Raw genomic sequence first — 72,089 nt, forward strand, 5'->3', positions numbered from 1 at the left:
AAATTCCAGTCACTTTTCACATTATTAGTTAATTGTCACACCTTTGGAGAAAAATTTCTCTGTACCCCTATTCCCATACTAAGTCATGATCTCTTACAATGCCCTGCACATACCTTCTATAGCAGGTAAAATCACACAGATGTATAGGTAAATATGCATAGGTGTCTTTTCTCCTTTTCTTCCCCCAGTGGACAGTAAACTGCCTGAGGACAGGAAGATCTTGTCTATATCACTCTATTGTAGCACAGGTCCTTAGTACAGTGCCTGGTACACAGTATACATTATGTATAGCTTTTGTTGGATAAATAACTTTCTTTGTTACAACCCTAAGTGAGAATGGCCAGACAGTAACTGGAGTAACTGTCCAACTTCAGAGACCTTTGGGTAGCTGTTCTAAATAACTGAATTGAGCACACAAAGCATTTTCCATGTGAAAACTTGTTTGCTGCCTTTTTAAGTCACCAAAGCAATCTCTAAGCATGTGCAATTTATCTTGTGAGAGATTCCTAGTGTTATATACAACATGATAACACAGATCCTACTTCACCATACAGTTGAAATATCCTCACTAATAGTTATCTTTCCATTGTGGATTCTAAAAATTTTCCACTTGATGGTTTGCACATGTGTATATACATGTTTACGTGTTTGTGTAAATTTTTTCTGATTCAAATTGTAAATCTACGGAAAAATGATGACATCTTTATTTTGTTACAGCATAAAGTGCCGTGTTAAATAATACTTAGTGGTGTGCCGGAGACAGCTAATATTGGTTTGTAAGTGCTGATTGTGAACTTCTCTTCCCAATTCTGTGTTCAGTCATGTCAAATCTATAGCTTGAAGTCTGACATGGTGGGAATATTTACACCAGGAAAATCAGCAAACACTAGAAATCAAGGCTGTCTTCTATGGAGGGTTGGTTGTTAAATATTTACCTAAAAATTGTTATGATGCTAATTAAGGATAACAACTGCCTATATCATGAGAAAAATTAAGAGGCTCTCAGAATGTCTGCAGTTAATGGGACACTAATGGTGTATAGTTAACTGTGATATTGAAATTCATGTAGAGGTAAGGACTGACTTAGAATAGCGAAGAAGTTCCCTATTACAGGAAGGAACAATTCCTCAATCATTCAGAAGCTGAGCTGTTCAACGATATGAATAAAGGGAAATGGGTAAATTTAAAATCCAGCATTAGCAGGTATCAGTGACAAGAAAAAAAGAGAGTGATGCTAGTTATGTTGGGAGGAGAAACCCATTCCAGAGTTATTGCTGGGGAGAAAGGGCAGGGATATCTTTAGGAAAAAGAGCCAATAAACAGTGTGAGATGGCCTTTGCTAGGATGACACAGAAGTTTGGAAATTATGTAAGAAGAAGCATAAAAACTATCAGTGTGCTAAGTATGGATTGGGAAAGAGAATTCCACATAAATTGGTACCGATTATTGAAAACATCACGAGGCCATCTCAGAAGTAAGGCCTTATGGTCATGATATTTAGAAAACTTCTAAATCAGAAATGAATATTTAGCAAAGAGTGATACCCCAGCAAACTGATACCACACCTAAATTGAGCGTTCAAGGTCGGGGCCCACAGACCCAATGAAGGATGACCAGAAAGGGAGAACAGAGCTCAGCCTGGATCTGCAGGGCCAAGGTGAACTGAGCCCAGTCTCACTTCCTAAGTGTCGTCCTTCATCCCCCCTACCCTCATGGTCTCTTTTCACTTAAGACTATACTGCTTGCATTGCCTGTTTTGTTCCTGGGGCACTGAGGTTTTGATGCTTCTGGTGGCCATTTTCTTCAAATGTAACACCTTGAGCCATTCTCTTTGCTCCCTCTGTGCCTGGAAAAAACGAGATGCCTACAGATGCTTCTGCTTGGAAAACGGTCATTCTCTGCATGTATGCCACATGCATTATTCCACCTACTGTGTGCCAGCATTCACCAGGCACATCCTGCCAACTCTCTTTATGTATTTTGGTCCTAAAGCTGAACTCCCAACTGCACGGATGCACATGTTCAGGCCTGACGTCATGCAGGCACCTTCTCATGTGGCATGATGGCAACCAGAACATATCTCTCTTGGAGCTAAGTACAGCTTTGGAATCTTCTTTTTCTCTTCTTTTTTCTCTTTTATTCTGTCTGTTTTGAACAAATTCCAGGTCTCTGCGATGCAGGTGGTCCAACTTGGTACACTGCTGTGTGCTTTAAATTAAGCTTGCTTCTGGATCATACTGTTAACTCCCTGCTGAGTGCTCCCAGATCCAAAACTTGGTGGGGGTTCTGGGAAGGCCCTTCTATTCTCTTGTTGGATCTTGTACTGGATGACTATTGGTTTTTAGAGATATTTGGACTCAATAAACTAGTTTTACACTGATTTCTGAAATCCACCCACAGTTATTAGCGTGTATGTCCCCTGCTCGTGAAACTCTAGACTTGATATGTAAGTACATTATCTGGAGCTAAGAAAAAGTCAGGAAAACACACCTTTTTCCATTTTGTATTTATTATCCTTATTTTTTAAATTTTTGTTTAAATTCTTGTTGTGGTTTTACCTAAGAAATTAGCAGGAAACTAACCAGAGAAATGTGTACATTCCTTTATTTTCTTTTATTAGTTTGGATGGGAAAGTGAAAGGTAGACTAGAATAGAATGTAATTTCAGCCTTGTTACTACCTCACTGAATAACCTCGAGCAAGCCGCCTCATCTTTTCAGTTGTCTGCTTCTTCATCTGCACAATAACTCCAACGCTCTTTCTGGTTGTAATATACTATGGAGAGATAGCACAAAAGCCAGAAAGCCGTGGAGAGGGACAGAACTGCTTTAGTCCACTGAATACTTGGTTAAAGACTGAAGTCAAGATCAATAGATATTAAAAAGTCAAGAGGTAATGCCTTTATTTTCTCCTTAAAAAAAGGTATATTATCCATAGCTGTCCATTTATAACAGTACTGCGATAAGGCAAGATAAGAGAAAATACAGGGAGATAAAAATAAAACTTGCTATTTGCCAGCCACTGTGCCAATCAATTTGCGTGTATCACCTTATAACACAACAGCTCTATAGATAGGTGATATCATCTCCATCTTACACATGAACCTTAAAGAGGTTAAGTAATTTGCTTAATGTCTGATTACTAACAAATCATGTGTATTGTATTCCAACACCAATCTCCTTTAAGTAAATAACATTACCAATGCAGGAGGACTGGAGACAGGTGCCACCGCATATTCTTTAGCAAGTTTCTAGGTTTAGTACTTGGATGCACATTGGGGAACTCCAGAGTCCAACTGTGTAAGGAAAGAGCAGAGGAGGTTTTTTTTCCTAGGGTATATGAAAAAATCTGGAGTGATTCTCCAACTTGCTATCCAGTTTTCTGAGGAAGTGAAGAGTAGACTAAGTTGATTGGATAGTCCTGTGCCCTGAAAAAAATAAACAAAATAAAACAAAAACAAGAAACAAAAAACTATTTTACCCTGAAGCAATGTTGTACACCCAGGTCATTGGTATCTGCCAATATTACCATCTAAAAGCAAACTCATGTTGCTCCCTGTTCCTTCTTTGGCTTACCGTTTTCTTTTCATACTTCTATTATTAAAGAAGACAATCCGGAGTTAATGCGCTTATTCTGGACTGTGAAAGAAGATAGACAGTAGATGTTTAGATGATTGTTATGCTCTTCCAGGAAAGTATATACACACTGAGTTGTTTGTGTAGCATTAAAGTATGCTCAGTTATTCACCTAGTTTGGGGTGTTTTTCACTGATATTAGTAACATGTGCTAGTGTGATTCCCCCTGACAGCTGGATCCCTCAAAGGAAGGTCCCCTGACATTGTTAAGCTAGGAGTGACCTGAGAGACATCTAGTCTAGTTTCCTACTCACCAGGGCTGGGATGTTGAACACAGTGGGGACCTAATATAGAATTTTGCCCTCATTAACATCCTTCTGTATTCACTGGTAATGTCTAGTTTCAAACTGTAAGAAAACCACTTGATCTAGTTTAAGAATAAAATTGAAATATATTTAAAAAAAATTTTTAATATTTATTTTTGAGAGACAGAGAGAGAGAGAGAGAGAGAATGAGAGAGAGAAAGCATGAACAGGGGAGGAGCAGAGAGAGAGACAGACACAGAATCCAAAGCAGGCTCCAGGCTTTGAGCTGTCAGCACAGAGCCTGACCCGGGTCTTGAACCCACAAACTGTGAGATCATGACCTGAGCTGAATTTGGACACTTAACCAAATGAGCCACCCAGGCGCCCCAAAATTGAAATATATTTTAAGAATAAGGTAAGAGTCCCAAAGAAGCAGAAGAAAGCTTCTGAGGCTCAGGAAGGAATATGGGAGCAAGAAAGGGGAAGATGTCAGGAATCAAGGGAACCCTCTGTGTCTCTCACATTTCTGCTTTATGTGCTCATTTGGCTTCCTTCTTCACTGGCTTTACCCTTACCCCCACATTCAATAACATGGTACAAAGGGCTGTTCTTTCACTCTTTTGACCAAAAATAACTGTTCAATGTCCATGAAAGTTTTCTGGTTTTCATGTGTTAGACACTGTGGTAGATTAAATCATTGGCCCTAATTCATTATTTCCCTGTAGAAGAATAATAACATTCCCACACTTGTGATAGCTTCACAGTGGGCAGAGACTTTGGGCTTTGGTAGGTGATGTGCTTTGGCTGATGGGATTTAAATTGATATAATGGAAGCAGAAGCTTTAACTGTGCTCAGAAGGTTGTCCTTTTATGCTCCAGCGATCTGCCATTAGAAGAGCATGCTGGGAATAGCTTCTGTTCCCTTCAGCATGGACCTCAGAATATATATATGTAGAGCAGACATACACATGCAGCCTAGTACTGAGCTAGTCTAGGTAAGCCAAACTGCATCCACTGTACAGACCCATAAAATAAGTTTAAGTGCTAGTTGTTGCATGATGTTGACAGTTTGCAATATTACTGGACAATTGCTGACTGATAAAGACATTGACGTTGAAAGCGGTGTGTTACCATAACCAAAGTAAAAAAATACTGTCTTTAATGCTGGGAATGATCAGCGAACAAACATGTAGAGGCTGTTGGCAAAGTGATAACCCACATTATGTAGTGGCAAAATATTTGGTAAATCAATCACCTGTGCCAACTTGGAATACAGAAGACACATTAATAAGTGAGCCTTCAGCTGGGTGGTTTTGAGTCACAACATTGATATTGTGAGCTGGTGGTTCGTAGGTAAGTCTGAGAAGGTATTGTTACAAAACAAATGAGCACACACGCACACAAAAAGATTTGTAAACGTAATTGAGAAGAAATACAGACAGCCCACCCATTCCAAGATTTGCAAGATTAAAAAAAAAAAACTAAAAAATAATTATTTAATTATTTCAAAGTTTTGGCTATTTGAACAAAGCTTTACGACAAAGTCCCAAACTGGACACTACCATTAAAATGCAATCTAAGGGCAAAGGAAGTCTAATATGTGGTTGTCCCATTCTTTGTTAAGAATTTCTGGAAGGATTAAGGTGATCTAACTCAATTCTTTCAGCAGAACAAAAGGATTCTCAGAAGAATTAAGGGCATGACCTAATAGAAGCCTGCTAAAATGTGTCCCTAATTAACTCTGGATTCTAGAGACAGAGTGAGATATGTCAGAAAAGAATCGTGAATGTGGCTTTTTGATATTCCATGTATCCTGGAACTCAACAGTACACATTTAGAGTAATCTCAGACTTCAATTTTTAATTAAAAAATATTTATTTATTATTTTGAAAGAGAGAGAGAGAAATAAATCATGAGTGGGGGAGGGCAGAGAGAGAGGTAGACAGAGAATCTGAAGCAGGCTCCAGGCTCTGAACTGTCAGCACAGAGCCTGATGCAGGGCACAGACCCACGAACTGTGAGATCATGACTTGAGCTAAAGTTGGACACTTAACTGACTAAGCCACCCAGGCACCCCAAGTTTCTTATACACAGATAGAAAATGAGCATCTCAAAATTGCAATTGATCAAAGCATTTCAGGTGAGGTCCATTGGTTCTTAATCCACCGATTTCCTCCCAGCCCTGTGCCCATCCCAAGTTCGATGTGGGTTTCCCAGACCCCAGAAATTAACAGACACAGCTGGATTTCTTGTGCTAGGCCACACTGCTCAGTCAGAACCCACACCTTGCCCGACAGGTCTTTCTTAGGCCTGAATAGAAGATAATACAGTGGGCTAGAGAACAGCTGGGGAGCATTACCTACAAGTTGCCAAGAAGGAGACAAAACAGAGGAGACAAAATCTCAGCATTTTATTGTGTTCACAGAAGTTATCAGAAACTACAGAGACCTTTAAAATAATGAGATCTGGCCCACAAAATGCAAAACAAAGGCAATGTGACCTTTTTATCCCCCTTCTTATGTAATCATTAAATTTGAAACATACAGCATTATTAAGAAGGGTCTTATCAATGCTTAATGTTTCTAAGTAGATTCCCCAACTTAAAAGTCGGCCATGGGGATCACAGAGGATTCGAGTATAAAGAACAGGCAACAAGGTGCTCTCATGTCCTCACACCAAGGCTCCGCTGATTTAATGTGCAGACTTTGAGAGAGTGCTGCTCTGGGGTTCCTGCTGGCTCAGTTTACAGACACCCAGCAGATGTCAATGCTCAGATCTTAGTGCAGGTTAAAGACATCCCTTTCATCTACAAGAGGAAAGAAAAGGGATTAACTAAGCCAGTCAAAGTAAGAGTAGTTTGGTCCACACATAGATAGCTGGATTTGGAGTCAAAGGACTTGGTGCTCTGGGATGAACAGAATCTAGTTCTATACAGAGCACATACATGCTTAGGTTTTTGCCTTGTTTCTCCAGCTGTAAAATGAAGACGATGAGAGGTCAAACGAAAACGTTCCCGTATTAAACTAACACACAAAAGGACCCTCCCCGCCCCCCGTGTTGTGCTTCATTTCTATCATAACTCCCGCATTTATTCTGGTTGTAAAGTATCAGATGCAGCTATGCTTGCCTTGTGTCTGCCGATGTTGACTCATTTTGTTGATGCAAAATGAGGAACTTTCTCTAGTTCCCCTCTACTGTACTAGTGAGCAAAAAAACCTATTCTGAAGACCTCATGACGATATAAGGATGGGCTGGGAACAGCAGGGATGTTTTATATTGTACATTTTCAGCAAGACACTCTAAATAAAAGCCACCTGTTGGAAATTGTATTCTCCTAAAGATATCTTTTGACCCCTTCACCATCAGGGGAAACACTGGAATATTCTGGCATGCTTCTTCACTTTTTCTTCTTTTATATATTCTTTTCTACTGTCTCTGTCAGTAGCTACATGTTTTATATCTTGCTATAACAAAATACTGCCATGACTATAGTTGTGTACTTGAGCTTGCATTTGGGGTCTTACTTTCTAGCCAGACATCTTACCCCTAAGAAAATTTCTAGTGAATAACATATTGTCATCCCTTAGAGTCTGCATCCTAGGATTTGCACCTGTAAGAGACCCAAGACTGACGACTTTCCTGCATTCACATTAAGACAAAGGTCCCTAGTTTCTTAGTTTATATTTTTTTAATTTTTTAATTTTATTTTTGATTTCTTAAGAAATTTGCATCCAAATTAGTTAGCATATACTGCAACAATGATTTCAGGAGTAGATTCCTCAGTGCCCCTTACCTGTTTAGCCCATCCCCCCTCCCACAACCCCTCCAGTAACCTTTAGTTTGTTCTCCATATTTATGAGTCTCTTATGTTTTGTCCCCCTCCCTGTTTTTATATGATTTTTGTTTCCCTTCCCTTATGTTCATCTGTTTTGTCTCAAAGTCCTCATAGGAGTGAAGACATATGATTTTTGTCTTTCTCTCATTTCACTTAGCATAATACCCTCCAGTTCCATCCACATAGTTGCAAATGGCAAGATTTTATTCTTTTTGACTGCCAAGTAATACTCCATTGTAGATATCTATATCTATATCTATATCTATATCTATATCTATATATACACACACACACACATATATATATATACACACACACACACACATATATATATATATATATATATATATATATACACACACACACACACACACACACACACACCACATCTTCTTTATCCATGCATCCATTGATGGACATTTGGGCTCTTTCCATACTTTGGCTATTATTGATTGAGCTGAAGTCAGATGCTTAACTAACTGACCCACTCAGGTGCCCCAATATTTTTTTCTTAAAAGAGTTCACAATATTTTTTAGTTCAGGCCCCATAAACCTAAATTCAACCTAGTGCTCCTCCTATATATAATTTTTCCTCTAATGGCTAGAGTCTGAAAATTCAGTAAGGATGTCCTTCTGCTTTCCTCTTTCTACCCAGATTTTCCCTGAGGTCAGGTGGGTAGTTTTATAGCAACAGAAAGCTACTGTAGATGACTATTGCCAGTGTCCCAGGGTGTCAGAAGTTTGATTATTGTTTTGTCCATTGGACATGAATGATGGTTAGAGGCACTGAAGATAGAATTCTGGGAAAATGGGATTATTTTGGAAGTAGCAGGAAATAAAATAAAGCCATTAGACCCTAACATGTGGTGGGAGTTAGCAGCAAAATTACTTGATGGAGAAATGCTAAAATCCACAGAAAAGAAAACTGACAATCTGCTATTGTTGGGGCACTGAAGACATTTGAAATGGAAAATTGAGCAGAGCTATCTAAATGGCTTGACTTGTCTCTGCTAGCAGTTGTCCTGAACTAAAATAGACTTTTTTCTTTTTTTTAGGTTAACAAAAAATGCATTTCATAGAGAATAGCTAACTGTGCTGAAAACCACTAAGTACTCCAAGATGGAAATCTGAAGGCAAAAACTATCAATTTTAAGTGAAGGGATGAAGAGAGGAATGGCTTTCTGATGACCAGTGAGATGTTATGAGTATTAATGACAGGAGTAGACTCGTTTCAAAATGCTCCAGTAAGCCAGATATTGTGGCTTATTTAATAACAAATTCAAAGCAAGCACCTGTTGCTTTTTGGATTTCATTGCCTGTCGCCTAACTTCAGCCACATCCTTTCCCTCGATTAGCCATAATGCAGAGGTGCTTGCTTCCCAAAGAATGAGCTAAACTACTGAAAAATACCTCGGGAAAGAGTAGCCTGCACTCCTTACCATTTTTACCACGTGCATTTTGTATTCCCATGTATTTGTATGTTTCCTTCTAAATGTTCTAGAATGTTTTCAGTGTTTGTTTGTGCTACTTGTCCATAAAGTTACAAGCTCCATTAAGAAAAAGGAAATAGGAATTATATTTCTTATATTGCCTTCAACCATGGAATTGAGGTAAATAAACATTTTTTACCATTTCTGAATTATTGTTTTGCATTTTTGCTGTGTCTTTATAACATTGTTAAAGTTTTTCGGGAAGTTTTGCTCTGTCTTCTGAACACAAAGTTCATTTTAACAAAAATGTATTAAGTTGCAGGCACTTGGAGAGATGTAGAGTTGGTTAGGACCCAGTCAATCCTCTCACAGAGCTTTTAGGTAAATGAGAATAATACAAGAGAAATCTATTTATAACTTACTTTGTTATTTGTTTCATCTAAAGCTGTTTATAATGCTTAAATGTGAGCATACAAATTTGTACGCTCACTAACAGCAAGTATAGCTTCATCATCATCTCTGTAATCTCCAACATCAAAAACAATGCTTGGCACAGAGTAGATGTCCAGTTATGTTTGTGTTTTTTTTTTTTCTGAACTATCTTACAGTTCTGTATCCAGAGAGTTGGGCATATAAAGATGCATAAGACACAATCAATCACTCAACTCATTGGAGGTGGTGAATGACTCATAATTCATAACAATGTAAGAATTTTTTTAAATAGGTCCTTAAAAATATTGCTGACTCACTACCTCCTTGAAGGTGAGAATGTCCCTGATCTACATCACATTATTCAGTGGCTTTTAGACAAACACTTCCCACTTATCCCAAACATAGAAGAAGCCAAGGTCTAAATAGAAACATAAGACTTATTAACACTAAAGGGATGATGAAATGTGAAACTGTGGCTTTAATTTATATGTTATTTTCATTTATATTTTAGTAATGCTGGATACGAAGCCTTATATGAACAGAGTTACAAGCATTTCAACATTCTTAGTCATTTGAATGCATTTAAAAATAATACCTGAGTCACTGGCATTTTCCTTTCTGCTGTTTTCCCGGATGCATTTGCTTTGTTGAATAAGAATGGACAGAGTGCAGAACGTGATAGTATACTAAGAGACATCACAAAACCAACTCACAAAGTCTCGGGGGGGGGGGGGTGGGTAAGACAAGGTAGCAGATACATGAAGCAAGGAAGTGAAATCATTTTGCCACATTTTCACATGTACATATCATGGACCTTCTGCTGCAGGGTTCTGAATAATATAATGCCATTAAGATAATGTGGCTTTTTTAAAAAAAATCTGTTTTTCTATCTCAAACTAAACAAGTCTTTCTCTTCAGTTTCTGATTATGCAACATGGCTTTGTAGTCTCCTTGGCAACTGACAGCAGTGATTACTATGATGGGGAAGCCATAGTTCCTATGATCTCCTGAGCAAGGACTGGCCTCACCTACTCCAACTCTGCAGTTCATCTGTGACTTCTCTCCACATCGAGTACGAGTTTAGTTAACACCCCACCAATCCAAGAATGCTCTATATATGTCCCATCCTCCATGTTTTTGGACTTGTAGTCTGTGAATGATTCAGAGTCTAAGATACTTAATGCCTTATTTGTCCCTCCGAATATACATGCTATTTTGCACACATGTTAAAATACTCTATGGGCTCCCATAAAATCCAAAGTTTTGACTCTGTTCTACGATGTTCTGAATCATATGCCCCTGTTCACACCTTATCTATCAGTTCAAGGTTTTCTGATAGCCCACAAGGCTACGGCCACACTGACCTTTCAATTTTCCAAAAATTAAGCACCTAGGGTTGTGACAATTCCATTCTCTCCACGTGCAACACATTTCTCCCTATTCTTCACGTGTTCACTTCCGACTTTGCCTTCTATTGTCAGCTTCGATTACACTTAGAAGTAGCCTATGAGGGTGTTTGGTAGTGGGTACTCTGCAAAATAATGACAAATTCCTATCTCACTTCTTTCTCTTACCAGAGACTCGACCTTGGAAAATTTGTTTAATATCTAAAGCTTTATCTCTTTTGCCATAAAATGAGAATGATAATGTTAAATAGCTTCAGGGATTGTGAAATAAATAAGATAAACTAAGGCAATTCTTGGAAATAGAAATGAAACCATAATTTAAAACACTTTCCAATGCCCCATGAAATAGACAGTATCTATATAGCATCAAAGACACAAACAAACAACATAGTCAAATTGGAAAATGTGTACCTTAACACCAGTTAAATGTTTTTTTCAACATGAACCACATAGAATGTGAGGATAAACCGCCATCGGTCATAGTAATTATATTACTACAAAATTGGCAGGGTAAAGCAAAGGGAAATAACTAGGCATCTAGTGGACTTGACTCCCCCAAACACAAAAGTGGATAAATAAACATGTGCTCGCTGGGAACTTCAGACAGTCAACTTGAAAACAGCTGCTCAAACTGGAGTGGCTTTGCCAACTCAAAAGGAAGTGAATGCAGGGGATTGATATGAGCTCTAAAGGGACTGAGTAGTTTGAATCACATGAACTCTTAAATCAGTCAAGAGAAGCTCTCTTTCAGGAAAACCCTTGCCCTGAAGAGACATGCCATAGACACAAAAGAAAGTCCATGTCAAAGTGGAGGAGAGGAACAGGGGTAGGAGCCATCAAAAAGAAAACATATTTTGACCACCACACCAAAACAACAGGAGAGGTTACTCAAGAGCCATGAAGTGAGGGGAAAAACCCTATTTTCTTACATTACAAATAACAAAAGGATTTACATAGAATTTTATATGGCCTTATAAGAAAAAGAGCGTAAGGAGAAGAATGATATTCCCACATCAAGGAAGCATGCCAGAAAACATGACCACAAAAGAGATGAGAATTGTACCATATTTAAGGAAGATAACTACATAAAGAAAATGGCACAAGATATGAAATCCAACATAAATCATAATTAGAAATAGTTTTGTAAATATGTATTAGATCTTAATAAAGATTTGCAAATAAGATGTAAAAATAATTAGTTCAGAAATTAAAATTATGAGTGAACAGAGGACTGAATTAAAAAAAAAACCAAATGATTTGAGAGGAAGTGGTAAATTTAAACATATGTAAGAAGATACAGAATGACATAAAATGTGTCTCCAAGGAAAAATAACAAAGTAGAGAAATAGTGAATTAAAAAAAAAACCTGTAATTCTAAGTAATTTTTCTGAAAATAAAAAACAAAAACAAACAAAAAGACTTAAAATTACATCTTAAAACACCCATTACATCCGTAAGAAAAATTGATCTAGAATATCCAAACCTAAGACATATTTAGTAACATTTCACACTTAAAAAAAAAAAAAAGGAAGAAAGAAAGACCAACCAACTCTGGGCACCCTGACAGAACTACTACAATACACATAAGTGAAAGAGAATCCGTTTATCATCACTATTGTCTATAGCAACACTTTTAGAAGAAAGTGTAATGACACTTTCAATATTTCCAAAGAAGGAACACAGAATCCAAGGATGTTACATCCAGCCAAATAGATTTCCAAGTATAGAGATGGAAGATAAATTTTCACAAACAATCGTTAACTCAGAGAATATTGTTCCCATGAGTTATTCTCCAGAATTCGACTAAAAACCCAGCTTCAGACTATCAAAAGCAAATATCTAAAGAGACGTTAACATAAAGGCATGGGAACAGAAAAAAATATACTGGTCATTTTCATCAACAAGCACTATGATATTTTATGTGTAACTGTGCTTGAGTCTTTTAAATTTTTTCCATCTTCACTGAGATAAACAGATGAAAATTTGCATATTCAAGGTGTATGCAATGTTGTGATAAATGTATATATTATGAAATAATTACCAAAATAAAAGGAATTAACATATCCATCAACTTACATTATGCACCAACTTTTTTCTTTTGTGGTGAGAAGACATGAGATGTACCCTCTTAGCAAATTCCAAGTATACAATATATGCTTGGTGTTACCCTGGTGGACATTAAATGTTTAAGACATGTGCATTTTATCACTGAAAGTTTGTTCCCTATTACCAACATCTCCCCATTTTCACCCACCCTCCAGTCTCTGGCAATACCATTCTATAGTCTGCTTTTATGTGTTTGACATTTCTTAGATTCCATGTTCTGAAGAGAACACCCAATATCTGTTATTTGGTGTCTGGCTTATTTTACTTCATGTAATGCATTCCGGTTTTATCCATGTCATTCCAAACTGAAGGATTAACTTCTTTTTAAATGATTGAGTGGTGTTTCATTGTTTCATCAAAAGATTTCAGAATATTACTGTTGTTCATCAAAATATTCAAATGAAATAAAATATGTACAGTAGCCAGAGTAGTCATAATAGAAACTTTTCCCAACTGTTGGGAGAAGACAGGGTGGAGATGGGGAAGAAGAGAAGCCTTCCTGTGAATGGGGGCAGCCACTCTCCACCCCCACCCCTCCACAACCAGCCGATCTGCCCTTTTGGCCAGGGGTTGAGATCTAAGGGGTTAACTGGACCACAAATCCAAAGTTGGACACAGGAAGCCAAATGTATGGTAGAACCAAGAATCTGGAACATAGAGTTCAGGAACAAAGCAAGGCCTCAGTAAATAGAAAGTATTCTGTGAAGCTTTTCATAAACATCTTTGAAGTCTTCTCAAGTCCTCCTTATTTGCAAATGTGTGTAGAGCCCACAGGAATATCAAGCTGTTTTGAAGTTTCAGACTTAACTTCAAAAATGTGGATTAAATGGTACCTAAAAGAGAGGGAGGGGCGTTGTATTCATCACTTTTTGTTTTCCAGAGAAACAAACCAAAACTGACAGGAGATAGATATATAGATGAGAGAGAGAGAGAGAGAGAGAGAGAGAGAGAGAGAGAGAGAGAGATGATATATCTACAAAAGAGACTTCTTTTAAGGAATTGGCTCATGTGATTAAGGAGGCTGGCAAGTCTCAAATCTGCAAAGTACGCTTGAGACCCAGATAAGAGTTGTAATTTGAGTCCAAACACAGTTGGCTAGCATATTGCTTGCTTGCTCGGAGGTGGTCAGTTTTGTTGTTGGCGGTGGTGTTGTTTTTCCTTTTAAGACCTCAACAGATTGAATTAATCCCTCTCAAATTATGGAGGGTAATCTGCTTTACTAAAAATGAACTTATTTAAGTTTTAATCTTATTTAAAAATTTCCTTCACAGAAACATCTAGAATAATATATCTTGGTACCATGGCCTAGCCAAATTGACATGTGACATGAACCATAAAAGCGTCCGATATCATGTCAACACCACCACCACAGTCAAGGTTTGAGATTGGAAATACATGGGACGGGTGGTTCTGCAGAGAAGTTTTCTGACTCCTGAGTGAAGTTGTCTTCCTTCTAAGTTGTCTGTCCTTCCAGATCATTTACCTGCTATTTCCATTTTACTAATTATACAACCTACTGCGATCTTCAGTCCTTTGATGTTATTTTTTTATCCTTACTGTTTCATGTCCTTCTCACCACTTTTACCCTGCTAGTTTCTATGATTCATTTTATTTTATCCTACAAACACTATGGATTATTCAATCCACCCCGCCCCCCCCCCCCCCCCACCTCCTCCATTGTACTCAAAAGGACAAACTCAAGTCTGGTCAAACCTTGTCAATTACTACAAATCTTGTCTCCAGTTCTGACCTTTCCTAACAATTTCACCTGACTCCTTAGCATTTCCACTTAGGTAATGGGCACTACAAATTTAAGATGATCAAAATATAATAAATTATTCCTTCCAGAAACTGCTCTTCTCCCATTGTATTTGTGTTAATAAGCAAAGCAATCATTTCCTATTTGATTGCCCAAGCTAAAATCTTGATTCTTTAATTTCTCTTTTCCCCTCAACTACCACCACAGACAAATTACCAAATTCACTGAACTTTTTTTTTTTATTTAAAATTTTTTTTTCCAACGTTTATTTATTTCTGGGACAGAGAGAGACAGAGCATGAACGGGGGAGGGGCAGAGAGAGAGGGAGACACAGAATCGGAAGCAGGCTCCAGGCTCCGAGCCATCAGCCCAGAGCCTGACGCGGGGCTCGAACTCACAGACCGCGAGATCGTGACCTGGCTGAAGTCGGACGCTTAACCGACTGTGCCACCCAGGGGCCCCTGAACTTTTTTTTTTTAAACTAATTGTGTTGACTTTATCTAGTCCCCTCTACTTCTACTACTATAATTCTGTAAATAAAATAATTATCTCTCTGGAGTTTTACAATAGTCTCCTAAGTAGTCTTTCTGATCTTACTATTGCCCTTAACTCTTCCTTATCTATTTTTCACTTGGCAGCTAAAGTGATCATTTTAAAAGTGTAAGCGAGTTGATGTCGTTATCATACTTAACCTCTCTAACGCAATTTCTCATATACTGTTAGTGAATGTAAAATGGCATAGCCACTTTGGAATATATTTTGGCAGCTTCTTATGTAGTTAGACATGCTTACCACAGGACTGAGCAATCACACTCCTGGGTACTTATTATAGATAAATGAAAAGTTATACCCATATAAATACCTACATACAAATGTTCATAGGAGCTGTATTTGTAATAGCTAGAAGCTAGAAACAACTCACAAATCCTTTCATGGGTGGATGAATAAACACATTATGATACAACCATGCAATATAAACTACCCAGCAATAAAAATAAACCATTGATACATACGGTATTTAGATGGACCTCAAGTTCATATTTAAACGTCTGACACAATTTTTGACGTTTGACTTCTGCCTCTTTCAAGCCCACACTTCCTTTTCCCCTTTTGTCCTATATGTGGGCAAGCTGATAAGAAGGCTTGGGTTCTCTTTCCTCTGGTGTCGGTGGAAAGTTCAAACCACATGAGCCCTGGACTACATTTGGGAATCCTTATCACAGTCCCACTTCCTGACCACAATAAACAACAAAGGTAGTTTCCCCTCCTTGCTCTTGGAAGACAATTTTGGACCTGCTTGCAAACATATTCTGATTCTTCCACAAATTCTTATTATATTAGGAATAAACATTTTCATACCCTCTTGGTGAATATGTAGCATCCAAACCCAATTCTGGGTGAGGTGTCCTTTTCATCTGTGCAAGATGACCACAAAGAAGGACATTATCATGAGGGACAAAAGCCAACTGCAAAAGTTACATAGTATATGACTCCATTCACCTGACACTCTAGAAATGACAAAATTATAGTGATAAATACTAAATCAGTAGTTGTGCCATTATAGGGTAACATGAGGTAGTTTCTTCATGGTGATGGAATCATTCTATATCCTGATTGTGGTGCTACTTATATTAATCTATACATGTGATATGATTCCATAATAATGCACACATACACACACATGCACACACACAGTGCATATAAAAATTGATAAAATCCAGTCTGTAGTTAGTGGTACTGTATCATTGTCAATTTATTCATTTTGATAATGTACTTATAAAGGTGTTTTCTGCTTGAAAGGTATACAGGGAATCTATACTACTTTTTCAAACTAAAAACTAAAACAAAAATCCACACAAATATTCCTTTCTAATGATTTATCTTCTTACAGTAAATTGGGAACTAGATCTTGAGGTTCCTACAAGTTCTGTCCCTGTTTTCTTCTTTGCTCTCATCTTCTGCTATTCCTCCCTCTTGCCCACTGGTCATCCATATTGGCTCTCCTCTGTTGGCTGGAACATGTTAAGCTGTTTTTTACCTTAGGGCCTTTAGCATAGCTTTCCTTTCAGTCTAGAATTTTTCCCTCCTAGATTTTCATTTAGTATTGGGAAAACAACATGCAAAAAGCATGTAAACTTCCAGATTCATGTCATTATTGTGCAGGGGAAAAGATGGTCATTGATGAAATGATAACAATAAGAAAAAAACAACCGTATGAGAGTAGTAAGGGTGTGGTACATGCAGCTAAAAGCACTAATAGCTGGGAGGTCTGACTGAGTCTGGGGAGGCAGGGAAGATTCCATGAAGGAGTGACATTTGAGCTGAGATATGAAGGCTAAGCTGGACTTAACTATGCAAAGAGCCTAAGAGAGTTCCAGATGAAAGAAGAACATGTACAAAGGCCCTGTGGGTGATGAAATGACAGTTTGTGAAGGGAGAGGAGCATCACAGGTAGTAGTTGAATTAAAGCCAGAGACCTGGGAAGAAGTCAAATAATTTAGGATCTTAGAGATCATATCAAGGGTGATTTCAATGGACTCCACTGATTACAAATTGGTTGTAAGGCTAGAAAGTATCTAACTTCTACTCTTTGTAAATGATTCTTTTAGATTTAGGGTTGAAACACAGATGGGAGTAAAATTCACTGACATCTTGGTGTAAATGCTGTCTCTGAGAGTATCTTGTATGGAGAGAACGGTGGATGAATTCTCCTATGAGAGCCTTGAGTGAAAGAATCAAAAATACTTGGGGGCTGCTTCATAATTTGGCCTTCATAGGCCCTTATAGGAATACCTTGGTAAAAGTAGGGGAGCAAAACCTCTCTCAGTTGGCCTAACCTTTTCTCTTCTTTGGAGGGTGAGGAGCCATAGATAGTTCCTGTGGGTCAGAAAGCAGCAGTCCCAAAGCTGCCATTGTGTGGTCAGGAGAACCAGCAGGACTCAGGCCAGCGTGACATGGAATGTCTGCTGATCTGCCCTGGCATCGGGTTTTTCATTCCCATAAATTACAGGGGAAGGAACAGATATCTCTTAGAGCTCTGAGCATTGTTTGAAAATAAGAGCAACAGTAGATATGGACCAGTTTTCCAGAGTGCTGAGCAATTGCATATGTATTATGACTCCACATTTCAACTTCCTCTGTCTTTCTGGCTTCCTTGAAATGCCAGTGTTTTTCTTTCAGTCCTCTTGTCCTTCCTCTTGCTTTCCTGTTTCCTCCAATATTCTTCCTTCCCTGTTCCTATATTCTGAAAAGGAGAGGCTTAGGTGTTTGATAACTCAGTGTGCCTGTACATCTCACAATCCCCTACTTTGACCATCAGCCTCAGGTTTCTAAATCTTAAGGAGCACCACTGTCCATAGGCATATGGTCATTTATACTTGGAGGAAGGGTTAGACAACTTTTGCAGTTAGCCCCATGAAATGTAAACCTCATATTTCTTCCCATATAACTTTTTTTTAACAAATCCCTGCACGCTTATAGATTTTGGGGGCTCTGATTGCAATGACAAAATTCGTAACCATCCCCTGAAAACCCATGGCAGTGGTTGTCCATGTGCACTTGACCTAGACCCTCTAGTTCAGTGGGATGAACTGGCAGGAGGCCAACAGCTCACTTTAATGAGAAAGATGTATTTTCTAGTGATTGATCACTTCCTCTATAAATTAAGGAAAAGCACCTTTGCTGAGGCCAATGACTTATTAAGAAGTCTTTCAAGCAGTAAATTCCTTCTTTCTCCATTCTCTAGGCAGTAATGACAACAGTTAAGTCACAGAGAAAGGCAGGAATACCCTTTGCTGAGGTGACACGTTAAAATGCAAAATTTTACTTACTAAAGCCACAGTAGGGAGGACTTTGGTCAGGATCAGCAACCTCCATCAGCAGCCAGAGTTCTCTCTGTTCTCATTTAGCAGAGAATCTTTGGTTTATCATCATCATCATTATTATTATTAAAGTATAATTGATATAAAACACCTTTCATTTATGTCTTCTAGTGATTCTGTATTTTTATACATTACTAAGTGATCCCCACAATGAGTCTATTACCATCTGTCTCTCACCATACAAAGTTATCATAATATTATTGACTATATTCCCTATGTTGTACCTTATATGCCCATGACTTACTTATTTTGGAACTGAAACTTTGAACCTCTTAATCCCCTTTACCTGTTTTGCCCACCCTCAAACCCCTCTCTTCTCTGGTAACTAAAAATCTGTTTTCTGTATTGATGAATATGTTTCTGTTTTGTTTGTTTTGTTTCGTTTTTTAGATTTCATATGTAAGTGAAGTCATATAGTATTTGTCTTTCTCTGGCCTATTACACCTAGCATAACACTCTCTACATCCATTCATGTTGTCACCAGTGGCAAGCCTTCATGCTTTTTTTTATGGCTTAGTAACACTCCATTGTGTGTGTGTATGTATGTGTGTGTGTATCACATCTTATTTACCCATTCATCTATCAGTGGACCCTTAGGATGTTTCTATATCTTGGCTATTATAAATAATGCTTCACTTAGCAAGGAATATTGAGTGATCAGAGTTGGGTTCTTTGAAAAACCAAAGTATGGTTAAATGACTCATCAGGGTACCCAGTTGCATAAACCAAAATATACAAGTTTGCTTTGTTAGGTTTTGATTTGGGCAGAAGTATATTTGATTGTTGATTGATATGGGAGGAACAGACAAGGAGAGGAGAGAACTTAAAACTTTTCAGCTTCTTCTCAGTGCCTATGGAACAAAACCCAATTCTGACTCATCATCTCAGGATTGCCTAATCTCTCTTGCCTCTCTTTCTACCATTCCTACATAAGGTCACCTTGCTACAACAGCACTGGTCTTCATTCTGGTCTTTTAATATTCTAAGCTCATTCTCACCTCCGGGGCCTTTGAACTAACTCTCTCCCGTGCCTGGAAGGCTCTTGCCAGAGATTGTCTCACAGCTGGACTCCCTCATCATTTAGAGATAGTGAGTTGAAATATTTATCAAAGAAACTCATCAATAAAATTGTATCCCCCACCCAGACATTGTCTCTTAGAGTTTCCTGTTTTAATTTATAGCACTCTTGACTTTCTGTTATTATCTTGCTTGTTTGTTTATTCATTCTAACTCCCCATCTTTAGAATGTTAGCCCTCTGAGAGCTGGAACATTGACTATCTTACTCAGTACTTTGAACAGTCCTCAGTCCACAGCAGGTGTTAAAAATATTTTTTTTCAATACATCAAATAAATAAATAATATCTCAGCATCCTAATTATTGACTGGGTACAAGAGTGTCTCATGAGCAGTAGAATCTGTGAAGACTTGAAAAGGGAGGCTCCTGAACTTTAGCTCAGATTTGGGGCTATTGTTTGCTTATTCTATGTTGAATACTGATATATGAAAGAAGTAACTTCTTTCTCCAGATTCCAGCCAAAGTGAAATCTGAAAACAAAGGAAGGTTTTGAAATCAGGCCGGTAAAAGTAATGTTTATTGATTGCCTACTTGATCTAGGCCCTGCGCAAGGCACGTTAGTAATGTTACCCCCTTTACTCTTCACAGCAACCTGTCCTACCGATGTTTTCATTCCCATTTTTTTAAATGAGGCAACTGAGACTTTAAAGCAATAAATCACTTGTTCAAACTTCACAGCTAGTAATTAGCAGACTGGAGGTAAGAAGTGAGGGAAATCCAGACTTTGAGTCTCTGTCACCTAGCCTCTCACATACTTTATATGTTGCCGCTACCCCTGGAAAAAAATTGGTTTTGTGACATTTTAGGTCCAAGTAATCTCTGTCAAGAAGTGCAATTTGCTTTCTTCTACTTCTGGCAGACAATTGAGAGAAGGGAGGTGTTGTCATTTAGAGGACACATAAAATCAAGGTCTTTGCCACTTATAGTCAATAAAATCTTCACGATGCATTTTCCATGGCTGTTCTGGATAAATTCCAGTTGGAACAATTAGTTTTAATGCCTTTAAATGTCCCAACACTTTAGGTTGCTTAGAATATTCCAAGTGTCCAGCTAATTTTCAGTACATTACTGACTGTGAACTGTGAATGTCAACTTCCCCCAAACCTCAAGAAGAGAACAAATTCCAAGGAGAAAGACATGCATGTGGTCAATGTATTATAGCAAGCATGAAGGACAGAACCCCATGAGGGCAGAAAGGAGGGAGGCAGTCAGGGAGGAAGAAAGTATGAAAGCTAAAGAAGGAGCAAAATATAATAATTTTAAGTATACTAGTCATAATAATCGTAATGGGTTTTCTTATTATTTTGTATGCACTAGTCTGTGAATTTTTTGATTCTGTGAATTTTTAAGCATTCATTCATTCATTCCTCAAAACAACTATGAGCTTGGCAGTATTTTCGCCATTGTTCAGATGTGCAAACCGAGGCATACAAAATTTAAGTAACTTGTTCTAGGTCACTGATCTACTAGAAAGGTGAGAAAGGATCAGAACCCAAATTCACTGAATCCAGAGTCTATAAAGAAAATGATACAAAATATGTTGACATGATCAAGCTTCAATAGGTTTCTTTGGGATAGAGAAATGGGGACATAATAGTTTTCTTATGTGTATGGTACATTGAAGAGATCTTCTAACCTTAAATATCTTTTACATTGGTCTATCAATCATTAAATAAGATTTATTCTAATTTATTCATTGTGATAACTAAAACATAACTTCCCATTTCACTGCGAACACTGCATACTTTGCTGTGCATATTGGGTATTTCTGAGTATCTCTCCTCTCCTCTGGGTTCTAAAATTCAGTGAAGAATAGAGAGATACACCATTAAAAGTAAGCTTGAAATGAAGAACTCAGCTTTAGACAAGAAGACCAAGCAGGGCATTCCATTGTTTTCCATATTGTAAAGGACTGAACCCTCACCCAGTAACACAATAAGAATGCAGAAGAATGCTCGATTTACTCAATCAGGTCTAACCTGGTCTGCTCAACAAATGAGCAATGCAGATCCTCAGCGCTTCTCACTCCATAGATCATGTAGGGTAGGCAGTAAATTAGGGACAAAATATTGGACTTACCAAGGCAGATAAATCACTCCTCCTGTTGAAAAAAGGGTGAAGGATGGAGCCATGCATGATGGGAAATGTGTTTTCAGTAACTTTTCCTCATACCCCAAAACAAAAGATCAGGATAACCAGCACTTTCCATGAAATCCACCAGTCCTTTTCAACTGACAACCATCTAGGAGAAGAAAACAGTGAAAGGACACAGGTCTAAAAGGCAGAATGAGTTGGTGTGGAGGAACCAGTGATGTTCTGAACTAGGATATCAATGGGAGAGGGCTGGACTATGCATGGATCCATCAAGGATCCATATTACATGTATCCAGAATACAACATGAAGGCAATATTTGACTGTGTTGTGTATGTATGTGATACCCTGTGGAAGAGAAGGTTTGAGAGAACTGGGAAATTGCTATGATAAGCTTAGCTCCTTCTTAATTTCACTAATGGCATCTTCCTCCAGAGTGAAAAAGTAGACCAAAAGGATCATATTAGATTTTTAAAAGTAACAATGTCAGCTGCTAAGCAACCAACATTTGGTTACTTCTGTATGTGGCTACTGATACATCTTCATAACAATCAAAAGAGCAGTTAATCTAGTCACAAATAACTCTTAAGGTATTCACCATGGTATTGTTGATACATTTGCTACTTTTAGTCTTAGGGTCCCAGAGTATAAGGTGCCACTCTGTAATATTACATTGGCAGTGTGTGATAATTAATTGCAACTGAGTACAAAACTTGAAATATTCCAAGGTTGTTTATGATAGTGTGAATGAAAACAAGCTAGTCAGTATTGTTGATGTCATTAAACATTACTCAAGTAGGAAAACTATTATGAATGTAGGAGAGCCAATTTGCCTCACTGAAACATATTGAGCTTTCCTTTTCAGAGAAGATTTTATAATCTCAAGTGGTGAATCATTTCACTAAATATATTTGACGATCAAGTGTTGCTCAGATTTTTCTTTTAGAAATTGATACACATTATTTTGAGATTATACATGCAATTAAGGACAATTAGCACTTTTTTCCCCCTAGCTTAACATTGTCACAGGAAACCATTCGTATTACCATCCTGATGAACTCTTTTGGTAGGACTGGTAATTTCAGATGACAATGTATGGATGGATTAATGTGGCCACTCCATGAAGTTATAATTGTGGATTCTGATGTTTACAAGCTAACAAACACGGAAACATCAGCTTTTCTTTCTCTTTTCCTTGATTTATCTAGGCAATATGAATTAATTTCACACCTGGCATCCCAGTTAATGGGAATGTTTGCTCTATCTGCTCAATTTCATAGATAAGGTGGGATAAGAACATGTTTGGCTTTCTCCATACTTGACTACCAGAAGTTCATGTAATTGAAAGGCACTAGTTAAAGCCATTTTATTTTTATAGATTCTGTTTATTAATAAACTTTGACCTTTCCCCCCAGTTTTCTTCTTTTGCTCACCTATGTACTCTGATAAAGAGGATTATCAAACAACCAGAAGCACTGAATGCCAGATGTTGAGGAACCTGGTAAACCCGCTGGCTTCTCAGGTTGCAAAACCCTCAGTGATCCAAGATCACAATTTAAGTTGACAGCAGAACAGAAATTAGGACTCAGTTCTGTGGACTATGAGGTATTTCTATTATGCAATTCTTTTTGGGATATTTACTTAAAGCCAAAGTCGGTAAACATGCATTTACTTATGCTACCAATCCCTACTATGTGCCCAAAACTGTACTGTGGCCCTGGGGACACAGTTGTGAGCAACACAGACACAATCCCTCTCCATGAAATACGAGGCAAGATAGTAACATATCAAACATTATGATAAATATAATCAGAATCTATTTAAGGGTCTAAAGCAAAAGTTTGAGAGTATCAGAATTGGCCTCTTGCTGGCTTCTGGGTAGAGAATTAAATAGATCTACAAGAGTGCCATCAGAGAGCATGGCAAAAGATGAAAAAGGATTATCATGTTAGAGATGGAAAATATTTGGGAAATATTTAGGAAGGTGAAGCCCTAATTCGCCAAGTTCTAACTTGGAAATGGAGATGAATAAAGGGAGGAGTCAAAGTCAACTTCCCACTTTCTGAATGTTGCAGCTGTGTTGATGGTGTTGATTTTCACTGTGTGGGGAAAGCAGCGTAGTCAGTTAGGGTGATACACCCAAGGCGAGATAGCCATTCAGCAGTGGGAAGTTAACATCTTGGCACAAGGTATGGAATCATTAGTGGATGGACAGTAAATGAAGCCATAAAAGTGGAAGCGACCACCCATAGATCAGTATGGAATGAAAAGGAAAATGGCTGAGAGAACAGTCCTCAGAGCATCCATAGGTGCTCTGGACAAAGGGGAAAAAGGGAGGAGATCCTGCAGAGGAGGGTGAGGAGTGGTTAGAGACTTAGGGGGAAAGCCCTAAAGGACCAGTTATGAAAGAAAGAATAATCAATAGTGTTAAATATTGCCAGAGTAGAAGAATAAGGATTGAAAAGAGCCCAGTTGTTTTTGTTCAAGATGTAAAAGGTTTCTGTGACCTTATGGGCGAAATGAGCTGAATTATAATGGGGTGAAGAATAAATGGCTATAACAGGCAGACGAGTTTTTCAAGAACCTCCTTTGTGAAGAGTAGTGGAGAAACAGGGTGATAGGGGAGGCTAGGTGTTGCTGGGAAGGCATTTTAATCACTTTAAAAAATATTTTAACCATTTCTCTTACATAGGGTTAGACTTTTGTATTTTTCTTAGTTTTTATACTTAGCACTAAGTAAATAACTTAGTAACTTAATTATGATTAAGTACTTGAAAAGAGAAAGCTGTCTGATACAATTCAAGGCCAGGGACTCTACCAGGCTTAAGAAACTGGAACCTGAAGCTTTACCACCACCAGGAGTCTCTTCTTGCTTGACTCTGATCTCCTCTCTGTCGCTGCTTCATTTCCCCCCTCCTCTTTTATGTAGCTTGCTCCTTCCCTTTGTGGGAGCCATAGTCCAAGTTCTTTGTTATTTCTTCCCCAGACATTAGAATCACGCAAAAACTATTATTATCATTTTTTTTAGTCCAAAAAATGAGAGGAACAGATTAATATGGTTTGGCTTTGGTGTCCATCCTGAATCAATCAACTGAATCAGACCAATGTGTCATGATATCCTGCTTACTCTATGGTAACCATGAGGCTGATGAAGGTGAACGCACCTGTCTGTCAGGCATCTCAAAGACCAGATTTACATCCGATCAAGTATCAGCCAGAAATGGCTTCTATTTGGGATGATTTACACCTCCCCTCAATGCAGCCTTTGGTGCAAATTAGGGAATGGCATATTTTTAGAAGAGCAATTAGAAAACCCTAGGGTGCCTGGGTGGCTCAGTCAGTTAAGCTGCTGACTTGGGCTCAGGTCATAACATCACGGTTCGTGAGTTCAAGCCCTGCGTTGAGCTCTATGCTGACAGCTCAGAGCCTGAAGTCTGCTTTGGACTCTGTGTCTCCCCCTCTCTCTTCCCCTTCCCCACTCACACTCTGTATCTCTCTCTCAAAAATAAATCGACATTAAAAAATAATAAAATTAAAAAATTAAAGACAAAAGAAAAGAAAACTCTACCCCTACAGTGTGAAGAAATTCCCATCGGTGTCCACCTTTGGAAGCAGGGGGCAATGGGTCAGAGCCTTCAAGAAGAGTAAACATAGTGTACATTTTACCTCTGTTCTGTGTCCAGGGAACCTTTGTGCAGTGTCCTAATTCTGCTCAGAGCAGAGGCCACAGGGCCCAGCCTACAGGACACAGCACCATGTTTCAGAAAATCATCCCACCTAGTGTTTCTGAAAGATTAATATAAGGCAGAGAAGGGTGAACACAGAGATCATGAGCTTTTTCTGCTACAAATTGCAACTTTACCAGCTTCTTTTTATGGACACTGTGGAAATTTGTCTGGAAGGGAAGTCAGTGGCACTTTACTTTAACAGATAGTTCTGTTCCAAACACCTGCAAGAAACAAAACCAGTCTTCCCTCCTCAGATTACATGGATCCTTATTTCCCTAGTTTTATTACTGCTTTTCAAAAAAAAAAAAAAAATGGAGGCTCTTGTTGGGATAAGGTCTTTGCTTTCTGGATGCTCTATCATTTTACTGTAAACATTCCTGCCTCTCTAAATTTGAACCTGAAGGTCAAAGGAAAGATTTGAGAGCACAGAAAACAGAGTTCCATTCTACCTGTTCTGCCAGAAAGTCAGGAACAAATTGGGACAAGAAGAGCTATGGCTTCTAAATATATGCTACTGTTTTCTGATATCTTTGGGGGATTTGGCAAAGATCCCGTCTAATTTTCTGCACTGAAACTCAAGTTGGCTCGATGTGTAATGTTTCCATCCCTGCTCAAGAAACTTATAGCTCTTGTTGCCAATTCTATCCAGTTTAAGATCCTCTCCCTGGATGCCTAGGTTCTCCTTTGTTTTCTTTCTTTTTCTTTTTTTCCATTTCTCTCTCTCTCTTTTTGTTTGTTTGTTTACTCGTTCAATCCATCACTATTTTTTTTTCTTCTCTTCAGAAAGCCCTCTCCCTTACAGTCTGGTTTCCTCACTGCCAGATTTCTTTTTTCAAAAAAAAAAAAAATTCCCTTTTATCTTAAAAACTAAATTTAGTTACAACAAATAATACATGAATATTTGCTATGGAAAAAAAAACTATGAAAACATTAGTGAGCCTATGTGGAAGAGAATGGCTGGCTGCTCACCACACCTATTTCACCTACATGGCTGACTTCCTTACATTGGATTCCTATCCCATGATGTGTTTTCCAGGTGGAGGCAGTGAGGAGTGGGTGGGCTTCTCAATTTTCTCTGTTACCCCATTTGCCAGTTGGCTGATGACAGTGTTTATTTCCAAAGCATGTGTTAAATATGGTGGCACCATAACCTGGATAGCTGTGATCCCCGAGCCACTGAGGGGAGTTACATAGTTAGGAACATCTCTGTTGGGCTTTTCACATAGGACGTAAGGCCAAGAAACCTTTATTGCCTTAGGACCTGAGACTGGGAACCATTTGCTACAGAGATAGTCTATTCTTCAAAACACAGGCTATTTCAAGAGATAAATTTATTATTATAAATTATTTATTTATTTATAATAGAAATTATAAATATAAATAAATTTATTATTTGAGAAAATAAATTGACACTGTATCTCACACTCTTACCCTTAATTAAATGAGCAAAATTTAACTCCAACCCCTAAAAAGTAATTATTAATAGCAATCAAACAAAGGGGAAGACAGAGTATAATGCAGTGGCTCTCAAACTCATCTACTTATTAGAATTTCCTGTGTAATTAAAAAAAAATAATAAGGATGCCAGGATCCCACTCTGGACGCAGTAAGCAGATTTTCTGAAAGATAGGACCTGTTTGCCTTTAAAAATTCCCAAACGAGTCTAATATGCATCTAGGATTTAGAACTGAAATTGACAGTCTTCAAGACAGTTGTGCAGGAAAGAAACAGAACCCTCTGGAGGGAAGCAGGGAGCTACAGTGACACTTTGATTCTCACTCAGATCCCCACCCCCACCCCCAAACAGTCTTTGCTGCAACAAAATTTCAAGAATTCTTACTAGAATACCTAACTGGGACAAAAAGCCCAATTAATATTCATGGTTTCCACCTTTTTTGACTGAAGAGAATTGCAAGCTGTTAAAAAGGGAACATACGGACTGCCTCTGACAAATGCTGAGATTTCAGGGCGACACGCTGACAGGCAGAACTGGTGTAATTTCAAAGGTTCGCTCCCTCAAAGTAAAGTAAGAAAGAAAAAGAAGGAAGTGTTACAGACCGGTGGGAGAGACGCTGGTCCCTGTCTCACAGAGTCGAAGAACGAATCTCAGGGACAACGGAGAGTGACCAAAGTGATACAGTTTATTGAGGGAAGGTATAAACCTCTCAAGAGCGAGAGGGGACCCGACTGAGTGGCCTGACTTTTTATTCGGACCTTATTAGAAAATTTGTAAGACTCCACTCATGGCACGTAGCCCAAGAAGATCTGGAATACCTTCATCCTTTTTTTCCCTCCCCCGAACCCCTCTTGCTTCTTCAGCCTCCCACTGGCAGCTGTAGTCTCTCTCCTGAGACTCCCTTATCTCTCCTTTCCTAATATTAACTCTTTCCCTATTCAGAAGGAAGGAGAGAAGGGCATCACAGAAAATAAAAACAATCAGATCTAAGTGACAAATCTATCTCAAAGAAAATAGGGAAAACAGTCACAATTTATTTATTTTAGGCCACTACATAAAAGTAATTTTAATTTGGGGCGCCTGGGTGGCTCAGTGGGTTTGGGGACCGACTTAGGCTCAGGTCATGATCTCCCAGTTTGTGAGTTCCATCCCCGTGTTGGACTCTGTGCTGACAGCTGGGAGCCCGGAGCCTACTTCGGATTCTGTGTCTCCCCCTCTCTCTACCCCTCCCCTGCTCATTCTCTGTGTCTCTCTCTCAATAATAAACGTTAATTTTTTTAAATTTTTTTTTAATTTTTTTTTCAACGTTTATTTATTTTTGGGACAGAGAGAGACAGAGCATGAACGGGGGAGGGGCAGAGAGAGAGGGAGACACAGAATCAGAAACAGGCTCCAGGCTCTGAGCCATCAGCCCAGAGCCTGACGCGGGGCTCGAACCCAGGGACCGCGAGATCGTGACCTGGCTGAAGTCGGACGCTTAACCGACTGCGCCACCCAGGCGCCCCTAATTTTTTTTTAATTTAAAAAAAAGTAATTTTAATTCTATGAAACAAGAATTGAAAGATGAGAGGAAAGGAAGACAGAAGAAGATAGAATTGAAAGCTGCAGATCTGGGTAGAAATTCTGAATGATAATAGCAAGAGTAAAAAATGAATGAGGACAAAAAAGGTACAAAATAGAACATTATTATTGACAGAAGGGGGCAGATTTAAGCTAATTGTAACAGAAGTATATTAAACAAAGGAAAAAAAACTTGATAAATGCATTCCAATGCAAGAATAACTGGAGTATTTGAGTAAATGAAAAAGAGAAATTCATTCAATTATGTCATAAAATGTATCCTGAATTTTAAAAAAATGAGAACAAAAAAGGGGAACTCTATCTAAATATTGCCAGATTATAAAGTATTTCATGAAAATTTGATAAAAACATTCCAGGTGCTAGTTAAGCTCTTGAGGATCAAGAATAACCCCGAAGACACTTTGGGCATCAAAAAAAGGAAAAAAAAAAAAAAAAAGCACTTGTAAGGTAAAAAAAAAAAAAAAATCAGATGGGCTTCAGATTGCTCTACAGAAACAATATTCTGAATACAAAAAAAAGTGATCCAAGAATATCCAAATTAGAAGGCAACAGGCTGGCAGTCTCAAGCATGAAATATATCAGAGAACAAAGTACCCATGAGTCCTTCTTGAATTAAAATGTTCTAATGTTCAAATCCTGTGATTTAAGAGATTTTAAAAACACTCTTAGGAACGGATAAACTGAAAAGGATTGATGGTGGGCAGTTAATAAGTTTCTGTTTTATATCAAATGATGCTTATAGAACAGGCTACTAAAGATGGCAGTGGAAAAGAAGAGTGTCACTTAAAACATGTGACCGGAATAGATGCCGTGTGGGTCGTCACCTTCCACCAGAGGCAGGAACAAGGTCACATTAAATTGAAACAAGATGTTAAAGAAACACAGTATGTTTGTTTCCTTATTTTGCCCCTTAATCTTGTATTCCTTAGCTTTTTTTTTTTTTAATTTTTAACGTTTATTTATTTTTGAGACAGAGAGAGACAGAACATGAACAGGGGAGGGTCAGAGAGAGGGAGACACAGAATCTGAAACAGGCTCCAGGCTCCGAGCTGTCAGCACAGAGCCCGACGCGGGGCTCGAACTCACAGACCGCGAGATCATGACCTGAGCCGAAGTCGGCTGCCCAACCAACTGAGCCACCCAGGCGGCCCTTATTCCTTAGCTTTAAGTTGTAATTTTGGAACTAGTATCTCTCTGCAGTAATGTATCATGTGTTTTTAAATTCAAGAACTACTTCAGTGGACTGTCTTCTGTTAATTTACATAAAATTTAAATTAATGCTTTTTGTATTTAAAAAAAATTATCTATACAATCTGAAGTCATACTTAGAAAATCATCCTGTCTACGAATCTACTATCTCTCTGTATATGCTCTTAAAGTTTTTGGGGATGATGTCCACCAAATATAAAAGAGAGCTATTTTCTGGGTGGCATAAAGATTTTATTTTTGTGTAGTTTTCTACATTGTTTGAAATATTTCTAGTAAGCATGCATTATTTTTAAAAAATATAAAGTGGAAGAAAAAAGCAAATAGCTTAAAAAAGATAAATAACTGTGGTTAATTATCATTAATAGTGTGGCAGGATTCTAGCACAGACAGTTGTAATGCTGAGGCTTTTTTTTCCAGGAAGCAACTTTATTCGTGCCAGCATGGCTCAATTGGGTTCATATCTGAAAAACTGAGCCCTGAATGCCATGTGGTGTGTTTTTTATATATATTTTCTACTTCTTTGTCTCCCATATTTGGTAACACACAAACATGTAGTAGTCTAATTAAGTGGTCTCATGTTACAAGGTCATGAGGGATGTTGTCACATATGCATATAGCCAAGTTGCCTTGAGGTTGTTTTTTTCTCTTTTTTCTTTGTGGAGGGGACCCTACCACAACAGCAATATGGATGCTTACTATTTTATTTTTTCTGCATTTTTAATGATCTCTCTTAAAACAAAACAAAACAAAACAAAACAAAACAGTATCCAGAGTCTCCTTGATGACATTGGAAATCTTGTTCCTTTCCTGGAGATATTTGTTGTTAACCAGTTTGGTGTGTTTCCTTCCAGATTCTTTTTTACTGCATGCACTAACATATTTACATATATAGTTTCATTTTTATTTGTGCTCATGTAATATTTTGTGTTGCATATTTTGTTCTACGACTTTCTCTTCTATTACCAAGATCTTTACAAAGAAGGTAAAGATCTACCTTATTCTTTAAACTGTGTTTAATATTTCCTAATACAGTCAGGCCACATTTTAAACATTGCTTCATTGTTTGTCATTTAGTTTTTTCCAGATCTTTGCAATTTAAATAGATACTAAAATGAGCGCCACTGTGCATGCCTTTTGAGTCACTAGTGTGTTTCTTTAAGGTAGATGTTGAGACATGAAAATGATAGATCATTAGGAACATAGACTTTTTTTCTTCTCTTCTTCGAATTGCTATCCAAAGTGTTTTTACGAATTTATAACTTCATCAGCAGGATCATACCTTTCTAAATGAACTATTTTCATTCTCTTATGCTTACTCCACATAACCTCCCTACTTCAGTTCACATTTTGCAAATCTTATATTTAGAGTGAATTGATTATCCAGTAAATGTTTATGACTCAGTCTCAGGCTGTGTGTGTGTGTGTGTGTGTGTGTGTGAGAGAGAGAGAGAGAGAGAGAGAGAGAGAGAGAGATGGTCTTGTGGAGGATAGAGAAATACTAATAAATAATTGATCAGAAAAGTAGAAATGAAATAATCAACTCAAGCTTTAGAGTATGTCCAAGCATATTTGTATTGTCCTAAAAGATAAGAATGTGGCTTATTCTAAGCCTAAGTATGGCTGGATGATGAGGTATATATTTAAAATAAGGTATTCAAAGGACATGGGTTGTGATCTTAAGAAACTTCTAGGAGCCAGGGAAGGAACATAAAGAGGTGAAACTGGTCAAGGATAAGGCCAATAGCCTAAGAGCAGGTAATGTTTTGGCCGTGTCATTTGGAGGTAATAGAGTTGGAAGGATGACGGACTGAAGGGCTCGATAGCTACGTAGAATTTCTGACTTTTATATGTAGGAGATTGATTTGAAAATGTTTTCTAAAATACTGTATAAAATATTCACAGATAATCACTGGTCCCTGTAGAACCTTATTTTCTAATTACTAAGGGTGCGGCTACCCTGTATTCTTTCTTGTGGGCCTCTCCATCCCCTGCCGCAGAGGCTGTCAGCAGACTCTCCAGTCCCACCGGCCATGAGCTCTCTGGCTTCTCCACTCCTCACAAGAGGCAACATGAACGATAAGTATCATTTTTGATGAGAACAAAATTTGGCACTTCTATCTAAGGAATTGAGTTACACTGATCACCATAGCAACTAGACAAAAATATAATTTGTGCTGTATATTTGAAAATAATATGGTGCAGAGGTCATGCCTGGGAAGAACAGGGAAAGAGGATGGGCAAGAAAAATGTTCTTTTGTAGAACAACACACCAAATTGAATTACAAAATACCAGTTTTGCATCACCGAGTTCCTCTTTATAGTAGTACAAAATGAGGCCCAGAGAGGTGATGTGACGATTTCAAAGTTACCCAGTAACTAATGCTGAGGTATTAGTTCCTATATCCTAAACTCAAGGCTTTTCTTTTTTTTTTTCTATTTTTTTTAAAAAAATAGTGTTTATTTTTGAGAGAGAGAGAGAGAGAGAGAGAGAGAGAGAGAGGTGGAGGGGCAGAGAGAGAGGAAGACAGAATCCGAAGCAAGCTCCGGGCTCTGAGCTGTCAGCACAAAGCTCTAGGCGGGGCTCCAACTCACAAACTGTGAGATCATGATCTGAGCTGAAGTTGGATGCTTCATCAACAGAGCCACCCAGGCACCCCTCTAATTTAAATAAATTGTTGCCCCAAAATACTGAATAAATATATTTAGTGACATATAGACTTTTCTTCTTTTCAAAAATATACTGGGCAATATTGCATATAGCACTCTGTCTAGTGTTCTTCCAGAAGCCAACTTTGGTATAGGAATTTTGTTTGGGAGAGGATTCTAGGACACATTGGTAGCTAACTGAGGAGATGATATAAGGGAGAGGAGGCAGTCAACAGGATGCATTATCAAGCATGGTACCATTTTGTGTACAAGGCTTAAATTTTCTGGAGAACTTTTAAAGCCAGGGTAATATACATGTCTCAGACTTACTTCACCCAAAGAATGAGAACGCATTTGCAATTACTACTATCACTCATTTGTTGAATTTTGCTCCCAGTTGGTACTGACTCTCTGGAATGTTCAGCATACTAGACATGTAGGCCGAGCTGTCAGAGGTTTGCAGAGAACATTTTCAAGCAAAGAGATACATTTGATGGCAGTTGGAGAAGAGTGTGGTTCAGGGAGCAGAGGCTGGCAGCATGGCTTCCACTAGAGTTCAGCTTCTGTACTGTGCATCCAGTTAGCAGCATCCTAAGTGTGTTCCAACCTGTCATGAACACTTCAGTGTATGACCTGTCACTGAGCTTCTGTTGCTGCTGCAGTTGTTGCTAAGGTACTTACTGCTCTTCAACCTGTCTCTTCTCTACCAAGCATTATAAAATCCCCTTCAAGCTTGGCCAGTCCTTGGCTACTCTAGACTGACTAGGCTGTGCCTTAAACCAGACCTGTATCCCTATAGGATCTGATCTATTTATCATGCCCTTGCTAAGCTCTCGTTCTAACTGTGTGTGGTTTAACTGGGGACAGAAGAAACAAAATATGTCCCAGCGAATATTCCAAATTACAGACATCTCTTCTGTCTCATTATGTTGCATCAACCAGATCTCATGATAATTGGGAAGATTACTACTACCAGAATAGCTATTCCTTTCTTTGACTGCTCATATAATGACAGTAAGAGACCAAATGACCAACAGTAGCTATATTCTCAGGTTTAATATAACTTTTATTTTATCACTTAGCAGGAGCATTCTCATCCTGAAAAAGCAAACTTCTTTTTTTAAATTTTTTTTAACATTTATTTTTATTGAGAGACAGAGCATGAGCAGGGGAGGGGCCGAGAGACGGAGAGACACAGAATCGGAAGCAGGCTCCAGGCTCTGAGCTGTCAGCACAGAGCCCAACTCGGGGCTCAAACTCACAAACCGCCAAGATCATGACCTGAGCCAAAGTTGGACGCTTAACTGATGGAGCCACCCAGGCCCACCCCCCCCCTCTTTAATTTTTTCTTAACATTCTGAAAAAGCAAACTTCTAATTCAGCAGAGAACAGAGTCCCCAAATATATTACTAAGAGTGATGGAAGTAAACCTGTTCCTAATTCCACCTTCTGGTTTCCCACTCATGCTTTTCACATATTAGGGAAATTACCCCATACAATGGCTGTTGTTTAAAGTATAAAACAGGTTTTCAAGAACAGCCTCTCAAGCCCTCAGAGGATCATCCTCACCTGGTACCTTGGATAAGCTTTCAGGAGGTCATTTCAAAATTGTATTAACTGGTAGTGTCTGCGAAATACGTAAATGGTAGGATGAGTGGATTCCATGGCCATTTGCATTTTTTGCATCTCCTTCACAGTGAAATGGGCACCATGATCGTCAGCACATTACGAGCAACTCCAATCATGTATTCACATGACAGGCAGTGGTCAGGTGCTTAATATATACAAGATGAGGTAACATGTTGCCCTATTCTTTCATTTATTCAATCATTCATTCATTAATATATTCCTACTTCCTTCATTCATTTAATTAAGTGAATTATTACTATGCATGGTAACCTGATCTTATGTGCCAAGCTCAGTGCACTTTTCATAAGTAGGCACCCAGGTAAACATGACATCAAGATGTAGACTATATCCAGAACCCCAGAAGGTCTCCTGATATCCATTTCAAGTCAATACTTCCACAGAAGGAAACTTCTTAGGCTCAAATTTAGATAAATACATGGATTATTTTAAACTTGTTCCTAAGCGTAAACAGAATCTTATAACTCATCTCTTTTGTTTCTGGCTTCTTTGGCAGAACATAAAGTTTGTGAGCTTTATCCATGTCATTAGTTGTGTCAATAATTTGTTCTTTTTAAGAATATGCAACAATTTACCCATCCTGGTTTTAATGAGCATTTGTAATATTTCTAGTTTGGAATCAGTATGAAAAAAATGCTTATATTTTGGTAGATTTATTTATTTATCTGGGGTATGTTTCAAGGAGTGGAGACCTCAGACTATAGTATAGGTATGTTTAGCTTTAATAAATTTTACAAAATAGTTTTCCCAAGTGGTTGAATTAATTTGCACTCCCAGCAATATTCAAAGGTTCCAGTTGCTACCATTCCTGCCATCATTAGTATTTTAAGTCTTTTTATTTTATTCATCTAGTGGGATTGTGGTGGTATCACATTATGCTACTATTTGCATTGCCATGGTAAGTAGTGATGTTGAGCAACTTTTGATACACTTATTAGCCATTTGATTATCCTCTTTTATAAAGAGACTGTTCAAAAGTTTCCCTCATTTTTTAACTGGATAGTTTGACTTTAATACTGATATTTGAAAATTATTTCTGTATTCTGGATATAAGATCTTTTTCAGATAGATTCTGTTACCAAAATTATTCTTGGGGTTCCTGGGTGGCTCAGTGGATGAAGCATCCAGCTCTTGATTTTGGCCCAGGTCATGATCTTGTTCATGAGATCAAGCCCTGTGTTGGGCTCTGAGCTGACTGTGTGGAGCTTGCTTGGGATATTCTCTCTCTCAATCTCTCTCTCTCTCAATAAGTAATAAACATTAAAAAATATTCTTGAAATCATCATTTATTTCTCTCTCTCTCTCTCTCTCTCTCTATATATATATATATATATATATTCATTTTAGAGAGAGGGAGAGCATGCAAGTGAGGGAGAGGAGGAGAGTGAGAGAGAGAATCTTAAGCAGACTCCAGGCTCAGCACAGAGCTGGATGCAGGATTAGTTCCCACAACACTAGGATCATGACCTGAGCCGAAATCAAGAGTTGGATGCTCAACTGAGCCACGCAGGCTTCCTGTATCTATTTTAATGAGTGCATTAATAGCTTGCTTAAAAATCCTTAGGATATGAAGATATCATCTTACATCTTATATAAAGATTTAAAACTGTAATAATGTTCATATTTAGGTGTATGATTCATTTCTAATTAAATGTTTATAATAGGACTTAAGGATATGGTTCCTACATAATTGCTTCCCCATGATTTAATGCCAAGCACACTGTTTCCACCATAAAACTATATAGACACACCTTTTGTCATAAATTAAGTTCCCATTATATATTAATATATTTGGGGATGCTATTATAGTCTATCAGTCCATTTGTTCATGTTTATGCCAATATAACATTGAAATAATTGTTGTATTTCATAATAAGCCTTGGCATCTGGTAACATAATTACTCTTTCTTTATCTTCAGGATTGTCTGGGGTCTCATAGGTCTTTGTATTTCCCTATAAATTTCAGATCCAACATGCTAATTTTCACACATTTATAAATCAGTATCATAATTCTGAGAGGAATGTTTTGAATCTATAGATAACTTTGAAGAAAACTGACATCCTAACATTGTTTAGATTGTTGATTCCTAGGCATCAGTTATTTCTCAAATTATTTAGCTTTTTATCACAGCAATATGCTGTAATTTTCGGTGTAGAAGTATTTTTTTAATTTCTTCATAAATATTTATATGGCGTGGTAAATGTATTTTTTTAAAACTTTATTTTCCATTATTTTTGACTGCTAGTATGTAGGAATATATTTTGCTGTTGAATACGCATTCAGAAACTTTCTTAAGTTTGGTTTTAATTTTCATAGTTTGTCAGTAGATAAAAAAAAAAACTTCAACATAGTCTTAAGATTAACGGGCTAAGAGAATTTTCTTCTTTCTGGTATCTTGTCTCCCTTTCTTATATATCTGTCTATCATCTATCTACTTTATTGCTTTACTGCAGTCACTAAGACATCAAATACACTATTGAAAAGAAACTTCTTTCTATTTTGCTTCCCTGTCCATTACCACTATCTGTCCTCTGAGTGGCTGGTACCTCCCTTTCCATATCACTGGCCTTCTGAGTTTTCTTTCCAGACTCATGGGCCTCATATTTCTTAGCTCTGCAAATCTTGAAAGAAAATGCATTCTCTTTAGACCCTGTTATTTTTTTCCTTACCCATGTATCATTCCACCCCCTGTTCTCTGTGCTATTCTCTACATGGGGAAACATGATTTTGCACATAGTAGATATCCAGACATAACCCTAAAGGAAGCCAGAGGGTTTATAAGGAACCCCAGAGCCATAAGAATACTTCTAGAGATAGAGAATGAATTTGTCCACCACAGGATCTTTGTGATGATGACTCTCTTCAAGGAGCAAGAGGGAAGTGAAGGCTGGCTATACCCCCAACCCCCAAACCAAAGACTGGTAGAGCCATCCATCTCTCTTCAGTCAAAGTATACTTGAATATGATGGTAGTGGTGGTTCTTGCTCCTTGTCTCCACGGATCTGACACTTTCCCAATAGCTGTCTTCCATAATCTACCCAGGGTTCATGTGCTGATAGTTGAACAATATCTCACCTTTCCCCAGGATGACAATTATTCACACTATGAAATACCTATGTTACTTGTATTGCCACTCTTAAAACAATTTATCTTCCCCAAACTACTTATTAATGTAATGTGTAATTCCCAAATGCCTTGGATAACACTACTCTGATTAAATGTTACTTAAGAGCATGCTTTAGAAAAAATGCCACAAATTATTCCTCCTTGGTTATTTTAATTTTTTATCATATCTTGGCAATACATAAGAAGCATACATTGAAATAATGAGACATTATACAGCATGGATTCATGATCACAGTATTAACAGATTCTGTGGCTGTGATTTAGAGCTAACAATAGCCATCTGGGACAAAACTTGAAAAAAATTTAAAATTACCTGCTATTTTCCCTCCCAAACAATACATGTATTATAAATGTTTTGCAAAGATTGGCTTTATTTTTCTTTTTTATGCATTTTCTTTAGTTCTTCTAGATAGAGCAACTCTTGTTCTAGACAAAAGACATGAACTGATGACCTTCTAGAATACAGAAGCTGCTCAAGTGACTACCACAAGTGTCACCTACACACGTGATTTATTTCTTGGCTGATATTCTTTTTTTTTGTTCTTGTTTTAGATTCTATTTTTTTTCTTTTCCTTTGTGGCAGGAAAAGAGAATCATTGAAAGGCTTTTTCAGTTAACCCTTGATCCCTGTTTTGATTTGTGTAGTCTTTCTTCAAATGTCATGTCTACTTGTCACATGTCCATCTCGCCAGATGTAGTAACCTATTGAGATGCATCTGAATAGTGGTTACTTGTGCTCTGGAATCAAACTTCATAATTTTAAGTCCTAATTCTGCTATTTACTAGCTCACTGCAGGGAAGTTACTGAACACTAATTTCCTGATATGTATCCTTACACAGACAAATCCATAGTATCTATTTAGCTACTCTAATATATATATATATATATATATATATATATATATATATATATATACACACACACATATACATATACACACCTTAACTTCTCACCATAGACAAAATGGAAACAAATATGGAAGCAATGATGAATTCTGTGGGAATGGACTGAACTAGAAGTTTTAACTATTCCAGCTGGTAAATGCATCTCAAAGTAAGAAAGGATCCCAGTTTATAGTTTCTTCTCACCCTACATATTTTAATATATACATTCCTAAGAGCATTACTCTTCCTGGATGATGGGATGATACCATTCTTGTGTCCATTTTTAAGTTAGTATGTAAAAGTGCTTCTACACGATACTACTTATTTTTTTTATTTATTATTCGAATTCAGATGGCCACTGAGGGCCTCACTATCTCTAAGGGCCCAGGTAAAAATTTAAACAAATTTAATAACTAATTTAAACATCTACCAATTGGATGTATGTGTCCTTCTACAAGATTTTAACAAAATACCGTGAGATTTCTGATTCTACATTACTTCTGATTCTATATTAGGGATCACTAAGTTTCTGCTTCCCTGTGATGCACTCTCTCTCCTAAGAACTATCACCTTGACATGATAATACATTCTCGCGGCTCTAATAGACCTGTCAGAGGGTTTTTTGAGTTCCAGAGGGGACCAGAAAAAGATAGGATTAACATAATGTCTTGTACAACTTTCACCAAATTTTGGCTCTTCTCTCTTCTGCCTATCAATTCAATCTTTATTTATACTTTATTCTGGATTATTCCCAAGAATTCAAAAATTCTTCTCTGTAATTCAGTTTCTCCTCTATTTGACATCTTGATACTTCGCATCCATTCAGAATAGTGGAGACTTCACAAGAAATTTTTTTGGGGGGGTGGAAGAAGTAAAGAAATGAGTGATATTATATAATATAAAAAGGGTAGACTTATACAGAGGGATGACATAAATATCTCTTTTAATTTGTGGAAACACGTTCATATATATATATATATATATATATGGAGCTTTGGGATGGCAACTGCAACTTTTGCTCAGCAAGGTAATAATCACATTTATAATCATAGTTAAAGATTTTATAGAAATTACTCTTATGTAGTATTCTGAACAGCTAGAAATATCTTCAGACTTTCATCACTGTATGAACTATTGTTGTAGATTGCTTTGGAGAGGTTTCAAGGATAGGAGAGGCTGAGTTATATTTTCTGAGGATGGTTTGAGTTTCGGCATCTAATTTCCAATTCTGTGTTTCTATAATATGATTCACAGCATAACTGTGAGAGAGTTATCAAATTAAAATTCTTGCATCTATGATCAGACTTCCTTCCCAGGAACACTCAATAGTGCCTCTCAGTGCCAAAGAATACTGTTCCAGCAGAGCTCAGCACATTACTATCCCATAAAATAACACGTCCTGCATGGACACTGTGCCTAAAACATTTAAAGGATTTTTGACTGTAATTAACATCAATATAGTCATACTAATGAAAAGAATAATGGCCTAAACTATAGTGACATTTAAAATTAAACTTGAAACTTCAGATTTAGACACCGGTAGGCATGATATGGTTTCACAACAATGCCATAAAGGACCCACTTTTTTTTTCTTCTATCCCAGTATGTTGATGAAGTCACTCCTTATATTTCCAATATGATTCCCTCCTCCAGGTATCATTATCTCATGCTATAGAGTCCAGAATTGGAAACTGAGGGCAGGAATAAAATATGGATTTTCCTTTACAAATAACATTTTATTTTGGAGTTAAATATTTTTTATATCAAATGCTCTTTATATTTTAGCAATCAGAATTAGGTCACATTACCTCCTTTAGATTGAGAAAAGGCTGGTAATGTATCTTTTCGACCCTCAAACTTTTATAAACATCCAGCATGCAAGAAGGTAAAATTCACAAAGTATGATATCCAATTAAAAAATTGTCAGGCATGAAAAGAGGTAGTAAAAAAAGACTCATAATCCGGAGAAAAATTAACCAATACAAACACATCTAGAAATGACCAAAATGACAAACTTGATATACAATGGTATTGTAACAGTTATTATAAATATTATTATTATTAAAATACAGCATGTATTCAAGATGCTAGTGTAAAGGGTGTACATGTTAAATACAGGCATAGAAGATACAAAAAATATCCAAATCAAATTTTTTTGAGATGAAAATTAGAAAGTCTGATGTGAAAATTTTAATAGAAGAGACTAAAGGTAAACTATGACTGGTAAACTTAAAGATGTAGGAATAGAAACCATTTAAAATAAATCACAGAGTAAAAACTGATGAATTCAAATATACACCCTCTAAATACAGGATCAACATACAAATAATTCAGTTGCATTTTCTATAGTAGAATGAAAAATAAACGTTTCAAACTAAAAAAATACCATTTATAATAAATCAAAATACAAAGTACTTAGGAGTAATTCTCACAAAAGATGTACAAAACCTGTATACAGAATACCAGAAAATTTTGCTCATTGAAGTTATAGACCTAAATAAATGGAAATTTATGTCATGTTCGTGGATTAGAAGCTTCAGTGTTGTTAAGATGTCAGTTCTCCCCACAATTATCCATATGTTTAACACAATCCTAATCCCAGCAGGCATTAGTTGGTAGAACTTGATGAACTTTGTTTTAAAATTCATAAGGAAACACAAAGTATCTAGAATTGCCTCTACAACTTTGAAAAAGAAGTTGGTCACCTCAACTACCTGACATCAAAATTTTAAAATAGGGGCACCTTGGTGGCTCAGTCGTTTAAGTGTCCCACTTTGGCTCAAGTCATGATCTCATGGTTTGTGGGTTCTAGCCCCGTGTTGGGTTCTATACTGACAGCTCAGAGCCTGGAGCCTGCTCCTGATTCTGTGACTCCTACTCTCTCTGTCCCTCTCCCACTCATGCTCTCTTTCTAAATAAACATTTAAATTTTTTTTTTTAAAAAAGGAGGGGTGCCTGGTTGGCTCAGTCGGTTAAGCATCTGACTTCAGCTCAGGTCATGATCTCAGAGTTTTTGAGTTTGAGCCCTGCATCAGGCTCTGTGCTGACAGCTCAGAGCCTGCAGCCTGCTTCAGAATCTGTGTCTCCCTCTCTCTCTCCCCACCCCCACTCATGTGCATGTGGTTTCTCTCTCTGTCTGAAAAATAAGTAAATCTTAAAATTCTTTTTTAATTTAAAAAAAAGATTTTAAAATAAATCTACGTAACCCAGTCTAATATTAGATTAAATTTAGATAATTACATAAATAAAACAAAGTAGAAACAAAGTAGAGTCCAGAAATTGATTCATACTCATAAAGTCAATTCACTTTGATAAATGTTCAAAGATAATTCAGAATAAAAAATATAATCATTTTAATAAGTGGGTCTGGAACAATTGAATATGTATGTGAAAAAAAAGTTATGGCTCATAACTCATGATATAAAATTCACTCTGAATGAACTGTTGGACCTAAGTGTAAAACCTAAGACTATAAAAATTATAGAGGAAACCATAGGAACAAATTTTTGTTTCAGACAGTTTTCCTCGATATAGTACCAATAGCAAGATACATAGAAAGAAATATTAATAAATGGGACTTTGAAAGATACAATTAGGGAAATTAAAATATAAGCCACAAACTGGGATAAAATATTTGCTAATCTGATCAATGACTTATATCTAGAATATATAAATAACTCTTGAAATCCAATAACAAGAAAAAAAGTTCAATTAAAAATTAGTTACAAATTTTAAGGCCAAAGAAGCTATATGGGTATCAAATAGGCATATGAAAAGATTTCCAACATAATTATCTATTAGAAATGAAAACCATAATGGAATACCACAGTATAAGGAAGTGTTATATTAATAAGAACTCATTATACCAAGTGTCGGTGAGCATTTGGAACAATTGAAACTCTCATACATTGAAAATGGGACCATCAAATAGTACAAACCATGTTAGAAATGTTTAGCAATTTTTAAGAAGTTTTTTTTATACACACACATGATATAGTATTTATCTCTATTTTATACAGATAGTTATATACACATAATACAGACACGTGAAATATTATTCAGTCTTAAAAAGAAGAAAATCTCAAATCAAACTTGAGGCCATTATGCTAAGTGAAATAAGATATACAGAGAAAGACAATGGCACACTATACCTCATATGTAGAATCTTTAAAAACAAAAACTGTCAGAATGGCCAAATTTAGCAACACAGGAAACAACAGATGTTGATGAGGACAAATGGAGAAAGGGAAAATTTTGACACTGTTGGTGGGAATGCAAGCTGGTGCAACCACTCTGGAAAACAGGATGTGGGTTCATCATAAGGTTAAAAATAGAACTACCCTGAGACCTAGCAATTGCACTACTAGGTATTTATCCAAGGGATATAAAAATACTGATTCAAAGAGTCGCATTCACCCCAATGTTTATAGCAGCATTACCAATAATAGCCAAATTATGGAAAGAACCCAAATAGATGGATAAAGAAGATGCAGTACACACACACACACACACACACACACACACACACACACACTGGAACATTACTCAGCCATCAAAAAGAATGAAATTTTGCCATTTGCAACAATGTGAATGGAAATAGAGAGTATTATACTAAGTGAAATTAGTCAAAGGAAGACAGATATATGATTTCACTCAAATGTGGAACGTAAGAAACAAAAGAGATGACCATAGGGGAAGGAAAAGAAAAATCAAGAGGGAAGCAAACCATAAGAGACTGTTAACTATAAAGAAAAAGCTGAGGGTTGATGGAGAGGAGGTGGGTGAGGGGTGGACTAAATAGGTAATGGGTATTAAGGAGGCCACTTGTGTTGAGCACTGGGTGTTATATGTAAGTGATGAATCACTCAATTCTACTCCTGAAACAGTATTACACTGTATGTTAACTAATTAGAATTTAAATAAAAATTTGAACAAAAGAAGTCAAATTTGTACAGAGTAAAATGGTGGCTTCCAGGGGCTGGGGGTTGGGAAAATGGGGAGAGGCTGGTAAAAGGGTACAAACTTTCAGTTATAAGACAGATAAGGTCAGAGTGTCTGATGTATAACATGATGATATAGTTCATAATACTTTATTGTTTAATTGAAATTTGATAAGAGTAGAGATTGAGTGTTATCCAATAAAGAAAAAAAAAGGAAATATGTGAGGGGATGTGATGGACGTGCCTATTAAGTTGGTTGTAGAAACCCTTTCACAATGTATACTCATATCAAATCATCATGTTGTATATTTTAATTATAATATTGTCAGTTATATGTCAATAAAGTGAAAAAAAGAATTTACATATATACCTATGAAATGATCCATTCTACCTAGTTATTGCCTTAAGTAGGATGAAAATGTATATACATGCAGAGCCTTACAAAAATGTAAAAATGTTTGTAATAGCTTTATTCTTAATAGACAAATTCAAAAGCAATGTAAATGTTCATCAGCATGTGAACAGATAAATTATTATAGATTCATAAAAGAGCTTGCCACTCATTAATAAAGCAGAAGAAATTACGGATATATTTAGCAACATCTTTAATAAATTTAAAAGAATATACTAAGAAACCAGCTAAAAAATACAAATATATGATTCTATTAATACAAACTTTTTGGAAAGAGCAAAGTCATAATGAAAGAAATCATACTGGAAGTAGAGAAGGGAATTACTAAAAACTGCATAGGAAATATTTTGGGGGTGATGGAAATGTTCTACACGATGATTAGTTTCATGGTTATAAATATATATATATATATATATATATATTTATCAAAACCCATTTACACACTTTGAATTGTTGAATTTTATTGTATGTAAGTTACACCTCTATTGAAGCAAGGAAAAAAAAGCAAAAACTATTCCATCAATGGATTTATAAGCTAGCTGGACAAAGGATTCATGAGCTCACCATCCAGCCAATTCCAACCAATTCAAAATAGAATTAAATAAAGAATAAGAAAATGGAGAAGATAAAAAGAAATCAGAATGTATGACATATTTGGGGGCATACCAAAAATTTATAAAAGTAAGAGGAGTCACAGACAGAGAACACAGAACGGATAATATTTGAGGACAAAATGTTAGAAAAATTATTAAAATTAATGAAATATATAAATCTACAAATTTAAGGAGCTCAGTAAACACTAGACGGGATACAGACATCACTCACAAACACAATACACACTTTGGTATATCATTCAAGCAATGCTGAAAAACAAAATGAAAGAAATAATACTAAATGCAACAGAAAACGAATAAAAGACATTATCTTCAAGAATAACAGCACAACTCATTTATCAATACCTCAGGTTGAGAAAATAGTCAATTAACCTAGTGAAAGAAAATAATTTCTAACTTAGAAACAGATAGGCAATCAAAAAATAACTGAAAAATGTGGAGAATGTACACGCTGTTTAAAAATGTTGAAGTTCTAATAGAAAGAGTAAATAGTAATGACTTTCATTAGGTTGTAATCAGTTAAGGATACATTCGGGCATTTTCAATATACCCAATCAACATAAAAAATAACTAACACATTACTAGAATAAAGTAGATTAATTAAAATATATTAACTCACATGAAGAAAACAAAGAATAGGGAAAGGTCGGAAAACATAAGCCAAATAGAAAATAAAAGTGGGAGTCACAAATTCATTATATCATTAATTACATTAATTATAACTGAATGCATGATTCCAAGTGAAACTTTAAGATTTTTAGACTGTTGAGAAGCAAAAATCATCGGCATATTGCTTATCACTGACAAACTTCATAGATTAAGTGTTACAGCAGAGTCTAGGGGAGAGAAACTCCTACTTTCCCTCATGTAGACCAATAAACGTATCTTACAAGGAAAGCCAATGAATACAAAGCAAACAAACAGAATAAAAGCTAAAGATGCTTTTGTTTATTGGAAGCAAAAGCTTACATAATATGCTTCGGCTAAGTTTTCTTTCAACGTTCGATCCTTTTCTTCTTTGGGGTATTTCTTTATTTAGATATTTTTTTACTTGCTTCTTGTAGACGTTTAAAACTCCCTCATCAAGAAAACCCAGATGACATACTATGTAGGCATAATGTCTCCATCGCATCCTTCCCCAGTGTTTTAATATTTCCTTCATGTATATAATTTTCTATTTTTGTCCTATTAACAAAAACAACTTCATGTGCAGCTTAGAGGAATAGTTTGAATTCCATTTGAAATTTGGAATGGTAGCTCAAATTCCATATGGAAATTAGAAACTGAATGGGATATATTCCAGATGACCATAGAGCAGATTTCTGAAAAGGAACTTGCCACCTTTTCTCTCTATATCTAGACCAGCTGAAGTTTCTCTAAGAAAGGACTTAACAAGGGACTATATATCTTGTGACAAACACAGCAGAGGGCTAACACTTGTCAATTTTATCCATGCAACTGTTTACGAATGAAAGAAAGATCTCTGATGTCCCAGTCTTAGCAATATGGAAAGAGATAGTTGTGTTTTCAAATACATTTTTTCCCGTGAATACTCTAACATGTTTTTAAAATTATACTGACAGAAAAACAATTGCAGCAGCTTTTAAACTAATGATACAATCCCATGGATAATTTCCTCTAAATAGCTCAGAGATGTGAATGAATGAATCATACATCATGGCAGGAAGCAATTTCCCTCAATGAGATTTACCTGCTGGAATCTCAATTCATTACAGATTGAGTAAAAGCTTTTATTTGAAATAAGACTCTGAAACTGGCTCTGGAGCAAAACCTAAACCCTGAGGGGGGACAGCTGCGAATACATCTAGAACTTCTCACTCTCTGGGAGGGCTTGTGTTCCAAACATCTCTCTTTTATTCACAGGAACTTGGTGAAGTATTCCGGTGCCATAAGTGATTTCCAACAATCGTACACAGATTTCAGGCTCCTTAATGTAGCACCATGCTTTCCTGATGAATTGTCACCGTCCAAGTGTTGCGCAATATGTCCCTCTCATTTTATCTCTGTCTTCCCTTCAGTATGGCACAGGTAGCTGAATGTTTGTCAGTTAAATAAGGAATCTTAAAAGCCAAATGCCTGACCAGGATGCAGAGAAAGAGGATCTCTTTTGCACTGCTGGTGGGAATGCAAGCTAGTGCAGCCACTCTGAAAAACAGTATGGAGGTTCCTCAAAAAATTAGAAATAGAACTATTCTATGACCCAGGAATTGCACTAGTAGGTATTCATCCATGGGATACAGGTGTGCTGTTTCAAAGGGACACATGCACCCCCATGTTTATAGCAGCCCTATCAACAATAGCCAAAGTATGGAAAGAGCCCAAGTGTCCATCGATGGATGAATGGATAAAGAAGATGTGGTATATATATATACAATGGAGTATTACTCAGTAATCAAAAAGAATGAAATCTTGCCATTTGCAACTATGTGGATGGAACTGGAGGGTATTATGCTAAGTGAAATTAGTCAGAGAAAGAGAAAAATCATATGACTTCACTCATGAGGACTTTAAGAGACAAAACAGATGAACATAAAGGAAGGGAAACAAAAATAATATAAAAACAGGGAGGGGGACAAAACAGAAAGACTCATAAACATGGAGAACAAACTGAGGGTTACTGGAGGGGGTGTGGGAGGGGGGATGGGCTAAATGGGTGAGGGGCATTAAGGAATCTACTCCTGAAATCATTGTTGCACGATATGCTAATTTGAATGTAAATTAAAACAAATAAAATTAATTAAAAAAAAAAACAAATGCCTGTAAGTTTCCTGGAAATCTACAAAAGGAAGTTCAATGTAGTCCAACTCCAGAGAGCATTCTGTATCTTCAGATTGCTTTTGAAATATGTTTAAAGAAATAATGTCAAGCAACTTGCTTTTACACCAGAATTAAAAAGTTAATAATGTACATACATTTCTCCCCTCAAGTTAAAAAAGAAGCTAGGCTGGAAAAGCTGTTCACTTTTCATTGGCCAGCTGTTTCTCTGCTTGACTTGGTGCTACATCTGAGGGAGGGAACAGGACAGCTTAGCTGAGGAGCTTAAGATTCCAAGAGAGCAAATGACCTAGGCAAAGTTCAAACCCATACCTTGTGGTTTCGAACTTCAACACTAAGTCCTTTAATGTTCCATCTTTACACATATATTCATCCTTATGCTGGTTTATTCTTGTCCTTGCACATAGAACACGGGCTGGTTCCCCAGCGCCTGCCATGGCAAAGTGCCACAAAGCTGGATGGCTTAGAACAATAGACAGTTATCATCTCCAAGTTCTGGAGGCCAAGAGTCTGGAATCGAGGTGACAGTGAGGCCACGCTCCCTCTGAAGGCTGTGGAGGAGCACCCTTCCCGATCTCTTCCTAGCTTCTAGGGGAGGACGTCGGTCCTGCTGTTCCCTGGCTTGTAGCTGCATCACCTCCATCACTTCCTGTCATCATATGGGATTCTGTTCCTTTTCACAGCTGTCTTCTGAAGACACCTGTCATACTGGATGAAGCCCCACCTAAATCTTCATCTTAACCTGATTAATTCTGCAAAGGCCCTATTTCCAAGTAAAGTCACATTCTCAAGCACTGGGGTTTGGGACTTACCACATCATTTTAGGGATACAATTCAACCAGTAACAGACTATAAGCTCTTTATAGACAAAAAAAAAAAAAGTGGTCTTGTCCTCTCCATCACCTATGCCTTCTAGTATAGTGTTGATGACACGAATATCTGATGTTTGGTGTGCTGTACAGAACACGAATTTTGTTTAAAAAGGACTTCGAGGGGTGCCTGGGTGGCACAGTCGGTTAAGCGTCCGACTTCAGCCAGGTCACGATCTCGCGGTCCCTGAGTTCGAGCCCCGCGTTGGGCTCTGGGCTGATGACTCAGAGCCTGGAGCCTGTTTCCGATTCTGTGTCTCCCACTCTCTCTGCCCCTCCCCCATTCATGCTCTGTCTCTCTCTGTCCCAAAAATAAATAAACGTTGAAAAAAAATTTTTAAAAAAGACTTCGAGATGAGAAAGCTGCTTTGGAGAAGCAGATACTAAGTTTAGAGGATGCTCAAGTGTATAATATGGTACAGCCATTAATGGGAGAACCAGCGAGGTGGGCAGAGTCATAGGGTCTGGCCTTTCTGTGGTTCTTACCTAATTTGATTCCCTTGTAACTGTGTTTCTTCCTCAGTCATAAGAGATAATATCTCTTCTGACTATCCTACTTGGATATTATAAATACAAAAGACATAATAGATGTAAAAAGTGTGTAATGCCATGCAAATCCTAAGGCATCAGTATGAACCCGAGCCTATGGTGCCATGGCATGCTCTCTGGCTGCCAGAAACACTTCAAAGTACAGCAGATGACTTTGTGCTCTTCCCAGGTCTGTTTTGATCCCCCTTACTACTTGCCTCCAATCACATTATCAGTTCCTATTAGCTTTCCTGCTAAAGGCTTCCACCCATACCTTTCTTCAGAGGATACTCTTGGGCACTTGTTTTTACGGAGATCTCGAAGTCCTAGAGAATTGTACTGCGCTGCCTCTTCCACAGCAGCTCACCACCAGTAAATACTTGGTAAGGGGTAACAAAAGCTCAGCTTTCTTTCTTTAACTAGGACAGACCTGAGTTTTTTAGATTCTAGAACTCCTCACGAGATCAGATAAAGGATGGAATTTCAAATGAAATTGATTCCATGGGGCGCCTGGGTGGCTCAATCGGTTGGGCATCCAACTTTGGCTCAGGTCATGATCTCGCAGTTCGCGGGGTCGGGCCCTGCGTCGGGTTCGGTGCTGACAGCTCAGAGTCTGGAGCCTGTTTCAGATTCTCTACCTCCCTCTGCCCCTCCCCCACTTGTGCTCTGTCTCTCTCTGTCTCAAGAATAAATAAAATATTAAAAAAAGTTGAGTCCTACCTTGGCTTCTTCTCTTTATTAACATACCTTCCCCACTCACCAGTGTCCCCTGGGAACACTTGCTTCCTAAACCTCTCGAATATGCACTTTAACTTTGCAGACTTCTTTTAGAAAATCTGACCTGAGACAGCTAGTACTTCTAAGAAAAGGGTTCTGGAGTGGGAGCACTCCCTGGGCAGCTGGCAACGAGGAAACCAGTAGGGGTAGAAAGGGAATGTTGGTAACTACTGGCACGTGATAGCACTGAAATTGCTAAGGCTTTTATCTCTGCTGAACTGGGGCAGGGTCCTGATGAGACAGGTTGTGGGGGACCTCTGGGATTTGACAGGTAAAGGAAAAGGAAACATAAGGGCAGCTGAACATCACCGAAGCACTTAAGAGAGAACATGAAAAATGTGACCCAATCTCAATTTAAGGTAATACATGAAATCCTGGGAGTTTAAACAGTGGTATTTAAAGGGTCTTTCCCCAGTGGCCAGAGGAAAAAATGTAGTGACCACCGAGGACAGAACTTAATTATAGAAGTAGCAGAACCTGAGACAAGGCTGAATTTGCAGGCTTGGCAAATCTGTCAAAGTCAGGGCTTTGACAAGGAGTAATTGGAAAACTTAGACTTGGGGTGGTGATAGTCGGTTACATTTACCAAACTTTAAAACTCCAGATTCTCCCCGGAGAAGCTGGGCCTAGAGAAACAACCTGTTCCCCTCTGTGCAGACTCACAGTCAATCTTTTGGCCAAAGACTTTGCAGAGGCCTCAGGGGAAGCAGATGGCTGCAGAATGTTCCCTCTGGATAGCAGACTAATAACTAAGGTCAAGTCTCAACATGGCCTTGCTGGGGAGCACCATATCAGCTAAGGAGACAGAGGGAGTATATTCAGGGATCATACACTGAAGAAGACCTGAATCATATAACCAGGCAGGACCTGAGAGATCATGCCTATTAGTGGATTTTGTGTCTGTAGTGGAACTCTCCTGAATCTCAAGACTTGACACCCTGGCCAGCACTCATGGAACTGGTTCTGATATGCCTCCATAATGACTCTTAGAAGGTTGGAAAAGGGGCTCCTGTGTGGCTCAGTTGGTTGAGCGTCCAATTTCAGCACAGGTCATGATCTTGAGGGTTCATGGGTTCAACAAACCCTCTGTGCCGACACCTCAGAGCCCAGAGCCTGCTTTGGATTATTTGTCTCCCCCTCTCTCTGCCCCTCCCCAACTTACACTCTGTCTTACTGTCTCAAAAATAAATAAATTTTTTGTAAACATTTAAAAACAGTTGGAAAAAAATAATAGCCCACATGAAGTGAAGCAGAGATGCCAGAACTGCTTTGGCAGAGATGAAAAGACTTGCTGGGTAGAGATTAAAAAACTCATAAATTGGAATGCTGGAATGGAACTATTATACAAAAACTTGAAAAATTATCATCTATGCTCTTCAAGAGGGCTCCAAAGACATCCCCCCTGCTAAGATGATAAGGAATGTGCTGGTGAAGAAGGCGGAGGGTATTGGCACTGGTGAGAAGCTCAGTCGTGGGTATCCTTTGCAGGCCAGAGACAACAGTAGGTGAGACCATTAGGAAATTGGACTCCCTACTATCAATGGGGCTGATAGGGTTCTAGAAGAGCAGAAGCTAGGTGATAGCACAGAAACAAGAAAAGTAAGGTGGATATAATTATTGTAAAGAACATTCAGTGGACCCTGATCTGCAAGGATTTTGCAGAGATAACTTAAAAAAGATGTATTCCTGGGTTTAAGCTAGAGGGGTAATTGACAAGGACTTGAGGCTATATATCTTTAAAAGAGATTAAAAATGGATTAACAAAAGCTTAACATCAGTCACACCAATAAAAATCTTGATGCTTTGCCTGGTTTCCAAATCAGAGACAGTTGTCAGAAAAATAAAACACATCATTTGAAAGATAGGCAAAACCAACAGGAAAGAAAACAAAACAAAATCTGCAATGGCACAGCTAGTGCAACTGTAGTGATTCTTTCTAAAATGCAACTTTCCTTGAATTACCCATCCAAGCGTATGTAAGAGAGACTAAGATGCCCAGATCTTTCAAGAGCTGTTACATACAAGGACTCGCCTTACAAATATAAAGGTAAACAAAATGCCAAAAGGCTCCGTGGTGGTTAATTTTTATGTGTTAATTTAGCAGGGTATGGTGCCCAAATATATGGCCAAACATTATTCTGGAAATTTCTGAGAGTGTTTTTAAATGGAATTAACATTTTAATTGGTGGTCTTTGAATAAAATAGATTATCCACCATGCCACAGCCCTCATCCCACAACGTAGGTAGGTTTCATCCAATGAATTTAAGACCTGAATGGAACAAAAGCCTGACCCCTGAGCAAGAAGGAATTCTGCCATCAGAGTGCCTCCATACTTGAACTACCACAATGGCTCTTCCCTGGGTCCTCAGCCTGGATCTCAAGCCTGCTGGCCCACTCTGCAAAATTTGGACATCCTATTGGTTCTGTTTCTTTGGAGAACCATAACTAATACACGTCCCCTCCAAGAACTTCTAGCATATGGTGTTGAAGTTATAGATGGAGTCCACACCAAAGTCCCTTGCCATAGGTAGTCATTTCACTTGTTCATAAGTATCTACTTGTAAATTAAGGAAAACTGAAGTCACTCAAAAGATGCTATAACACAACACTGAGCATATAAGACAACCTCAGATATTAGGAAAACAAAATATCCTTAGACATCTGATGAAGCAAGAGCATCTGAGGGTCAAAGTAATCAATGGATTCCTGGCTTAGACTGGAAAACAGTAGTCCTTTCCTGTTTCCCAAGTGCAATTGTGCAAGATAGGTTTTGTTTTGTTTTGTTTTTTACTGTAACTGATCAGCCTGAACTTGAGTGTATAAAATTCAGCTATTGATCTGCTTAATGTATTATATTCAATATTCATCATTTCATAACCTAGCTATATTCCCTGTGAAGACATTTCCTTCACTAAGGAATTGATAAATCTATTTGTGAGGGGAGCATTTTCAACACTGAAATTATCTGTGTTTTCCCTCCTTTGTAGGCCAGGCATGACCTTGGGAAAGTCCTCCAGTTAGAGATGAGCTTTCTTATTTTAAGGGTAATAATGGCATCTTTGAGTAGCAGAGGCAAGGTAGTAGAATATAAGTGCTACAGATAAATGGGCATGTTTATTATTAAAAGAAACAAAGAAGTATTATAATCAGGGTCATTTTGGACTGCAGAGATCTGTGGCTGTGGTTATTTGCTCAGTTTCTGTAGGAATTAAATAGATAGTAAGCTTAATAGAATTTTTTAAATCTTTATAATAGAAATAGTTCTAGTGGCCAGCATCCTGACTTGAGTCAACACAATTGAGAGTTGTTAGTTCTCTCCTAGTTTCCAGAGTTAAGCTAGTTTATTGATCTGAAAGCCTATAGTAGCATTGTTACAAGTACATAATTTACATCTTCCCCCAAACCTTCCCTAAAGGAACCTGTGGCATTTGAGTAATTGTTTACAAAAGGAAATGTCTAGATATTGCAGGTATTAACAGATAATGGCTCTGCATTGGTGTTAATTGCTTGATATCCATAGTGTCACTGGAGTTGGCCAAAGTGGCAGATCATGGTGGTCTTAGTTTACATCTCAATTACAGTGGTCCTGTTTGGTCCAGAGATATATCTAGCTCATTTCCCTAATTCCTGAATGCGTGATTAGAAGAGACATAAGTGACCACAAGTGAAATTCCTACATGGGCCCTTTGACCTATGGGATGAGAGGCATTATCGAAGGAAAGGCTAAGAAATTCCCTGGGATTTCTCCTCTGTTACAATGTAGTAAATCAGAAACAATGATGCATCCCTGGAGAAATAAGAAATATGTGCTCACTAAAGGCCTGAGGGATGCAGTGCTGGTAGTAATTACCAATCTTCCTTTAACCTGTTATTTTGCCTGTGAACAAATCACATGGGGCTTGGGTTATTGACCATTAGCTACATGCAGCCTAACTCAGTGGTAAGTGCAAATTCAGATTTACTAGAGTAAACGCTCATAAATCTTGACTCTTTAATAGTAAGCTATTGATCTTGTTAATGCTTTCTTCTTCTAATCAACTTCTAAGAGTCACAAAGAAGCGATTTCACTTTACTTGTCAGATGATACGAAAGAACACACTCCAGTGTGTTATGTGTTCCCTTCAGAATCTAAAAAGGCCCATCAAGTGTTGTGCCTCTCTTTATCATGGTAGGTGTTGTGAGGTGCCACATCTAGTCCTTCACCTCTGGGACCCTTTGGGCACCTCTACATTTATCTGTCATCATATCTGATCACTGGTAAGTTTCTGTGGATTCAGAGTCAAGCATCTGGTGATGGGCCTGGAGACACTGTTGGTGAGCAAGGTAATGCACCTACAAGATGAGCAAAGACTAGAGGAGAGCACAACTAGAGCAAGCAGGGGCCACAGGGACACTTTCTCATCTGCCTGTGTCTCCCCTTATCTAAGGTGAAAAGTCCCAAGAGAGATGTTTGGTGCCTCCTTCTGCTCCCGATATCATGTTAGTTTCTTTATTGGTCATCTGCAACCCAAAATGATGCACAAAAAGGGGTTCTGGAAAACACAGTTGCCAATTTTGGATGAGTTGTCCTCGCATAATCCAGCCCACTGATTTTTTTTTGGTTGGTTCCATCAGCTGTTTGCAGAAATTTGTTAAAATTTCCCACTGTGATTATGGGTTTTTCCATTTTTCTTTTAGTTCGATTAATGTTTGCTTAATGTATTGCAAAAATAGGTTATTGGGTAAATTTGAATTTGGTATCTTCATGTTGCCTTAGCCATTTATTATTATGAAATTATTCTTTTTTTAATTTTTAAGCTTATTTATTTTGAAAGAGACAGAGACAGCATGAGTGGGGGAAGACCAGAGAGAGAGAGGGAGAGACTGAATCCCAAGCTGTGTTGGCAGCACAGAGCCTGATGTGGGGCTCCAACTCATGAAACCGTGAGATCATGACCTGAGCTGAAACCAAGAGTCAGATGTTTAGGGACTGAGCCACCCAGGTGCCCCTATGAGATTATCCTTTTTATGTTTAAAATAATTCTTGCATTAAGGTATACTTTATCTGCTTATAAAAAGTGGTCCCAGGCCTCCACCAGATGCTCAACATTGGACCCACAGAGGTGTTAGCTGCTTCTCATAGATGCACAATTTCCCACATCTCTTCATGGATTTCCTCTTTGTGGTCCTACATCGGTGGCTGGAAATCCTTGGCTTTTAATTTTTTTTTCCTATTAATGTTTCAACTTGTCCACCTATACCTGTACGTGAGACACACTGATTAGTGACTTTCTGATGCTGTGAAACTCTCTTCCAGATTTTATGTTCCTTAGCTTCTCCCACCTTATGCCTTTATGCACCTAATATTCACAGTGGCTGTTTCTCTGACAGACATTTATAGCTGACTTAATCAAAAAGGTATAGAAGATATGAGGGGCGTCTATGTGGCTCAGTCAGTTAAGCGTCTGACTCCGGTCATGATCTCACAGTTCGTGAATTTGAGCCTCGCATCTGGCTCTGTGCTGACAATGTGGAGCCTGCTTTGGATTCTCTCCTCTCTCTCTGCCCCTTCCCTACTTGCTCTCTGTTTCTTTCTTAACACATAAATAAACTTTAAAAATTTTAAATATATAGAAGATATGAAACTATGTACATATATACGTGTGTGTAACAATATATAATAATACTAAGCCCTAATCCCCAATGACAAATTTAACATAATATGATCATCTGAACAAGACAGAGCCAAAAATTTGGCAAAATTTAACACTCTTTAATGATAAAACTCTTTAGCAAATTATGAATAGGAGGGAACGTTCTTATCTGATAAGATATATTTATAAAAAAAGTATAATGAACACCATATATTGTCATAAAATAATTAAAATTTTGCTCCTCTGAATGAGAACAAGAAGAAGATAGAATCTGACCTGTATATTTTTCTTCAATACTTTGCTGATGGTCTACCCAGTCCAATAAGGCAGGGAAAATAAAATAAATTAAAAAATGGGCAAGCAAATAAAGCAGTTCTTGCTTGTGGGATACATGATTACATATGTTTACCAAATCCAAAAGAAATTATACTCAAATTTAAGGTAAATAAGTAATTTTAGCAAAATATCAGAATAACAGGTAAAAAATAAAAATCAATTTTGTTTTTATGATTTTACAACAAATGGGAAATGAAAAAAATGTATACTTTAAAGTTGTTTCAAGTTTTATTTTTACTTGAGAGAGAGAGAGAGAGAGAAAGGCCAGGGGAGGGGCAGAGAGACACGGAAACAGAATCCAAAGCAGGCTCTGCACTGTCAGTGCAAAGCCCAATGTGGGGCTCAAACCCATGAACTGTGAGATAATGACCTGAATCACCCAGGTGCTCTCAAAAAATATATATACTTCTAATACATTAAAACATAATAACGTAATAAACCTTAAAAAGGAAAAAAAATATGCACAACATCTCTGTTCTAAATATTATAAATTTTCACTGAAAAAAAAATTAAAGAAGACTTCAGTAAATTAATATATCCTGTTTATGAGTTGGAAAACTTAGTATAATAAAATTATTAATTCTCCAACAGTCAATCCTGATCAAAAGGATCACTTGCTTTATTTTTTAATATCATGCTGATTTTAAAATTCATATGAAATGTAAATGACCAAGAATGGTGAGGGGATATTGACTGAGAAGAAGAAACCCAGAGGCCTTCCATTACCTGAGAGAAAGACTCATTGCACAGAGTATGGGAGGTGGTATTCTTCTGAAACAAGGCTAAGCAACCAAACAGGAACAGAATGATCCAGGAACAGTTCCACATAAATCCAGCCAATGATTTGTGAAGGAAGATGATACCACCATGAGGAAATGATTTTACTTTTCAGATTAACACACAGTACTGGTTCAATGGAAATACACATGGAAAAATATATCTTACCTGCCCTTCACACTATTCATAAGTATTAGGCTTTTAAAGGAAAACATAGGAGAATATACTCATGATGTCAAAGTAGGAAAATATGTATTTAACAGGACAGAGAATTTGCTATTCAGAAAAGGAAAATATGACAAATTGAGCTATGTGAAATTTAAGAAACTCTATTTATCAAAAGGTACTACTAAGGGAGTGAAAATTGAATCCTAAAAGAGAGAACATATTTATAATATAAATGTATATAAAACAAAGGATTTGTCTTCATTTTATGTGTATACACACACACGTAACTTATAAATCAATAAAGAGAAGAGGAAACAGTTGAATATCAGGCAAAGAAACAATAAAATGTATGTCACAAAGGGGCTTTTATAAACCTACAAACCTATGAGAAGTTGTACAACTTTAGTTATGAATAAGAAATATAAATTTAAAACACTGAACTAGACTTATTATGGAAACAATTTTGTAATACATACAAGCATCAATTCATTATGTTGTACACCTGGAACTAACATAGTGTTATAGACCAATTGTACCTCAATAAAAAAATCACAATGGAATACTAGTGTATAACCACAAAATAGGCAAAATGATGAAAGTTAAAAATATGAAGTGTTGCAGACGATGCAGAGCTACCAGAACTTCCTATACTACTGGCAAGAGTATACATTGGTAGAGCTACTTTGCAAAAATTTTTGGTAGCATCTACTAAAATTGAATATAGTATTGTATGTATATATACAATTATACATACACAATATACAGATTGTATATATTTATTTCAGATGACCCAAGTCTATTCTTCTCTATGTTGCTCAAAATATGTGCATATTTGTATAAACCATGAGACCTGAGCTAGAATGTGCCTAACAGTATTACTTGTAATAGCCACAAACTGGAAATTCCCCAGTGGCTAATCAACAGGTGAATGCGTAAATGGTGAAATACTTTAAAGAATGAATAGTGAAAGATCCATAGTTATCCATAACAATATTGATGAACCAGACAAACTACTAAATAAAAGCCATCAGACCCAGAAGAATACATACTATACGACTATGCTCATGTCAAGTTGTATCTGGTAGGGCTCAGTGACCGGAAAAGAATGTTGGTGCTAGTGAAGGTCTGTTTCTTGATCTGGGTGCTGAATGCTTGTGTTTAGCTTGTGAAAAATCTGTGAGCTCCATATTATTGTGCACACACGTATCTGGGTCTTCATTACACGTTTAACGTATAGTCCATAGAGTTTACACACATAAGAACAGTTAACTTCCTAAGGCCTAACAAACAGGATTAATCTTCTGTAAGGGAAATCCAATATGTGCTGTGCTGTACTACCTGGTTTTCCCTAAATGTAACACTGCACACTGATAAGGCAGTTGCAGTCAGTCACTAGGTGGCTAATAGAGTCAGTGTGGTTCTTCCCTTATGAGTCTTCTTGGTGATACCAAGCCTTCCCAAAGACAATGTTCGAGTGGCTGAGGATCTACAGTCTTAGATCTGCCTTTCCCCTACAGTCTAAAATCAGAATAACAAAATACACCTCAATATTTTCCTTCCCCGTATATTGTACGGAGAAGCTAAATCTGCATGTACCATTCTTTTGTTCTGAGCTAGATCATATTTCTTTTGATTATTGCTCTTCTTTATGCTTTGCGGCAGAGATGACATTTATAGATGAGACAGAAAAGCTATCATTCCCCCAGAAAGGGGGTAAGCAGGATCTGTGTGGAAATATTTCTTAAACAGCGACTTGTGGCTGATGAATCCTGCATGCAGCAAACAACTACACTCTACCTCCCCTCACGCAGACAGCCAAGGCCACAGTCCCCGTTTTCTGGCTTTACCTGAACGGGGACCCTAGCTTCTGGGGAACGAAAGTCATCTTATTTTATAGTCACTGTCTTTCAGGAAAAACCTGATGGAAGTCTACATCAGAATTCAGCGTGGCACCCTATGAGCAACCTCCAGTAATTTGGCATTGTGACACTCACTCATACGTGACTGGAAGCTCTTTTCTCAAGAACTATGAAGACCCAGGGTCTCAGCCCAGTGCTGCCACAAATTAGTTGTTTGACCTTGCCGTTTACCCAAACTGGGTCTCAGTTTCCACTTCTGAAAAATGACTGAAGTTTAGGGTGAGAGATCCCTAATGTCCCATTCTCCTCTGACAATCTATAAAGCTAATTTAACAGCAACATGCATATTATTAAGTAATGTACATGTGCTGAGGATAATCACATTAGCAGTGTTAAGCTACTCCTATGAATTCCAGATGTCTAATTGGCATTTAACAAAAGAGTAATATTATTATTGCCATAATCTGTTTCAGGGTTTTCTGTCTGCTGTTTAATGATTATGGACATCTTTAAAAATATGAAAAAAATCATATGGATTGCACATTACTCTCTATTTGGTTTTTACGGATGGGTACATTTTCTCATTACCTTCACACAGTCTGTAAAACAATGGCTGAGTGTTTTTCAGATACTGTATTTTGGTAACTGCTATTCTATGAACACTCTCTTTCCTCTTTACCTGCTCTCTGGTATCATTCACTAATCAGCAGAGTGACCTTGGATAAATCACTCCATTTCTCTATGCTTTAGTTTTCTGTTTTACATATCAATAAATGGCTTAGACCAGTGTTTGCCAAAATGTGTTTGGAAAAACAAAGCAATATGCAAAGGAGTTCAGTGATCATAGTAACCTGAACAAAATGTATTAAGTATCCCCTGTATCTATGCTTAGAGAGTAAACATTAATATTCTAAAGGCTCTGAAAATTCCTGCAGCACAGAAACATACTTTGCATTATTTCACTGTACTTATCCTAGGCTCATTAATTCACAGAATTCTTTATCATTGACTGCCATTAATAATGACTTTCAGATGAAATGATCTAATAGAATTAGGATACCCCATACTTGATAATCTCAGATATTTGTCATAGTTCATATTTTTCTCCAGACTTATTGAGATGTAAGAGAAAAATACCTTGTACTTTTCTTGTTTGTCTCTTAGCATTTGGAAGCAGGCTTGTTTCAAAGTTTGAACTCAGTTAAAAAAAAAAAAAGCACGTATACAGAATGAATGAATGAATGAATAATGAATAAATATGAGAAATCTTAATTTTATTTTTTCAGATTAAATTTTTAAGATTTTCCAGTGAAATATGTCAAATGTGTAAACGTTTGTAGAGAATAGCGCAAGTTATTAAATGCTCACCACCTAGGTGTCTAGATGGCACATCTCCATAACACAACTCCTTTTATGCTAAGAAATAACTATTATATTGTATGTGGTGTCAATATCATTCTTATATGTTTAGTTCTTCTTTATGGATGTCTAACAATGCACATTACTTTTTTTTCATGTTTTTAAATGTTGCACAATTATTACATTGCATTTTTCTCTATTCCTATGCAACTTTTTGTATCAACATTATGTTAGGAAATACTATCATGTTATTACAGGCTTATCTGGATGCTCTGGTATGCTGCTCCAATTTTCTTTCAGAACTTCCAGAATTGAGCTACTCATTCCCTCAGCAACTGGGTATGTTGGCTGTGGATTGCTCTCAGCTGAGACCTCTCCAAGGGGCGCCCTCAGTCAAAGGGATCTGCCTTGGCCCTGGTGACTTCACTCCAGCAGCCAACCATCCATTGAAAGGCTGATTAATATACAAAAGTGCAGCTCCCTTGTCTGAATTGGGGATGACTTTGAAAAGATTTCCCCATGTCAGAGTGCCACATGGGATTCACTGAGGGGTTTGATGAGAATGCAATACAGCAGAACATCTCCTTCTCAAGAGTAACCCCTAGGGTTAAACTTCTGTGGGAAATGTGGGACTCCAAGTCTGTTTTCTGGGGAGCTCCCAACCTTGAATATTGCTCTTCTACTGAGATTTTTTTTTCTCTGTCGAATAGCGTTCCATTGCATGGCCACCCTCAAATTTATTAATCCATTCTAGCTTAGTGAAGATCTAGATGGTTTCAACGTTTAACAAAATATTGAACATAGGGGCGCCTGGGTGGCTCAGTCGGTTAAGCGTCCGACTTCGGCTCAGGTCATGATCTCGTGGTCGTGAGTTTGAGCCCTACGTAGGGCTCTGTACTGACAGCTCAGAGCCTTGAGCCTGCTTTGGGTTCTGTGTCTCCCTGTCTCTCTGCCCCTACCCTGCTTGTGCTCTGTCTCTCTCTGTCTCTCAAAAATAAATAAATGTAAAAAAAATATATTGAACACTCTAATGGATGACTTTGGGTGCACACATGGGCAGATTTCTCTAGGGATACCCCCAAAATATAATTGTCAAGTAGCAGGTTTTATCTTCCTCAACTCTTCAAGAAACTATGAGGCAACAGTCTAAAACTGCTGTATGATTTGCTTTCCTGTGAATTCTCATATTATAAACTTCGGTTTTCTAACTCTTCATTTTGGTATTTTGGGCACTGACTTCTGTCAGTGGAGGCTCCTTGCTGCCAAGCTTGCCCCAGTGCTCTGCCTCAAAGCCCTGAACAAACCTTTGTTGTCTGTTCAGTGGGAGAGGCTCTGGCCTAACTTGATCCAGAAGCTCTGCTACTCTCCATGACAGGTGCGTGATCTGAGACCCCTACCATCGTTGCTCAGGGTCTGGAGTATAAGAATTCATTTCTCTTAACTGTAAACTGTTCAGAGATTTTCAATTCAATACACAGGCTCTCACATAACTTGTATTTTTCTTTTAGAACAAAAAAAAATGGATTTATCTAAATGTTGTCTGTTTTAGTAGGACTGTACGGCATCCAGTTCATGTTCTCCTGGTCTGCCTCTTGTCTGACTCCCGTAATATCCTGTTCTAACAGCACCCCCAGCAATAATTTACTATTAAGATTCTGTGGTCATTTTAACTAACTAGGTTTCAACTTAGTGCCTCTTATCTTCAATTTATTAATATTCTAGTGTTCAGAATAAAGTTTATTAAAACAATTTGCACCCTGTGGGAGTCAGGCTATATTTCAAAGAGAAACCTATATGAAGTAGTCATTTAAAAATTTACTGCCTGGAATAGCCCATCCTATTTCAGAGCTGAGGGTGTTGCTGAAATTTCTGTCCTTACGAACAGTTACTTTTGTCTCAAGAGTTCCAAAATCAGCTGGTAATCCCTACAAGTACAGAATTCTCAGAAGAATTAGATATTTATTTATTTTCCCATGTATTTATACCTGGCCTTTTTCAAATAAGTATTGCATTTTGCTGGATTTGGTCTGAAATTTAAATTGATATAAATGTGAATTAAACTATTTTTTTTACATGTGACTCCATGAGACCCAAAGACAAGAAACCTCCCTCCCCTCAGGCAGTTAGTGGAAATTTTAGGGATAGATCACTGGCCTCCTAAGGCCCTGGTCATTTCCATTTTGTTGTGTCTTGTAGCTACTGGTACCTGACCTTCTCTTCCACTGAAATGTAACAAGGAACGTTCTGATCTTTGGAATGACGCCACTTTACTTTTTCACTATGGAGGTCAAAATTATCCACGTTCTACTTACGTGGGTTCCTTCCTTGTCTGGCACCTCTCTGAGAAGGAAACTATCCTTCTGAGGAGGATAGACACATCTTTTATTACTGTATGGTTAAAGAGTAAAATATGAAAAAAAAAACTGACTACAATTTTCCTTAACTCATAGGATAGAAATACTATATACTGTTTTGCTCTATATGCTTTTTCCTGCAGAACAATAATCAGACATGTAAACTATGGGGGGAAAAACTTTCAACAATTTATGATCTGGAAACAGGACACATAGAATACATGTAATTTTCCTGAAGCCAAACAAAGCCTCACTGTGAACCAATCTCTGAATTTTTATGAATTGAAATTTCAGTGCACAGTGGTGCAATAGGAAGTTATTAAAATTTCAGACAGATACACTGGAATCTTAATCCCTATTCTACCATGTATGAGCTGAGGGATCTTAGGTAAGTCACGTTAGTTCTCTAATTCTCAGGTTCTCAAAAACAAAAACAACATTTACTTACAAGTGTGCTATAAGGAATAACAATACTATACAAAAATAATTTAGCCAGTGTCTTGCTCATAAAAATGCATTCGTAAATGAGAAATACATTCAGAACTAATAATGTGGATATAATTATTTCCATTGCTTCAATGAATATTCCAATTCTATCCTTGAAACTCAAGTGGAAGCTAATATTCTCCACTCTTAGCACCTATCTAAAACAACAGCAAGGGCCATTTCTCATCTCCAGCAGAGAGATTCAGCTGACAGAGTGATATATTCCATGTAAACAAGAAACTATGAGTATTCAGTGCCTCTAGGAATACTGACAGAAAGAACGCTCATGGGATTTTTAACAGAAACCATGCTTGATTAGCAACTATCCAGAGACAGTGGGCGACTAGAGACATCCTTTGAGTGGTTCCTACCTTCCTGGAATCAAAATGGCAGTCTGAAAACAGAAAATAATATTTTGAAAAAAGTGTATGTACCTTATGTTTATTGCAGCATTATTGACAAGAGCCAAAATATTGAAGCAACCTAAGTAGCCAACTATTGAAGTCTGAATAAGGAAGTTAGGAGACACACACACACACGACTAATAAACAGCCATAAAAAAAAGGATGGGATCATGCTATTTGTGACAACATGGATGGACCTGTAGAGAGTATTACATTAGGTGAAAGAAGTCAGAATGGGAAAGACAAATACTATGATTCCCGTTATACATGAAATCTTAAATAAACAAACAAACAAACACACACACACAATGTAGAATCAGACCTCTAAGTACAGAGAATAAACTGATGGTTGCCAGAGGAGAGGGGGTTGGAGGATGGATAAAAAAGATGAAGGGGAGAAGGAGATATAGTCTTCCAGTTATGGAATGAATAAAAGGCAGAGCATAAAGAATATAGTCAATAATATTGTAATAGCATTGTACGGTGACAGATGGTAGCTACATGTGTGGTGAGTATAGCATAATGTATAAACTTTATATAATAAATGTATAAATGTTTATGTTGTATAACTATGCTGTACAGTTGAAACTCATCTAAAGTTGTGGTTCAACTATATTAAAAAACAAATGGGGGGGCGCCTGGGTGGCACAGTCGGTTAAGCCTCCGACTTCAACCAGGTCACGATCTGGCGGTCCATGAGTTCGAGCCCCGCGTCAGGCTCTGGGCTGATGGCTCAGAGCCTGGAGCCTGTTTCCGATTCTGTGTCTCCCTCTCTCTCTGCCCCTCCCCCGTTCATGCTCTGTCTCTCTCTGTCCCAAAAATAAAAAAACATTGAAAAAAAAATTAAAAAAAAAAAAAACAAATGGGGGCACCTGGGTGGCTCAGTCGCTTAAGAGTGCGACACTTGATTTCGGCTCAGGTCATGATCTCATGGTTTGTGAGTCTGAGTCTGCATCAGGCTTTGTGCTGACAGTGTGGAGCCTGCTTGGGACTCTTTCTCTCTCCCTCTCTCTCTGCCCCTCCCCCATTCACTCTCTCTGTCTCTCTCTCAAAAATAAATACAGTTTAAAACAATTTAAAAAATGGCAGCTTTGCCTGATGGGGCCCGCACGCTGACCTGTAATCATGACTGATGTGGGGCCTACACAGAGTCCCATAGAAATGTCTGACCACCAGAGGTGCTTCTCTGCTGTGTGTCCATACAAATATGTGGATCAAGTCACTGAACAGTGGATAGCAGCCCTTTTTTCTTCCTCCTTTTTCTCTTTGTTCTCCCCTCACCCTTCCCTGAGGTCACAATTTCACTCTGGGACCACATGTTGGTTTGAGACCATGCAGGAAACCAAGAAACCTCCAAGTGCATATAAACTCAGGCAAGAAAATCATTAGGGGCTGACTGGAGTAACAAGACAGTACTGTTTCACATTCAGGGGAAAAAACATTCATTTCCCACCTTGCCTGCCCTGCTGTGATTTCCCAGAGACACAATTCACAGTCCAGAGAAGGGAGATGCTGTAAGAGTTTACTAAGAGTCACAGACTGCTCTTTGCTCAATTAACTCATAGTGAACTGGGAGCCTGGAGCGTTTTCGAGCATTTGCTGTCTGTAGTCTTAACCTACTGAGTGTTACACACACGCACACACCATTTCCTCCCACCTTTAGAAAAGAGAGGGCCATCTTAGGACTTTCTTTTCCGAAGGGTGTGCCTCTTCACACACTACTGACTAATTGATCTTTCTTCAAAGGGCAGTGGCCTCGGAGTGAGGGGCTCTGGGATGGACCTCAGCTTTGTTTTTCACTTGCTCCATGACCTTGGGAAAATTACTCAGCCTCTCTGAGCCTCAGCTCTCTCAGCTTTGAAACAGTGAAACTCCCACCCACAGGATAGTTGATAGGTATAAATTATGTCTATGAAGATGTCTGGTATATAGGAACTAGTTCATAAGAATTAGCCAAAGTTGATATCATGCCAATCTTCTGCTCAAGAGCATGTGGTGTCATTTCTTGCTAGTATGGGCCCAAATTCCCTTGCGTTCATTTTCTTGGCAAAGGAATCTGCAACCACAGCTCGTACTTATCTGATCGTGGATCTCACATTTCCCCAATACACATATGACTCTCCACTAGCTGATCACCGTTTTCTGTTTTACATGCATACTATGTTCTTTCCCCTTATTACCTTGGATGATCTCCCTGTAGTCCTGATGAACCCAGGTGTTTATTGACTAAGAGTATCATAAGGCCAAAGACTCTAATCACTTCTATGGGTGGATGATATTCCCCTAATCTAATCATTAATTTTGTATTCATTCATCTACTTTTCAATAATATATTCCCAGAATTATGTGCCAGACATACTATCGGGAAAACAGGAGTGGCTAAGGTGGACACAGTCCTGATTCTCAGGTAGCATTTGATCTAGGGAAGGAGGTAGGAGAATGGAACGAACCATCAAAAATTGTTTACTTTGACAATAAGCACCAGACTCCCTCTTGATGGGAGACTGATTAGTGAGATCATACTTATTAGGGGCTAAGTGTAGAAAGTGAGACTTTGAGCGCCTGTTGCCAGGTGAGAATATGCTCAGCTTATAAAGGAAAAAAAAAAAAAATTGGAACTTCCAGGACAGCCCTGGAGGCAGGAGATAAAGAGCTTCTTAAGATGGCTAACTGTGCCCTCAGATCTCTTTTCTGATGTCCCTAAAACATCCTATAAAGTATATTTTACTTCGAAATATGTGTGGTGAATTTTGTTCTACGGTGATGTTTATGCTGCTTGTCTAAAGAGTATATTGTGAGAAGCACTGTCCTCTGAAGGAACACAAATTTGTTTCTAAAAGAATGAGCCTCGATAAGCCTTTCAAAGACTCTCAAGATAGAGAGCAGGTCTGGCCCCAGAAATTTTGAGAAATTAGCCAAGTTTGGTTTTGGTCACCTGTTTCCACAATCAATATTCACTAACAAGTGGCCAATACCCTATACTTATCCATTGTAGTTCCCAGAAGCACCATGGGCCCAAAATTTATGATTTTGACATGCCATCCCTCAAAGCTCCCATGGCTCCTGTGATTTATTCTCCTCCATTGGCAAGTACAGAAAATCTGATAATTATGATCTCATCGAGCATTGAAGATCTGATCCCACCTCCCTGTGACACCTCTCCAAGGAGTGTTTCTATTAACACAAAGACATTTCAGTTACTGAGATAGAGACCGGAGAAGGATATTGTGGGACATGGGGTCAGGGTGGAAAGCATTCATGCCACAAAGACAACTACTCTTCACAATTTTTGGCCATTGAGATTCACATGTATAATTACTCAACCTTAGGCTACCTGTTGGTAAAACACACTTTTCTTTTATGAAAAGCCATATTCTCTTTGTACACTCACACACACACTCACACCACATGCGCGCACTCACAAATTAAAAACATACATACATGTTCACATATATTTGTACTCCACAGGAAACAAGGCACATAATCAAGACTGCCTCACTTCTTTTAAAAAAAAATAATGTTTATTTATTGAGAGACAGAGCATGAGCATGGGAGGGTCAGAGATAGGGGGAGACACAGAATCCAAAGCAGGCTCCAGGCTCCAAATTGTTAGCACAGAGCCTGACACGGGGCTTGAACCCACAAACCATGAGATCATGACCCAAGCCGAAGTCAGAAGCTCAACCAACTGAGCTACCCAGGCTGCCTCACTTCTTGATGACAGATGAGGTCTATCTGACTTGTGCCACAGGAGATGACATCTAAAAATAAACACTAGAGCTTTTTGTTTTATCTAAAATGTCTCCCTTATACCTTAACTAATTTGAGAGGAAATTATAATACTTATTAAACCAAATATATTATTCATTGGAAAGATCGTAGATTTTGAGCATGTGAAAGCTAGTAATATTTAGAGAAATAATTGTGGACTATACACGTATGACTCCCTAGTAAATAACTATTTTACCTAACATTTAAAAGATGACTTTTCAAGCAGAGAAATAAAATGAAGTTACTGAGAATTTTACTAAATCAACTGAACAGTTCAAGTTCTATGAAAGAATAAAGAGAACCTAACTATATTTTATTTAAAATCAACAGCAGCAGGTAATGAATTTGGGGAAAAGTATGATCTGGTTGAACTCTTACTACCACTCCTAGCACAGCATTAACTGGGACTTTAATGAGTACAAAGCTGGTATCTGTCCTCCTTCCCCACCTACTTGTCCAACATCACTCTTGGCTTCAAGTTAGGTTGGAGATCTTTATTTCTAGATTTACTGCCATTACCGCTGGTGAAGCCACCACCCTCCCTTATTATCTAGGCTCATCTGCCAGCTTCACCCAGCTGGTGGCCTCACACACCATCTAGTCCATTCTCCTCCCCAGGACCCGAGTTTCCTTTTCCAAACATAGACATAATTATCACAGGAAGAGTAATGTTCAGCTTATCAAGGAAATGGATTCAGAAGTTCCAAACAGCCCTAAGGGAGGAGATAAGGGCAGACAGTAGTGCAGACCTTCCAAAGATGGCCAAGCGACTTCACGCAGACCCCTTTTTCTGAAAACCCCTTGATGGCTTCCCATAGTTGTTAGGATAAAAGTGCCTACCCTTAGTAAGCTCTCCAAATCTCAATATAGTTTCATCCCTGTATCCATTTGCATTCTTAAACTGCACAAAATCCTCTGGCATTCAATAACTGCTCTTTGTCAGTGTTTTCAATGGCAACTTGTGCCAGTGTCTTATTGACCTTTGCAAGAATTTTTCCTCTGTTGTGAGGAATAGTTTTTTATTTGCCATCTACACCTCCCTTAGGTTATTTTCTCATTATCCTCTAGGTCTTTGTTCAGTCACTCCTTCCCAGATAATCTTTCTCTGAATTCTTCACCTAGGTCATATGCCCATTGTACATTCTCATATTTATAAGATATATAATATATATTATTTATTTATATATTAATATATAATACATTAATTATAATATATATTAATTATATATAAATAATATGTATCAATAAATATATATTAGAATATATAAAATAAATAATATATTGATTATTATAATATTTATTAATAATATATATATATATATTATTTAACATGCTTCTCCTGTAATAGACTATCATCTCCATGAATCCAAGCACATGTCTGTGTGTCCTCACCATTGAATCCCATTATCTACTGCAATGGCTCACACAGAGAATGTACCTGACAAAGACTCCTGGAAAGAACAAAATGGGTTAGTTCTGTCATTGGTGACTTCAGAGGATGAGGACAGTATGATCCTACTCTTCATCTTTGAGAGAGAGACCTGAGGGAAACCCACATTAACAGTTACATATAACCTCTCTTAGTAACTATTCCCAGTTGTTATTAATTAATTCAACATATTCTTTCCAAAGTTACATGTAACAGGCATCTGTACTCATCTGTCTGTGAGGAACTTGTAGACTCTTAAGTACAGAAGGCAAATTTCACTTCCCAGTATAGGGATGAGATAGAAAGCTCACTCCTCCGACTTCTTTTACAGCTAGGATGCGAGATGTGACTGAGATTCTTTAAATCAGGGGCAGCCACACTCAACTTTGATTCTAAAGCTGGTGACACAAAAAATCAGGAAGACAGGAACACTTTAAAGTGCATTTCAGTGAGGGCAGCAGCAGGAAGAGCCACATTCAGGTTCCAGAGCAGTGCTGGTCACAGTAATGACAGTCCAGCTCATTATTAAGTACCTGAACACAATGGCATTGCCATGGGACATGAGGCCTGACCTCGGCCGTTTTTTCTGGAAGAGCAGTAATCATGTCTTATCCGCCATCACCCAGGCTGTAAAATGCAGAGGCTAGATTTCTGGTGAGTGTGGCCAAAAGTGTGTTTCTTCTTCTTCCTACAAATAGAGCAGAGGCTTCACCGGAGACATAGCAGGGTAAGAATAATTGGGCCCCAACTGTCTTCACTCACTCATAGGGCAGAGGTTCTGCACTGGAAGAGGCAGGCCTAGAAGACCTAAAGCTACTGTCCCCACACCGCCCTCTTCTCATCCAGTAGGGATGTAGCTACCAGAAAAGCAGAACACTGATCCGGGGCCTCCAGCTCCACATCTGTAGCTCTCTGAGAATTTCCCCAGGGATGGAGCAGAGAGCCCAGAAACTACTAAGCAGAGACTGCCCCCCAGGTCAGAACAAATTTCAAAGATCAGTCTCAAGAACCAGCCTCAGTAGAAGGACTCAAATGTAATTGACCCAGACCAAGTAGCAATTTGTGCCCCAGGGCATTGTCAGTAACAACAGGGCAATCAGCCAGCAAATAGTAGAGATTAACAGGTGATGTGATACTAAAAGAAACAAAGAGAAAAAGAGATCTGGAAACAGACTCCGGCTAAAATCACCCTCATTTCAGGTGATGATGCACAGGCCCAAAGCAGTACCCTACAATGACCAACTTCAGACGCTTGGTTATTTTTGTTTTGAGTAACTTAGTTTACGTTGTTTTGTTTTGCAGCCACATATAAAAGGTAGAGTGTTTATGAGATTACATGAATTTTGAAAATATTTAGGATAGTGCCCAGCACGGAGTAGACGGTCACTAATGTCAGCTGCTCCCCGGAGTCCCTGAAATAAACAGTTTACAGATTTAATGCTAAAAGTTAAAACGACCTATGCCCATATGCCAAGTACTATGTTGGATCTCAGAAAAGGAAAGAAGAAAAAAAATTTGGTTCCTATTCCCTAGGAGCCCGCATTCCATCCAAACCAACAGAAAAATCCACCCTGTACACACTTCCCCGGAGTCAGCCTCAGTGAGGTCCAACACTCTTTAAACCTACACAGAATTAATTCCAATGTCTATGTCTTATTTTTTATCACTGTTCATCTTCTGATGATTAGAAGAGTAAATGCAGAGGAAAAATGAGACTTCTATTTGCTAATAGACATGGAGGAGATGGTTCTTGTGCAGCTATACATCTTGCTCAGGTCTGAGATTCTCCACCTCTGATTGCACAGGGCTCTCTACAGGGCTACATTTCTTCCTCCAGGGGCAGAGATGGGGGGAGGGTGGGAGTGAGGAAGGATTAGAAATTGTTTTCCACACTTGACAATGAGTATAACAAAACAGAATATAATTGCCAAGAACGGTGCCAGGCCCATCAAATATACTCCTTTTAATTTGATCTTTAAGTAAATAATATACCTGAATAATTAAGACTAATTATACCTGTGTTCCATTGGTTTCCTTAGAAGCAGACCCTGAGACAAGGACTCCAGGAGTGAATTTGGGAGGTGATCCCAGGGGGTGGGGAGTGAGACAGCTATATAGGGAAATTTACCAAGGAAGTTACCCTATTTCTGTTTACTGTGTCTTACTACACATAAGGATTCAATCGCATATAATCATCGATGCCATGCAACCACTTACATTTATATCCTCATCTATCTATATACCACGTATCTATATCACATATAATTATAGCACATATAATCACATATAACATTAAAAACCCTGTTTGTTTTTATGACATGTGCTATTCTAATATGTGTTAGAAAATTGAAAGGGGAAGTGAAGTGGGTGTGTATAGGGTCGAGTATGTAATTGGTAACAGAAGGAAAATAATCTGAACGAGGAAAGCTATATATCTTCAATTCATAAAATTTTCTAGTTATAAATTTATACCCCTAAACTATGAAGGTCATTACCGTAATAAAAAACAGAAAATATCAAGTGTCAGTGAGCATGTAGGGAATTTGGAACCCATGTGCACTGCTGGTGGAAGTACACAGTGGTGTGGCCACTATGGAAACAGTATGGTAGTTCCTCAAAAACTTAAGAATAAAATTATTATATGCTCTAGAAATCTCACTTCTGCATATATACCCAAAATAATTGAAAGCAGGATTTGAATGAGATATTTACACACCCATATTCATAGAAGTATTACTCCATAATAGGCAAGATAGGGAAACAACTCAAGTGTCCATCAGTAGATACATGGATAAACAAAACACACACACACTCTCTCTCTCTCTCTCTCTCTCTCTCTCTCTCTTGAATACTACCCAGTCTCAACAAGGAAGGAAATCCTGTCACATGCTACAAAATGCATTTACCCCTAGGGCATTACCCTAAGTGAACTAAACCAGTTACAAAAACACAAATATATAAGATGCCACTTATATGAGGCATTTAAAGTGGTCCAATTCATAGAAACAGAAAATAGGTTGGTGATTACAGGGGTTAGGGGAAGGAGAAATGGAGTGTTGTTTAATGGGTAGAGAGTTTCCGTTTTGTGAGATGAAAAAGTTCTAGAGATCAGTTGCACAATAGTGTAATATACTAACACCACTGAACTGCACACTTAATGGATAAAATGACCAAATACATTTATCAAGTTATTTATTTTAAATATGTGTAGTTTATTAGTTGTCAATCCTCTTTCAATAAAGCTATTTTTAAAAGTTTAAACTACTTTCTTAGCTGTTTTCTTTAGAACTGTATGAGGTCTTGTTTTGCACCTTGTCATCTCACCCATCAGCTTTAGGAATCTTCTCGATTCCCTGTCTGCAAGACAAGCTACCTCACTCTGGATAGCTCCAATTATCCAAAAACAGTATCATACTGAGCTGAAATTTGCAAATAGCTGACAATTACCACCAATAGGAAGACCTAAGAACAGTGTCATAATCCTGGCCCATTAAAGGATGCTCTTGTCCTAACCCCACCTCAGAACACATCTTCAGTTTTGTGGCTTAGTTCATATAATTCCCCAAATGTATCTGGGGCTCCAAATCATCGCCATCCAAACGTCCAACTAGGAATCATTTGAAAGTTGACCAAAACGTTTAAGATGGTTCAGAAAAGAGATACACACTCCATACTTCACACGTTCCACCCTATTCCACAACTGCATCCTATCAATGAATCCAGAAAGGAGGGTAGGAAAGGTTATGCAGGATTATGTTTCTTTTATGGAAACGTGTTGAGGAATCAAAAATCCAAAGAACTCCTTTGATGTGCAAGATGCATTTTTGAAGTATCAGACCACAGCGTTTTCTGGGTGTTGCTTCTTATTCTTTCGTTTAGTAACTCTGTCTCCACCATGAAACACGATTACCAGCAGGCCATGACTTCGACCCTAAGACCTCACATTTGCTTTCTATTCTATGCCTTAGTAAAGTTGATATACTATTTATGTCCTCAGTACAGTGAGTGTTAATTAAAGCACATCAAGTATGTCAAGGCCTTTTACTTACAGATGTGAGCTGAGTACAGAACTATTACTATAATCACAACTGAAAAATAAATTCACATGCCTCCTTTACTTCTCTCTACTAGAGGTCATTGCTTCCAACTCTTCCAAGTCATGATAAGGTGATAACATATGCAATCTAGCATCCAATTTTGATTTTATCTTTATTCTGGAATAAAGATTTAACCTCTTGAGGAACAACCCGAAGTTAAAGTGAAAAAAGGAGTATTTTTCCACATGCCACCTCCATGTAGTTTGGTTCAGGATACTTTTTTTTTTTTTTTTTTTTTTTCATCCCTTCCATTCCCCATGGGAAGAGAGAAATCAGGATAGAGACTAGGTCTCTTTTGTACCAA

The 72,089-nt window shown here is 37.8% G+C and overlaps 1 long non-coding RNA gene across 2 annotated transcripts; it reads right to left on the bottom strand.

The window, feature by feature from the left end:
* Positions 1-2,332: 2,332 nt before the first annotated feature.
* On the bottom strand, positions 2,333-48,945 carry LOC123380905. 2 transcript variants are annotated; one of them, XR_006587297.1, is made up of 4 exons: positions 48,609-48,945; positions 21,884-22,046; positions 3,575-3,637; positions 2,333-3,426 (listed from the first exon to the last, which is right to left on the bottom strand). It is a non-coding gene; the product is annotated as an uncharacterized LOC123380905 (long non-coding RNA). The 2 variants fall into 2 exon arrangements; XR_006587296.1 differs by lacking the exons at positions 2,333-3,426; positions 3,575-3,637 and adding an exon at positions 5,901-6,685 and having other exon boundaries at positions 48,609-48,942.
* Positions 48,946-72,089: the final 23,144 nt, after the last annotated feature.

Source organism: Felis catus, chromosome D2 (assembly GCF_018350175.1).
Source record: "Felis catus isolate Fca126 chromosome D2, F.catus_Fca126_mat1.0, whole genome shotgun sequence".
NCBI lineage: Eukaryota > Metazoa > Chordata > Mammalia > Carnivora > Felidae > Felis > Felis catus.